Below are 54,000 nucleotides of genomic sequence, written 5' to 3' on the forward strand. Positions count from 1 at the left end.
TAACGTACGAGTAAGATAATTATACGAGTAACTATATATCCAAATCACACAAACATCAAATTTTTATATAAAATTTCATGAACAAGAGGCTCACCACAAGGTGGTATCGGCGACGGGACGGTGCGGGTGATCGATGGTGGTTACGACGGAGATTTAGAAGGCACTGAGTAAACCACACCTACATATGCAAACTAAGTGTTATTTTGACCTCAATTTGCATATAAATCAAATACTACCACATATAATTCCTCCCAAATTACTAAAACCCACAATTAATCACTATATAAACCAATGCAAGAGCTAATCTAGCAGTGAGAGATGAAAGGACAAAGTTGCTAACCTTTGTGATCATTTGAATGGATGGGGGCTGCAAATCTTGACAAATTTGGAGCAAATTTTGTGATGAACTCGAGAGGAAGAAGGGAAGAACAGAGGAGAGGGAGAGGGGAAAGGGGGAAGAACAGAGTGCTGGTGGACGAAGGGTTTATATAGGACGACCTTTAGTACCGGTTCGTGGCACGAACCGGTACTAAAGGTGCTGGAGGGGCCCCACTCTGACAACACCCTGCCACCACTCTCATTAGTACCGGTTCGTGGCACGAACCGGTGCTAAAGGTTCGCCACGAACCAGTACTAAAGAGCTCCTCCCGCCTAGCCGTTGGAACCGGCACTAATGGACACATTAGTGCTGGTTCTGTTACAAACCGGGACTAATGTGTCGCACATTTGACCCTTTTTCTACTAGTGGGTAGGCATTTTCCCCGTGCATGATTCCATGTTGTGGTGACATGTTTGCACGTTGAAAGAAATAAGTTAGTGGAGATCAACTATTTAGTATACAATCTCTATCCTTTGAAAATATATATATACAAATAGATATATCCATGATCAAGGATGAACTTGGTTACTAGCCACACTTAATCATTTTTAAAGGTGATTTTCAAGACAATCATGGGATGGGATGGCACCCTCAGAAATGGTAAGGATGAGTTTTAAAATGAACCATAGTGAACACTTGGCATTTTCCATGCCTTGTCATAAACTCATGATGATGATTATTACTTAGTTAGATAAAAATGTTTGATTAAATATTGAACCCATAAGCATTTCTCTTTTAAACAAAGTGGCTTGAAGAAACACACAAATATAATGTAACTTGGAGGATTGCAATAGGGTCAACCAAGACCCATTTAATCGTTCACCTTTAATTTGCTAGTGGAGACGAAAAAGAAAATAATAATTGAAACAACTGAGAACATTATTGTTCCATAAAATCTGAATTAGCATAACCATATAATGGTATTACATTGTAGAGAAACATGCATTACAATCTTCAATCAATTAACAAATTAATGAATCAAATACTCATATGGTGTATTCCTAGAACCAAGCTTGAGTATGGTCGACCATCTTCTTGTCCACCTGGAAGGCTTTGGCAAGTATATCACCTGAGATGGATGAATTCGCCCCAAACACCATATTAGCTATGGTGATCACTCCAGGGTTTTTGCTGCTCAGCGCCGCAATGGCTATCACCTTGTTGGTTCCGTAGTTGAACTGAAAGTGAATCAACCCTCATCTAGTCAGACATAATCGAATCATTGACTAATGCATGTAACAAGAGGCGGATGACTCAAAGTGAAATGCCCCTAGTTCATTCCTTCATTGTGTTTTTGAAATATGAAATGAACAACAGTGTATGGATACATACCCCTTTGAAATAGCTCATCTCTGTCAAAGCTACTGTTCAATTTGACGTATGTCTTCCCAAATGGACAAGGGCAGATCTCTGAAAACCTCATGCGCTTAGCCTCAGTCAGAAATTCGGCGATTACCTTAGGGATATGATTGGAATGCACTGACAGATTTGGCATGGGCGTGACGGTGAAAATCGCCCATTCTTCGTGCGTACGAGCCACTGCACCCGCCGCAACGCGAACCCTAGCCGGTCTGCCATCCACCACGATGGGTTGATGACCTGCAGGTAAGAATGGGGTAGGATCGAAAGGGAATGCGGCCATGGTTGCCAATGGTGATGAGGTTGTCGCGGGGTTAATTAGAGGAGGGGCGAGGTAAGTCGATGAGCAGAGAGGGAAGTTCGAGGTAGTGTTGGTGGAATGCAGAGAGGCGTCGTGAAGACGGGTGCCTACCGTTAGAGGTGGAAAACAAAGAGGGTGGAGGGGTGAAATTACTTTCGGTAGTTGCACTGACAACGGATTGATTGATAGGAATCGCGGGAACAATGGATTGTTTCCTCTTAATTGCTTGGGAAGGATCAAAGCGTCGAATGGCCCTGGAGGCGGAAGCTGCATGCAGGCTTGGAGTTGGGGCTGATGGTAGGCTTGGGTTAGGGGCCGACTTGTTATAGCAATCTTTGGAAATATGTCCCCAATGTTTGCAGACGTGACACTTAATTTATTTCGACAACTGGGCCTCAAATGGCCCGAAAGAAGGCAGCGCACACAGAATGGTACATGATGAGCAGAAGGTCCATTGACCCTGGTTTGAATCAACTAATTTCCCTCCTTGGCATTGACGTCTCTTGATGGCTCTGGACCGAGATTAAGATTGAGGGAGAGATTACACAGGGAGGAATTATAGGGCTAGAATGCTCCGATCTAGCTTTGTGATTAGAATGATCATGGAAAATTCTAGGAGATCTAAGCACTTGGGCATACGATTTCTTATGTTGATTTCTAAAAATGTGTGTCCACTCATCTGCCTTCTCTTGCAGGTAAAGATCAAGCTTTGCTTCTGAGTTTGGGCCTCCATTGCTGAATAGTAGTAAGTTGATGTTGAAAAGGATCATATATGCTACCTCCTTTGATGATCGATAGTCCAACTTCCTTGGAGGAAACAAAGAACTTGAATGACCAATTTTAAAGCTGTTGTACCTTGTAGAGAGATGCATGACCTCCGAAACAAGCTGGGAGAATTGGAGATACTGATTCAGCAGAGAGCCTGATCTTGGATCTGGTGAACTCCACCAGCAGAGGGAATCCAGAGACGGCGGAGTTGGTCCGTACACTCTCCATAACCTCCATACCTCTTCTTCGAAAGCTTGACCTTTTCGAAAGTTGAGATCCTTGAGCCACATGACGATTGCTGGTCGGTGACGGCCACGGGGTCACCAGGGAAGGTGGATGTCGTGGCTGGAATGGCTGGCGGCGGGAAGGTGGACGTCGAGGCCGGGATGGCCTAGGAGCGGCTCGCAAAAATGTGAAGCTTCTAGGAAGAGAAGGCTCCAGGTTGGAGCCGTGCCCGAGGTGGGGAAGACGACAATGGAGGCTGGAGTAGTAAGAGCTGGAGTAGCCGCCGCCGCCCTCGATTCCTCCTGCCGCAGCGCTGCTGAAGACGGGAATGTTTGCCCCGCCGTCGCCGCCGCCCGGGGTCGCCACCACCATCGCCGCAGAGACGCGCGTGGGAGCTAGGGTTCGAGGAGGAAGAGAGGAGGAGAGGAGAACGACTGGCCTGGTCCGGTTCGAGCCCGACCGGTCCTAGTCAGCGTGCAGGCGCGTGCCGATTGGCCAGCGTGGCGCCTAACATGCGGGTCCAGTCATTAGTTTCAACGTCAATAGATAGAAATACAGAGTTTAGCCCTTTTTGCAAGCCTCAAACTTAGGTACTACACGTAAAAATTATAAAAAATGATATCAATCCGTCACCATGGCCTGAAATGTGGTATTAACATGTAATTAACTCACGGCAACCAGGCGGACGACTTGGTTGCATTGTTCCAAATCGCGGCTGGCCAGGATCGAGCTCGAGCATGAATGAAGGCCGGCGAGGACGAGTAGAGCCAGACAGACGCTGGTGATGCCCTTATACAGGCCCAAAACAAACCGACCTAGGGAGCTGACCTAAGTGCTTAGGTACTTGTTTTTCTGACATATGTGCGTACGTATTAGATTTCTTAACGTACGGCTGCCGTTGCCAGTAAAAAAAAGAATTTTACTTGCTGCCGACATGCAGCCATGCATGCATCTGAGACAGAGACAGGGTGAAGCCCACAGAGCCGACCGTGAACTTGCTGTGAGCTTGAGTCGGAGGACGTTTCGATGACAAATGGCGTGGATAGGCAGCGTTGCGTTGCATGCCCGGAGCTAAAATAAAGACAAAGCTACAAACCACGCCCCGACGGGACGGCGGCCGTCTGTGTTTGCGCGTCTGTCTTGGGCCGGCTCAAACCAATTAAGCTACAAGTACCGTAGCCATACGCCGATGGAGACTGGAGAGCACGAGCTAGGAGCTGATCGATCGATTGAGAGCAATTAGGATCGAGATGGCGGTGTCACGGCGGACGGGGTGGATCGCCGCCGGCCTCCTGGCGCGGCTGCTCATGATAGCCGTCCTGCTCATGTCCGTGCGCTTCGTTCTGGCTAACTACATCCATTGGGACCATACACAGGGCGTCTACAAGCTTCAGAGCTACACGTATGTCTCCTCTGCATCCGATGTAATACTAGTGTCTAGTGCCCTCCTACTGCGTCGCTAGCTCTTTGAGCGGCTAGCTTTAGCTAACCTCTGAGACGGGACGTTTTCTGTGTGGCATGGCATGGCGCACGTACCAGTTATGTGGTCGCGTCGGCCGTCGTGGGGACGGCGGGGAGCGTGCTGCAGATACCCGTCGCCATGTACCTGCTGTGCAAGAGCAAAAGGGCAATACCCAGCGCCATGATCCTCGACATCAGCATGCACGCCAACATAGTAAGCTGCTGCTCTGGCTATGGCTCATATGATTCCCTTTGGTCAAGTTCATGCCAACGATTCCTAGACAAGGTTATGAACTTATGATGCTTGGTGCGCAGGCGATCAGCCTCGTGCTGGCAAGCAGGGTCGGCGCCGGGTTCGGCGCGACCAACGACGTTATGCGCTACGTCCGGGCGGGCGAATGGGACGGCAGGCAGGAAGAGAAGCAGGCTATCGTCAACTACTTGAACAGGGCGATCATCCCCGTCGTGTTCCTCCTCGTAGGCATGGTCCTGTCCATCTGCGCCACCGTCGTCTCCGCCAGGCTCCGCGCCAGGGCGACAAACGATTCTGAAGGTGGTGTCTGATCGACCAACACCACACAAAAACAACGCGACTTCATCCACTAGTTCTCTTTGCCTTGTCAGCACGTTTACATAGCCACAAATTAAACAAAGTTGTTAAGAGTTTTGCTTCGGTATATACACCCCCTTACGAAAGTTTGCAGATTTTTATGCAGATTAAAAGTTACCCCTTCAATCTCAAAAAGATTAAATTGTTCTGATCTCTTGTTTGATCTATTGAGAGGATATGTATTAGAATGAATTGCTCGTGAATGTACGAGTATATTTTGATTGTGTACAGAAGATTGCTGAGATAATATGCATATATTCCTCGACTTCATTAAAGTTTATTGATGTATTCGTTTCTCTATTGAACAAAAGCATGTTAGTCATCTATGTGACCTGACTTAGTTTCTACTCCCCGTGTCCCATAATATAATACACTATTACATCTAAAATACTCATACATTAGATGTAATAACGACTTATATTATGGGACGAAGGGAGTAAGATACTTTGATGATATTATGGACAATTGTTATTGTGCATGAGATGCACCCTGATCCCAGTGCCGCCGCCAAAAGATGTCGACGACATCAGGATCGTGGTCTCGTCTTGTGAGAAGCCCTCTAGCTAGAGCAGTGTAACCCTTGGACATTACGAGGGCTCAAATAAGATTGGGCTGTTAGAGTTAATCTTGTTGTATAGGTGATTAATTTGTTTTGAGTTGACTCAGGCATGTTGGTTAGATGCATGCGTCAAAGCTCCGTGAATCCGACGGCCAGTTGTGTGCAGGTGGAGATGGAGCAAGAATCGGACACATTAGTTGTGGCATGTGCCAGTTCAGCTAGTGGCCAGCAGAAACTTGGAAACAATTCAAGCCAGGACGTGTGTGTTGTTAGTCAGTTGAGTAATAACCCGACCAAGCCAATGTGTGTGGCGGGCCGTTGTGTGTGCATGCATGGCAGAAGTGATGCGCGTGTGTGCATGCTAGCTAGGTAGTTAGTGGGTCAAAGTAGTGGTGTGAGTTTAGATGGCATGGGTGCTAGCCGTGTGTATATATACTTTGCACTGAGCAATGAGAAAGTTCCCCCTGAGGGCTGGGCAAAACAATGTAGTGTATGTGTGTCTCACCGGGAGTAGAAAGCAAAGCTAGTATCTCCACGATGAGGTGTGTGTGTACGTGTGGTTTTCTGAGTTTTTTCCCACCGTGTGCATTCGTGTGTTCTTGAGAGAAGAACAAAGCAACATAGAAGAGAGAGTTGAGTTGTGTGAGATAGAGGAAGAAGAAGAGCGGCGCTGCAACGAGGAGAGGCGGTGCAAACATGGGCAATGGGGGCAGTAATTTAGGGTTCTCAACGCGGTGGCTGCGCCACAGTGTATGCAATGGCAGTGTTGTGGCCGGAAGAGGTAGCTTGCGGCAGTGGATCGGAGCCTCGTCCTCGGTAGGCCTTGCGTAGGTTCCTCCACGGGAGAGGTGGGCGCGTGCTGGATTACAGCTGAATCATGGGTCCGGCCTTCGCAAGCACTGGGATGATGGTTTTTGGCGGGAAGATGCCAATCGCACCGCTTAGGCCACTACCTCCATTTGTCATTGTCAGCTATGACATGTCACTCTTCCATTTTAGCTGGTCGGTGTGGTGGCTCTATCCGACATGGGTGGTATTCATGTGGAATTTCGGCAAGCTAACATCACCGCCTCACCTTTGTCATTGAGTAAAGACTCATCTCGTTAGGCGAAGGACTACCAATCAAGCCCAATTGTTGATCTAGGGAAGGTCGGTGCATGTTCGCGAGGACTTCAAGTGGTGGCCTTCTTGGCAGGTACAACTGGGACACCACAACGATATCACATTCAATACTGGATGGTATAACTCTTGATGTTCCACCATGATGATGGTGACTGGAACAACGCTGCATATCCGGAGGTGAAAATCCATGCTTCGGCCTTTACAGGTTGGAACTACTAGCAACACACTTTAGTCATTACCTTGTTAAAGGCATTGTCTTCGTGCAATTGTTCTGGCCAAGATTTGTTAGACCCATAATCTAAGATCAAAATTCTCGTTCTTACCATGTCATGTTCGAATTGTGACGTCAGCACGTGTGTGTTCTCTCCTCTTGAATGCGTTCTTACAAAAGAACATCGACTTTATCATAGATGTTCTGGTCTTCTGTTGTCCTGGTTCTAACATTGTTGTGTATCCGTTGTACTCTTATGTTTATGACTTTAGCCTCGTTGCCTTGTATCAACAACACTAATATTATGGATGTGTGCATCCGAGGATGCATAGGCTGAGAGGTTCCGACCTTCCTTAAAAAAAAGACTGGTAACAACAAAGACACAAATTAATGGTTACTTAAAAGTGTGCTAATACATACAAAGATGACCTGCATATTAATTATACATACGATTAATCTTTGTGCAACAAGAATATTTCATTTAGCATAAACTTAATATATGTTTAACTGCAGTCAAAAAATGGCCTTGAATATGTAACAATCTTACTCCCTCCGGGTGGGTTTATAAGTCATGCATGGGTTTTCTAGGTCTTCATTTTAACTAGGAAAACATGTATTATATTTTATAGAAGTATTTATTTAGATTCGCTGCCAAATATAGTTTCTAACCATATAATTTTTATGGCATATTATACATGTTTTATTAGTCGAATCAAAGACTTAAGATCCTGTGTTGGACTTATAAACCCAACCGGAGGGAGTACTCATTTGTCGAACAATAATTGATAACTTAAAGCATTAAAGAGGAGATATTAAAGTAGTGAGAATCTGTATTCATACTAAACTCCAAGTGTGAGCTTATTGTGCAAATATGAATGTCTTTTACTGGAATTTTAAGAGGATGCCAAATATAGAGTTTCCATTTGGTATTGACAAGGTACCCAACATCCTTAAGCATGAAGGGTCTAAATTTTACCATAACATTAAAGTAACTCGTATAAGAGGGAGACGATTTTTTTTGCATAGGATATATCTCACCTATTGCACGATGGAATTCGTGCTTGCCTACACGCTCCCACTAATTAATAGGCCATGAGCCATCAAATAATCTTCTTTCATTTTTTGCGTGCGCTTGCTTCGCGTGGGGTTGCCCAGTATAGTTAATCTATCATGCGAGAAAGTGCTCCTATTAGAACTGTCCAAAACGTCATTCTTTCTTACTTCTTCATTTCTTTTTATTTTTATCCTTTTTCGTTTCTTTTACCATTTTCCTTTTCTCTAATGCTATTTTTTCTCTTCTTCTTGTTTATGTTCTTCCTTATATCATTTTCTATTTTTCCTTCTTAGTTTCTTTTCTTCTTCTTTCAGTTCTTATATTTTGTTCATCTTGAAACAATATTCATATTGTTTTTCTAAATGTTTATCGCGCATTTTCAAATATGCACTATGTAATTAAAAACAAATCATAGTTTATTTCAGCAAAATTGTTCATTGGTATCTAAAATGTATTGCTATAGTACTGTATTAAAGAAATGATCACCATGTATTTGGTATGTTCATCATGTCTTTCAGAAAAATGTTCATCGTGTTTAAAAAAACATCGTGTATTTAAAAAATGCTTGTCACGTATTACAAAATTGTTCATACAATACATGTGAATATTTTTTAAATACTTAGTTGGGATTTTGTGTAAGAAACTAAGAATGCATGCGAATATATATTCTTGTGCCAACCATGTCATGTTGTAAGACAATGTATACCATATAAATATAGTATAGGTGCACGTATACTACATTTTACTACTTGGCATGATTATGTGTAGAATGTATGGAAGTATTTACATTGTGTGTGTGTGTATGTGAGAGAGGGAGAGAGAGAGAGAGAGAGAGAGAGAGAGAGAGAGAGAATTAAATGTCCAACCTTGCCATACTTAGTATCTCGTGTAGAGGAGTTCACCCTTGATCAACTGACGGCTAGGATTGGATTCTCCCTCTTAAGGCAACTCCAACTGATCTCTTAAAAGTTAAAGGAGGATCTGGCCGAGTAAAGTTAGTGGAGTAAAATTTTCTTTTCTATAGGTGGCCGCACCTAGTCGATCCCCTAAACTTTAGTGAAGTAAAAAAATGTGTATAGATTTTATGTTCTGGGTGCATAATCTTTAAACACTTTACCATATATATCATAAAAACATGCATAACATAACCTTCATAACATATACACTACTAGGGAAAAGCCTAGCAGCAACGCGGGTTTTGGGTGTATCAGTAGCGCGGGTGCCCGCGCTACTGATACGACGCCACATCTAACTTGTAGCAGTAGCGCGTGTTAACACACGCTATTGCTATACATGGTTAGTTGTAGCGTGCGTTGCAGACAGCGCTACTGTTATTTATCTGTAGCGGGTCTTATACCCCGCGCTACTGCTATTACTTTCAAAAATAAAAAAATCTTGACCCTGTGCGTGTTGTCAATGGCAGCAGTGGTTCGGTCTAGCGACGATTGGCGTCGCCGGAGGCATGAACGGACAGCGGAAGACCAGATCCGGCGGTGGCTATTGGAGAGGGCCTGTTTCTATGGAAGAGCCAGGCCGCGGCGTGGGGCTCCTCTTCCCAACCATGCCACATAGCTCCGGGTCGTCCATGGCGACGACCTGCACGGGCATGGACATGGGAGGGTGAGTCAAACCAGAGGGAGAGAGGGAGAGAGAGAAGGAAAACCGAGGGAGAGAGGAAGGTGATGGAGGGAGCATCGGAGCTAGTCACCGGTGGTGAGGTGCTCCGATGTGGTGGCGCGGGGTGGCGGCCTCCTAGACGTCGGTGGAAGACCGGCGAGCTCCTAGACGCCGGTGGCATGAGGCGGTGGCCTCTTTCGGAGCCACGGAGGAGGATGGGCGCATGGGCAAGAGGTCCATGTGAGAGCGTATGAAAAGTGAAAGGAGAGAGTGGCGGAAGAGAGGAATGATTTGGGGGAGGAGATGGGGATTCGGCCGAGGATATGGCGACTTCACCTACCTCATACTTAGTAGTAGCTAGGGGTATAAAACCGCGCTACTACTATCAACTTAGTAGTAGCGTGGGTTTATACCCCTCGCTACTACTATGGCATGTCTCGGGGGACACGGTAGAGATCGCTTAGTAGTAGCGAGGGTTAAAAACCCGTGCTACTAATATCAACTTAGCAGTAGCGAGGGATAAAAACTCGTGCTACTAGTAAGTAGTAGTAGCGAGGAGTATAAACCCTCGCTACTAGTAAGCGTCTGCCTATAAGCTTTTCCCTAGTAGTGATAGTTCCATCGCGATTTTCAAATAATAACATGCATAGTTCATTCAAAAGGCATCACTTCAAACACAAATGTTTGATCCAAAATCACCACAAACATAACATGTATATGGTGCGGATCGAGCCAATCAATGGCATGCACGAATTAAAACGAGGTGGTCGGTGAAGAAAACATTAGTGCCACTACCACCAACATCCTCTCGGCCGCTACCGCCACCACCATCCTCTCGGCCGCCACCACCATCACCATCATCTCAGCCGGTACATCACCGTCGGCTATCAACAATCACCATCGGCCGAAATGTTGAAGTTGTTTTTATTTACCATGTCGGCATTTCATCGAGCACTTGGCGGTCGCTACCTTTCTTGTCGGCTGTCGCCGCTGGATGCGCCAGTGCAGTGCCCATAGGTATCGCCGGAGGCGCTGTACGAGGCACCGGCCATGGACGGGGCACCATTGTGGCCTTTTTCTTCTTCTACTTCATGGCCTCCTCGACGAGGGCCGATGCCCCTGCCGTCGGTTTTCTATCCTGTTTGGCTCCGGCGGGAGAGACATGTTGTCACCGAAGAGGCGGTCGCCACCCTAGCAGCCTTTGTCGCAGTTGGAGACAGAGCTTGAACCAAGTGGACTTTTTCTTATCCCCAAGCTTTTCTTTGCCACGAATGGCAACTCGAGGGTTGTTTTTGGCGGTGACAAGCCGGAGGGGGTGGGGGAAGGGTCCGGGCTATCCATTCCCATGGGAGGTCCGGTCATCGATGGCAACAGTGGGGCGTGATAGTGGCTGTGGCAGGAGTGTAGCCGGCGCAAGGGCGGGAGAAAAGGGGCGCTGCTTTTACTCAGCCGTGCGCGGTGAGGATATTTAAGGAGATTGGAGGGTTTTTCGGCGGAGGAGGATAAATCCTCTATTCGGTTTAGGGGGGGGGGGCGACTAGGTGCGGTGTAGAGGGGAATAACCGGATTTATCCTCCCTTACAACCGGATAGGGGATCGGTTAGAGTTGCCCTTACCTCTTAGGGACCATTTAAAAAATTGTCGATGAAGAATAGCTTTAACACTTGAGCCCTTCGATTTTATGTTTACAAAGTGACTTGAATTCTCGAGGAAGAATAGATTGAGCACATGGGCACTTCCTTTCTATGTTTACAAAGTGACTTGAACAAAAGCGAAGGAACACACAACCGTAATGCCACTTGCCAGTTAAGTTAGCCCACACAACTTATTAGGCAGTTTGCTTTTACCAATTGAGATGACCAACGAAATAATATCCAGCACAAAAGAGAATAAAATTCCTTTTCTATAAACTTGATTAACGTAACCACACAGTAGAATTGCATCATAAAGAAACTTGCATAATAACTGTTTTGGTAAGGACAAATGAATCAAACCACTAGGTGTGCATGTCGATCTAGAACTGAGCTTGGATATGGTCTACAATGTTCTTGTCCACCTGGAAGGCTTTGGCCAGGATATCATCTGAGATGGTTTGCTTGGATCCGAAAACCGCATTGGCTATGGTGATCACACCAGGGTTCTTGCTGCTCAGCGCCGCAATGGCTATCGCTTCGTTGTTTTCAATGTTGAACTGAAAGTGAATCAGCCCTTGCGGAAACACAAACACGTCCCCTTTGTTCAACACTTTTGAGAACAACTTGTTCTCGGGGTTCGAAGTCACGAAACCAACATATAGTGAGCCTTCCAACACTGTCAGGATCTCGGTTGCACGAGGGTGAAGGTGCGGTGGGTTTTGACCATAAGGTGCATAATCAACACGCGCCAATGAGACACCCAAAGTGTTCAACCCGGCAATCTGTGCCACGTTAACTGCAGTCACAATGGAGCCTTGCTTGTTGCTCGTGTTCCCGACCATGTGGAGGCCAGAGAAGTAGAAGTCCTCTACCACTGCGGTCATTGGGTCTTTGCATGCGAATCCATTGACAAAAACTGCACATATACATATATAGATTTCGAGCAATTAATAACTATGGATTGGCAGTTTGGCACTAATAAGTAACTAGGAACATTTCACTGCACGTATGCATGTGTAATTATACATACCTTGAGATGTCTTGTCAGCGACACAAAAATCCTGGAGCTGGCCCGGGTCCGAGGCAAGAGCATGAGAAGCTGACAAAGCCAAAAGAGCAAGGAGGAAGAACTTTGAAGCCATTTGGATGCAAACGTTGATTCTCGCTAAATCAAGTGTGTGTTTGATCAGGTAGAGAAGAAGTGATTGTGCTCGTGTTGCACAGTGATGCTTGTAAGGGTTGAAAGGAGACCGGTATATATAGGGACATGGAGGAAAATCTTTTGTGTTTGTTTTGTGGAGCGCCTGTGGATAAGAAGGAAATGGTCTTCACTAGTAGCTGTCTAATTCCAAGTCTAAAGCGTGTTCCTGGCCGGCCTTCCAGTGACGGCCAACTAATAGATCCCAATCAGTATTTTAATTTGTCTGCATGCATGGTTTGAACAAGTCATATTCGTACTTGTACTGGCTCTCTTGTCTTGTGTCTTGGCTCCACACTTGGACCAGATGGAACTTGGCGATCCTGCCATCAACCTAAAGGCTTAAAACATTATTAAAGGGCTACCTTGTAAACACAGCTGTAACAGTAACAAAACAGTAACAGAAAATACCTCCGTGCAGGAGCAGGCCAACACGGACGCATCTTGTATGCACCACTCTGCTGCATCTTGGTCCAAACTTCTTTCTTTCTTTCTTCAAGTAGCACTTCGAAGATACTACAGTAGAAAGATACCTAGAAAACCTGATGGAGTGACCAAGTGTGGAGCCAAGACATGAGTGACCTTAAGTGTCGTGGCAACCTTGCCTAATATGAGTGACCAAATTATTACCTTGTTATGGAAAGCGTTTAGAGAGGCCTGCATTGGAGTAGGTTAAAATGTGTGAGAACACCGGAAGATCTACGTACCTCGATGCCGTACTTCTTTTCTAGAATACGCACGAGCGTGCGTATCATGCATTAAAAAGAGAGGTGTGGAAAAGAGCCCCGTCCACCCCAAAGGGTTTTACACATAGTTACAACACTACTCCACCATTCAGCCAAAAAAGGCCATACATAAGAGTCAACTACTCACCCTATTCCACCCACCAAGCATAGCCTGGAAGTTCGAGTGATCGTCCTTGAACATTCCTACTAGCTTCCACGCTCTACCCTCGGTCTCAATTCAGGATACAACTGATGCGGCCGAGGGGGAGGCCCCATCAAACACAAACCACATTCATGTGCTTTCATAGCTCCCACAAGAACAAAGCTAGGAGTGTGTTCATGTCTCTTCGTCGCGGATTCGGTGCCGTGCATGAGGTGCACCACTCAGACAAGCTAGGCGTCCTAGGAAGGCGCCCACTCTAATTTGCCCAAGGCCGAGAGCACGGCAAACCATACCGATCTCGCTAGCATGCAGGTATGGAGAATGTGGTTTATCGTCGCGTCGCCTTGATCACAGAAGGGGCATGCCGACTGATGCGGGAGGCCTTGTCTAGCCAGCCGATCAGAAGTCCAACACCGGTTCCGGGCGGCCATCCAAATGAAGAATCAACATTGCAAGGGGGCCTTGGATTTCCAGGCTATATCAGCATATGGCGCGCCCACCAGGCCCTAGAACTTGGCCCGTACGCCGCTGAGAAGGAGCCATTCTCCTCCCGTGCCCATCTGATAGTGTCTCGCGTTGTCGGTACTAGCTGAAAATGCTACAGTGCTTGCCCATAGGCCCAAGAACTCCCTCAAGATGGGCTCGTCAATGTCGGGGCCCACGTCCAGTGCCTGCAACACCGTCCTCGAGCTCCTAATCCGACCGGGGATGCGCGCATACAAGTTCGGCGCCAGGTCCGGCCACCTCAGATCTCGAATCGTCCGTTCTCTGGAGCCATGGCCACCTAGCTTGTAGTGCAAGATTCATCCAATGCAAATCTAGGATCCCAAGTCCACCCGCCCACCGCAAACCGATGTCCACGAGGGCAGTTTGTACGTGGTCAGCTTCCGCAAGCTGAGGGGCAGCCCCAAGTATCGACAGGGAAACATCTCAATAGCACACCTCGATACCGTACTTAGCTCTATGCACAAAGTCAAGGTACCTCAAAGGACCCTCGTTAAAAATGAAGTGAAGAGACGATGATAGTCAAGGGTACCTCCCCTCATAGTTTTGGAATGCATTTTTGGATAGCCTCTTATAGCGTCCCAGGGCTGAAGGCAGTTTCCCACCGGACGGGCTTTGTGTTAGTGTTGGGCGAGGGAACAGTATAGGACTAGATGATACCTCATGCATTGTTGTAGAAGTTGGTTGCAGTATATTCCATATAATTTTGTTGTATGAAACATGACTTTTTGAATTAATAATATGGTAACTAAAACTAGAAACACATAATTTCTTTAAAAATGATTATTGTATAGTTCACTAGTAGAAAACAGGGTTTTCGTTCGGACCAGATAAGCCCATTAGTGCGGGTTCATTCACGAACCGGGACTAATGTGAGCATTGGTCCCGGTTCGTACGCTAAAGGCATTAGTCCCGGTTCAAATGAGACCTTTAGTCCCGGTTTGAGACACGAACCGGGACTAAAGGGTGTGATGCCCTTTAGTCCCGGTTCGTATCTCAAACCGGGACTACAGATTAGACCTTTAGTTCCGGTTTGGGACACGAACCGGTACTAAAAGGTGCAATGCCCTTTAGTACCGGTTCGTGTCTCAAACCGGTACTAAAGGTCCCATTTTCAAACTCTACCCCCCCCCCCCCCCCCCCCCCCGAATTTTTAGAATCCTCAAATTCCAAAAGGAAAAAAAGATATGCTCAAATTTTAGTTTTTTTGAATTTTGGTTAAATCTGGTCAAACTACTTATTCAAAAAGTATTAGTGTTACTAAATAATTATTCAATAATATTAGTGTTACTAAATAATTATTTCAATTTTTTTGAATTTTGGTCAAATCTGGTCAAACTGTGGTCAAACAGGGTCAAACTATGGTCAAACTACTTATTTAAGGAATATTAGTGTTACTAAATAATTATTTAAGAATATTAGTGTTACTAAATAATTATTTCATTTTTTTTGAATTTTGGTCAAATCTGGTCAAACTCTGGTCAAACTGTGGTCAAATTATGGTCAAACTACTTATTCAAGAAATATTAGTGTTACTAAATAATTATTGTTTTTTAGAATAATAGTTTCAAACTCAAACAGTGAAACATGTGACTTCATGCTCAAGCTAAAACTCCTAAGGGTTAATACGATTGACATCTTGTGCAGGAAAACAACAAGTGCAGACTTGGAAACGAGGGGGAATAGAACCCAGAAGTTAAGCATGCTCAGGCTGGAGTGGTGAGAGGATGGGTGACCGTCCGAAAAGTTAGATGATTTGGAATGATGAGGGGTAATTAGAGATTAGAGGTTAAATTGAGCAGTGATGAGGGTGATTAGAGATTAGAGGTTAAAATAATTCAGAAATTTGAAAATCGGGAAAAAATTTCAAAAAAAAATTCAATTTTTTTCAGAAAAATTTAAAACAAAATTCATAAAATTTCCTTTAGTCCCGGTTGGTGTTACCAACCGGGACTAAAGGTGGACCTCCAGACAGGGGCCACGTGGAGGCCCTTTAGTCCCGGTTGGTGTAAGAACCGAGACTAAAGGGGGGAGGCTTTACTAACGACCCTTTAGTCCCGGTTCAGAAACCGGGACTAAAGGCCCTTATGAACCGGGACTAAAGGCCGTTATTCTACTAGTGGTTGCAAAAAAAGAAGAATATAAATAGCATAGTATAATAGAAAGGGTTGAAATTTTTCGCATGAATGGTTACATGTTGAGGTGACATGTTTACATGTTAAGAGATCAACTATTTAGTATACAATCTCTACCCATTATAACATTATTCAAGTAGATATAGATCAAGGATGGGCTTGGTTAATTAGCCACGCTTTTCTTAATTAATTAGCCACACTTAGCCATCTTTGGTTTGATTTAAAAAATGGTTTTAAAGACAATTATTGGATGGGATGATACAATAAAAAATGGTATGGATAAGTTTTGAATAAACCATGGTGAACACTAGGCAATCAGTGGCGGAGCTTCGAAGACAAAACTGGGCAGGCCAGCTCAAAGAAAACACAAAAACTTGGCTCCCTGGCGCAATTTGTAGAATGTAAATAACAGTTGTGTGAAAAAAAATATCAAGCAATTGCCTAGGTCACCGGCTGGCCGCTGCTTGCTGCAACGTTGCCCCCTGCGACTGGCTTGGACGCGTTGGATCGATCGAGTAGCGAAATTAGCTTTGCTTAGTTAACTGACCTCCGAAGCATAAGTTTTATTAAAATGACAAAAAAACTCGGCGGGCTATGTCCAAGTTTTGCCCCAACGAAGCTCCGCTCCTGCTAGGCATTGTCCATGCCTTGTCCTAAACTCATCATGATGATTATTAGTTGGTTAGATAAAATGTTTGATCATATACTGAACCCACAATCATTTCTCTTTTAAATTTACAAAGTGACTAGAGGAAACATGCAACTATAATGAAACTTGGAGGATTGCAATGGGGTCAACTAATAACCATGTAATATAGTTCACCTTTGCTACCGGAGACGACAAAGAAAATAATAATTGAAACAACTGAGAACATGATTGTTTTTCTTCCATAAATGCCGAATTAGCATAGCCATATAATGGTATTACATTGTAAAGAAACATGTATTACAATCAACGAAAAAAATAGCGCGCTACAGCAAAATAGTGCCGACCTCAAAATATGCTATTAGCGTGCTATATCGCGCTATAGCGTGCTATTAGCGAGACATTATACACCGATATATTTAACGAGGCAATTCTCAATACGCTATAACGTGCTATTAGCGACGCTATAGCGCGCTATTTTTTTCAATGATTACAATCTTCAATCAAATAAAAAAATTAATGAATCAAATAAACAAATCATGTGGCGTATTCCTAGAACTGAGCTTGAATATGGTCTACCATCTTCTTGTCCACCTGGAAGGCTTTGGCAAGTATATCACCTGAGATGGATGGATTCGATCCAAACACTGTATTGGCTATGGTGATCACTCCAGGATTTTTGCTGCTCAGCGCTGCAATGGCTATCGCCTTGTTGGTTCCGTAGTTGAACTGAAAGTGAATCATCCCTTGTGGAAACACAAACACATCCCCTTTGTTAAGAACTTTTGAGAACAACTTGTTTTCAGGGTTTGAGGTGATGAAACCAACATAGAGCGAGCCTTCCAGCACGGTCAGAATCTCGGTTGCACGGGGGTGGATATGCGGTGGGTTTTGACCGTAGGGTGCATAATCGACACGAGCCAGGGAGATGCCCAAAGTGTTCAGCCCAGCAATTTGCGCCACATTAACTGCGGTAACCGCGGAACCTTGCTTGTTGCTCGTGTTCCCGGCCATGTGAAGGCCAGAGAAAAAGAAATCTTCTACCAAGGCAGTCTTTGGGTCTTTGCATGCAAATCCATTGACAAAAACTGCACATACATATCAAGATTTTGAACAGTTAACAACTACATATTGGCAGGCACAAATAAGTAGCGCGAACGTTCCAGCACAGGAATGCATATATGTACCTTGGGATGTCCTGTCAGCGACGCAGAAATCCTGGAGCTGGCCTGGGTCGGAGGCAAGAGCACTAGAAGCTGACAAAGCCAAAAGGGCAAGGAGGATGAACCCTGAGGCCATTTGGATGCGAACGGTTAATTCTCACCAGATCAAGTGCCTTGTGTCGATTAGACAAAAGAGCTGCGGACTAGTTCTTGTGAGTTGTGAACTTGTGATGCTTTGAAGGGTTGAAGGAGACCAGTATATATATGGAAAGGGAACTTGGAAGAGCATTTGTGTCTGTTATGTTGGGGCGCATGTGGATATCAAGGAAATGGTCTTCACCAATTCCCACCTGAGTAGCGAGGAAACTGTGTTCCTGGTAGTTGCAGGCCTGCAACGGCCAACTAATCATAGTTGTATATTCATGGTTTGAACAAGTCATGTTCATACTTGTACTAGCTAGTTGTATATTCATGGTTTGAACAAGTCATGTTCATACTTGTACTAGCTCTCTTGTCTCACCAGATGGAGCTAGCGATGATGCCATCAAACATATTGTCATGGGGAGTACTCCCATGCATACAGCCCCCCTGAAAAACCTGCACACCTAGGCCTACAGTCCATATTTTAAATGCTTCGGCTCGATCTCTCTATGCTACGATTCCTTCTGATTCTCTTGCTGCAAGAGCCACGACAGCCGCCGGCCTGCCACACGGCCGGCGCCCAGTGGACATGCTCACTAAATTTGTTCAAGCTCTTGTATTTGTTTAGATTCCCATGTCCCTAAGTTTTTTTTAACGAAGTCGTGTTTCACAAGAAAAATTGTCACTAGGGTAGGGTGCTCTGAGATTTTATATAACGATATATAGACTTGGCCCGGTTCATATGGTAAACTAGACCGAAAATCACACGAAGGCTTACTTGATTATTAAGGAACAATCAAGCTAAAACCCTAGCTGTGAGCACACAAAAGGACATAGCAACCTGATATATCTTGACCTCCACCACCTACATGCCCTCTACATGGAGATAAGTGAGCGGGATCTTCGAAGACGCTTCCAAGAAGGAAAAGTGATGCATGTGGGTGTCATCGCCGCCGGTATCGACCCCATGTCTATCACTAAGACTGTCGTCTAGAACCGCCCACGACCCCGCTCCTCCTTCCATCAAAATAGGGGTATGGTCTGGCCACGCCAATAGCCACGACGAAAACTTAAGAAACGACCAACCATGGTCTAGTGGAAAGGACGAACCATTGACGACTATTTCAAAGGAAGATGGTGTCACTGCAACATCGTCATGGTGTGCCCATTCGTCCTCATCGAAAACAAGGCTTTCACCCATATGCATGTGACCATCCACCTAACTTAACACTTGGGTAGGGGCCCTATCATTGCCAACTGAGAGCAAGTTGCAGCCCGCATCACACCGACAACAACAAACCATGGTCGTCGAATCTGAGAGCATGCTGATTAAGACAGAACATCACCTTGGACACAAGACCTCACTGACGCAAAAAACCACCACCACACGGGGCCGAACCTCGGCAACAACAAACCAACAAGATCCCAACCGCGACCAACCACAATACCAACGTTCACTACCCTACCGGGATATGAGGAACATTAGTAGGAGGGAGGGTCAACCGACAGCTGTCACCACAATCACTACAACACCACCACCAGTGTTGGACTGGCTCCGACCGTGCCACCACCATATGTGCCAGCAACAAACCCGAACGGCCTGCCAGAGCCAGTTAGCACCGCAGCGGCAAGAGCCGCATGTGACCAAATCAAGTGGAGAAGCGATGCACAACTGCATCAAGGTGCTAGAACGGACCGATGCGGCACCACCCACATGCGCCGGCACCAAAGTCGCACCAGCTCAGATCATACCTGCATCGACTCATATCAGACCCGCACTAGCGTAGATCAATGTAAACTTGCTAAAATCATCCATACAACTGACATAATATGCATGCCTGCCAAGAGAGATACAAGCCTCCCCCCACACACCGGAGAACACAAGCTCAAGAGGGGTCGGTACTAGACATCGGGTAAGGTAATTGGTGACTCTTTGTCTTTTTTGTAGAATCGCGCACTCGGTCGATGTCTAGCTCTCCATGAAAGGGTAGCTTATTATTCCTCACTTGTTGACCAATAGAAAAGGATGGATGACCATTACGTTTGTGCTACTGTTTTGAAGTTAGTTTGGTTACTGAAAGCCCACTTATTGGACGCCCTATATGGAATCAAGGGGTAGTGAGCTCCTTCACATCTGCCTTGATGTCTTATTCTCCTTGTTGCCTGACCCTTGATCAAAAAGTATTTGAGGCAAAATTCAAGATAAGCCTTCTTATCACTGGGGAGGCGTTTAATGGAAGAAGTACTAGGAACATGTAATGTGTTTTGTAGATGAAGTTTTCAGTGAGGGATTTTATAACCGGAATGACCAATGTAATAAATGTTCATACCTAATCCACTCGTGGTGTGCACTTGATCCTGTCCGCGATACCGGTTGGTATGGAAGAATTGCTGCGCCGCGGGAAATCCTTCTCTATACAAGTTCTCGTACAAGGTTTTTGAACAGAACTTCGATAGGTGAGAGGTGTAAGCACCGCGAGGTGTGAAGCGATCTCGTACTAAACAAATGGAAATTTACTTTTGTTTTGTATCTCTGAAATAGGAGTGAAAAGAAATCAGCTCATCCACCGCTAACTAAACAGGGTGAAACTAGCTTTTCTTTGGTTTCCCTGGGTCCAAGTTGGGGCAAAACCTGCTCTTTTCCCGCAAAAAGTCTATCGTACTACATGGCGCAACACGCGACATAGGTAGTAAAGTAGTGATTTTGGGCCCAATTCATACTTCTTTTTTGATTGGAATTCTTATCCTAGTTCGGCCTACTCGCGAGATGTTAGCCTAAAGCCTGATTACATAAAGCATAGCACTTCTGATCGATTTTTGCTAGTAGTCGGTCATCGTAGCAAGACCAAGTCTTGAGTACATTATGCCCTCTGAGCATCATTTCAATTGCGGCCGAATCACACGCGTCTATTGGTGTTGCTGAAGGGGCACACGCCGCCACTATAGGTGGGCGTTCGGTATAAACCGAAAATTTGGTTTCTACCATTCAGTTTTTTCTTAAATTCGGCTAGTGAATCTAAAAACTGAAAATGGCAACTCGATGTAGCTAACCGAAATTTCGGTTAACCGATTAAATTGGCGGCGGTTTTTGGTTTATACCGATTGGACTTGGCTTAACTAACCTGTTGCGCTGGGAAGGCGACAGTGGCATCCTCTTATGTAGCAAAAATTATGTGCCTAACTTCCTCAGCCAGGCGAGGTGGGACTAATATCCATGGGACTTCGCACACTCGCTCGCCGGCTAGCTTCGATGCGTTGGTTGGCCCACGGTCCACACATATATATGAGACGTCGCCGCGCATGGGCTCGTGGGCTATCAAGGGCCAGTTCTTTTGGCGGCTTAAAAAATAAGCCGCCTTCTCCCTAGCTTTTGTCATAAGCCCCCTCCCTTATTTATTGGGATTTCTGAACTAGTTATGGGATTACTAATCTAGAAGACTTCATGAATTTTGAGAGCGGCTTATTTTTTAAGCTAGGGAGAGGCAGCTTATTTTTTAAGCCGCCCAAAAGAACTGGTCCCAAGCTTTGTGGACTTTAGAGCGAAGTCTGGTTGGGGTACGAGAAAATTGGAGGAGAGCATTGTTGCCAAATCCTATTTGGCGCCTTAAGCGCCGAATATAGGCCAGCTCGTACAGGGCGCACACCCTGATCTCACATCGTCGCTATATGGGCCGGCCCTTTTATTTCTGTTTTGAAAGCGCAAAAGCAAAAGAAAAGCAGGTGCACTAGGAATCGAACAGGATACCTGCTGCTTCGTCATAAACTACACAATACACCACGCCACTAAGCCTAATCTTATTACGTGCACCTTTCTAGTTCTTTTCTTCCTTTTTATCATTTTTCCTTTTTCCATTTTCTGTTTTCCTTTTTCCATTTTCTGTTTTCCTTCTTTCCTTTCCCTTTTTTCTTTCTTCCTGGTTCGACACAAAATCGATGAATTTCTCGGATTCGATGAACATTTTTGAAACTCGATGAACTTTTTTCAATCTCGATGAACGTTTTTCTCAAATTCGATGAACTTTTTTCAAACTCGATGAACTTTTTTCTCAAATTCGATGAACTTTTTTCAAACTCGATGAACTATTTTCATATCCGTGAACTTTTCTCTCAAATTTGATGAATTTTTTTTCAAACTCGATGAACTATTTTCATATCCGTGAACTTTTTTATGAAAAGTGATGAACTTATTTTAAATCTGTGAACTTTTTTCAAATTTGTGATCTTTTTTATTAAAATCGATTGATTTTTCTTCAAATCCATGAACTTTTTGAGAATTCATGAACTTTTTTCTCTCAAAATCGATGAACCTTTTTCAAAATCTGATGAACTTTTTTCGGATCTGTGAACTTTTTTAAAAAATGATGAACTTTTTTTGATTTTTTTTGTGAACATTTCTTTGAAATCCGCGACCTTTTTTTAAATCGATGATCTCTTTGTTAAAATTTTCGAATTCTTTGTTCAACTTTTCGTTCCCCTTTTCCAAATAATTTGAACTGCCGCAGAAACTCGGGGTCAAATAAAACTGTTTTCGTACATAACACATCTATGTTATCATGGTGCAGTGGTTGAAGCCATAAGTACCTGAGCAATAGCACGTTGGTTCAAGTCCCTCTATATACAAATATTTTTTGGCCGTTTGTTTTTTATCTTCAGAACGTGGACTACGTATATTTCTGCTCGTTCTTGGGCGGCCCGCATAACCAGGTGCGTGCGCGCTGGGTTCGTTTGCTGGCGCATAAGGCGCCAGCGAGGAGCTCTCAGCATCGTTAGTGATGTTCGAGGTCAGTCTGCGTACTGTCGACGGTAAGTTCGTTTTTTTTTCCGGCTAACCGGAATAAAAACTGAACAAACCGAACCTAATTCGGTTATTAGAAGTAAAAACCAAATTTATTTGTACCAATGACAAAAACCGAAAATTTGGTTTTTCCAGTTTCGGTTTCGGTCCGGTGTTCGGTTCATCGGTTTTTATGCCCACTATGAGTTGCCACGTCCTCCACCTCGTTCGTGTGGTGTGCCACACCCGCCTCCGCTTGCACCTGTGTTGACAGAGGATTTGGAGCTGCCCCACATACCCATTTTTATGCGGCAGACAAGACAACAAGATGCAAGAGTGCCACTAAGTTGGCCTTGTACGAGTAAATATCGTCAATAGCAACGACGTCAATGTGAGCATCTAGAGTAGATACAAATGGGTAGTGCTCCATTCAACACCCTACTACATCTCCCTCCAACCTATGTTCCCTCTTTCTTCTACAAGTGGTTAACGATATAGTAGTACAAAGATACATGTTCAAGTTGGTGGATTTTCTCAAAAAGAAAAACTTGCTGAAATTTCAAGGAAGGAGGATCACAAAGGAACAAGGATACTGAAGAACACTATTTGTTTCGAGAAATAACTAAGGTCCAACTGTATATATTACTCAAAGGCTAACCAATTTCTAAAAACAAGCAACTCACCAAAGATTACATGGGCATGTTTGCACATGAGGTCGGGATAAGTATTGTTGCCATGAGGAGACGAAAACCTTGTCAACCGATTCTTGAAACCACGAGCCCATAAGGGGAACTCTGGGATAATTTTCTTCACCACAAAAGAGTTTCTTTTTCTTTCGAAAAGGGGGTTAAACCCCTGGACTATGCATCATATGATACCCACATCCATCTTTGATAAAAAGTGTTATCAAAATATCAGAATTAGTAAAATAAAGGCTCGACACAACTGGGTGATGACAAGATTACATGGCTCATACATATGGTCTATTACTAGATCACTTTTCAAACCAGTTGAGTGTATCTTGTGCTACCGTCTTCCAACGGCTGCACCCAAAGGCCATAGCGTGTGATCCTCTACACACTGCAACAGTGCAACACGACATACGGATTATTATGTAGCACGGAAGATAGCCTACATTTTTTGAAAGTTACGTTATGTTAAACACACAATCATTATGGCAATTTCAAATTCCCCAAAGTAAGGCACACACTCCCATGCAGATATGTGCCTTAATTGTAGGATGAACCAAGCCGGGAGAATTCCCAACATATTGGTTATGCTAGATGGTGGAGGTAGGTTAAAAACTATGTGGATCATATGCCAGGTAAGAGCTACAAAATGGCCATGAGATATAAAGATGAGGAATCGATTCCTCCTTGTCGCAAAAACAATACTCTTGAAGCCCTGACATCTGCGCTTAACCATATTATCCTTCACTTGCATCACACCACGGTAAGATACCACATGAATAACATCATGTTTAAACGAACTTTAACCTTCCAAATGTATGGTGAATGGAATGATTCCCTCAACATACATGGATTTGAGGATGAACACTTCAGAAGAGTGCAACTTCCAGTTGAACACATCACGTTCGTTCAATAAGTTTATTGACATCAACTGCTGAACTAGGTGAAGCCACACAGTCCATTGTTACTTCCTAAACATATCCATACTTTTATAGCTTTGATGCTTTAATATCACTACATTGGCATGATTTTATGATTGAACTGAAATAATATACTAATAAAGTGTCCAACACTATTTTCTATTTTCAATGTTGTTGGTTTCATAAAAACACATATTCTAAGCTCACGAAGAAAATAAAAGAAAAATATGAGAATTATTTTTGGACCGGAAGAGCACCACAACCAAGGAGCGAAGTCACGGTGGGGCCCAGGAGTCCCACGTGACCTAGGGTTGAAGCACATGGGCAGAATATCCCCTTGTCCCTATCTCTGGCACCTCAGAATTGAATATATCCACAGAACGTGTGTAAATATATCACAATTTACCATCACCAGTACTTCCCATTCAGAGACTATCTCATATGTTATGTTCTGATACTATGTCGAAAGGTAAATTAATCACCATATTCATGACCATTGATCCACGTTGCTCGATGATTATGTGTGAGTAGTCAACCCGCTAAACTATGGATTCATAGAATTAGCAATATGTAATGTCTCTCTCCCCCCCCCCCCCAATTCTTTAATATGCTCAAATGAGCTACCTAAAATGAGTGTGATCCATTTGATTTATTATAGTGGTGATTATACTTATGTGATGAGTTGTTACTTTATGATCAATTTTTTGTGATGCTTATGTTTGATTTACGGATGTATTATCCTCTCGATTGGTTAGTTATTCATTGCTCAGTTTAGAGGGATGATCAGTAGTGTGAGTGGTATGCATTAGTTGGGTTTCTTCTTGCAATTTAACTACCTTGGTGATAGTAAGAGGAGAAGTCTTGTACTATGTTATTGCCACTGAGGATAAAAAGATAATAAATGTTTTGTCTTGGTGACGAGCTAGAAGATTAGGTGAATATGATTGAATGTATGCCATCTTACTCAAATCAATGCTCTTTTTTATTACTTGACACTCGAAGATGCATTATGGATTTTGGTGTTTGAGTTCAGTATTAGTCATACGTGCATGACAGATTTGGTCCATGGATTCATGGACATGATGCCTATATAATATCATCTCGTCACATATGAAATTTTCTATCATCAGTATGTAATATTTTATACACGTATATCTTTATGTCACTCACATGCACCATTGCTTTTGGAAGAGTTCTATTGGCGATCCTATGAACCCTGTTCCATTTTACCTTTCCAACAACTTTATATGCACTTTAATTTTGTGCCATTTATTATTATATACTTAGAAAAATAATTTCAACCACATTATACGTTAATTCCTTATTGCAACTAGCAAAGCTAGACCTTCTTTACAATTGTTTGGGGGGGGGGGGGGGCACAAGTGGAGTTTTATTGTGTTGCAGGGTTGAGGATTGGTGTGGAGAACAGTGCTTCCGCCGATTGATACCTTGGTTGTCATCGAGGTAAACTAGCCTTCTAGCTACAAACCATTCCACATGCATGGGGCTCAAAAAACATGCTAACTTGTGTAATTCATTTGGAGCAAATATCCATTTACCCTCGGTCAAATCCCGACGAAACTAGATATTCAACGAGCTTTTCATTATACTAAAGCAACGAAAACCTCTTCAGGTTGTACACTTTTATATATGGAGGGATAGTAAATAGTTAGAGGTGAACCACTAATTAGCCATGCATCCTCCCAAATTTTTTGTTGAATGTCCATTCCCAATAGGGAACAATCCTCTCCAAAAGAAAGTCAGTTTGACCCGCATCAATCCTTTCCAAACGGGAAGTTCCAACGGCTTCGTTAAGGCTTGAGACATGGTCTTAGACTGAATGTTGATGTTTGTTTCTTTGCAACTCTTGCTAAAGGCCTTCCTCAGTAAAAATCTTCGGCATCCATTTATTGAGCCACAATTGTTCTTAATTTCAAAGTTCTCAATCCTAAGTCCGCCCTGATCCTTTGGTATGCTTAAGTCCTACTTAGGTATCCGATAGTTCCATTTATGCTCGTGCATATTATCAGAAGAATCGATATCTAGAAGGGGCAAAGAATAAACTTCATATTAACAGTTTAACTAGATCATGCTCCATAAAGATAATGGCGTCATCATACACATACAGCAATCCACTAGGTGCGGATCCAGGACACTAACTTGAATATCATCCTTGGCCCTAGATATGAGGACCGCCATCATGTCTGCAACGTTGTTGAATATAATAGGTGACAATGGGTCACCTCGCAGCAGTCCCTTTTGAATTCAGCAACAATGACCGATGACATCATTTACCTTCACCACAACACTGCCATTGGAATTTCACCAAACACATAATTTCAGATCGCACTAACTTTTGATCTCCCAACCATGAACGACATGCAATGTTGGAAGCTCCTCTATATCAATTAATGACCTCCAAACTATCTTGCTTTGATACACTTGTTAGAAATTTCAGGTGCACTTCGATCATTCGATGATAAGTAGACATATCAATATGAGTCTTTGATCACCCGACAATAAGCGGCCATAGCAATATGAGCCAGAGATATTTTTTTGAGTAAGTTTAGTATGGAATACATGATCATTAGTTTTCACGTTTATATAGTGACTCAAAAAAGAAGTCTGAAATACCATAATTCACTCCTGATAGGAGTTGAACCCGGCTCGACAAGAACATACCACCAAGTCCTTACCACACCAGGCTACAACCAATTATTGATAACGTCTCAAACTAAATGAAGAAAAAACACAACTATAATGGCACTTGCCCTGTAGTAGTTGGGTCAAGTTCCCCTTTTCTAATCGAGATGACTAAGAAAATAGTTATTAGAACAAGTGAGGACATTGTTGTTATTCTTCCATGAAAGCTTGATTAGCATAGCCGTACATTAGAATTACATTCCAAGTAAACACACCAAATAATCTTTTGTTAAAGAACAAATGAATCAAATAAGCAAATCACCAGATGTATGTCTATCTAGAATTGATCTTGGATACGGTCTACAATTTTCTTGTCCACCTGGAATGCTTTGGCAAGGATATCATCTGAGATGGATGGCTTGGATCCAAACGCTGCATTGGCTATGGTGATTACTCCAGGGTTCTTGCTGCTCAGCGCCGTAATGGCTATCGCTTTGTTGGCTCCAATGTTGAACTGAAAGTGAATAAGACCTTGCGGAAACACAAACACGTCTCCTTTGTTCAGAACTTTCGAGAACAACTTGTTCTCGGGGTTGGAGGTGACAAAACCAACATAGAGCGAGCCTTCCAGCACCGTCAGGATTTCGGTTGCGTGGGGATGGATGTGGAGTGGATTTTGACCATAGGGTGCATAATCAACACGGGCCAGGGAGATGCCCAAAGTGTTCAAGCCAGCAATCTGTGCAACATTAACTGCGGCCACAGCGGAGCCTTGCTTGTTGCTCGTGTTCCCGGCCATGTGAAGGCCAGAGAAGTAGAAGTCTTCTACCATGGCAGTCTTCGGGTCTTTGCATGCAAATCCATTGATGAAAACTGCACATACATATACAGATTTTCAAGAGTTAGCAAATACACATTGGCACCAATAAGTAGCTTGAACATATCACGGCAGGCATGCATGCATGCTAATGTTGCGTGTTTGGTTATACGTACCTTGGGATGTTCTGTCGGCGACACAGAAATCCTGGAGTTGGCCTGGGTCGGAGGCAAGAGCACGACAAGTGGACAGAGCGAATAGGGCAAGGAGGAAGAACTGTGCTGCCATTTGGATACCAATGTTGATTCTCCCAAAATCAGGTATGTGTTTGATCAAGTAGAGAGAGAACGAGTTATTGTGCTGTGTACTGCTTGTGCCTTCGAAGAGTTGGAGACCGGGTTATATAAGCATGGGAGAGGTGGCTTTTCTGTTGGAACGTTAACGCATGTGGCTATGAAGAAAATCTATCTAATCTTTACCTAATCTTTACCTAATAATAAAGCAAATTGAGTTTCTTTCGTCCGTCATGGCATTTTTCAGAAAAGTCCCTCTATTTCAGATAATTCAACCCGCAGTGCTGTTTTAAGTTAAAACGAATCGTTATTTTCGTATTTTACACAAAAATTCTTGTCTTTTCTTGAAATCAACCCGTCGTCCGGATTTAAGTCACACATGAACCGTTATTTTACATTTTTCGAAAAACCCCATGATGTTTTAGATAATTCATCTGCGGATCATATTTAAGTCAAACAAATGCTTTTTAAAATCATCCGTATCTTTTAAACCGTAACTCCGATTTGAACATGTTATATATGAAATTTGATTAGAAAATATGTAGAATATGAATATGAGATTATTTTTACCTGTAAAGTATTTTTAAATATTATTTTGGAATATATTTGAGTCAAACCAAATGATTTTCTAAATTATCTGTATCTTTTAAACTATAATTCAATTTTAACATATTATATATGAAATTTTATTAGAAAAATGTGTGGAATATAAATATGATGTTAATTTTACCTGTTAAATATTTTTCAAATATTGTTATGGAAGCAAACTTATAATTTATAGCGCAAGATTCGTTTTTTTTTCATACCAGCGGCGATCCGGATTGTAAATAAACACCCCACTATAACGATATACGAAAAAGAAAACATCGATAACTACACATGCATACCTCTGAAAAATGTCGCAGTGGAAAACAACAGATTTCTCATCGCGAGAGTGAGAGAAAGCGAGCGAGAGAAAGAGAGAGGGAGAGGGAGGAGAGAGAGAGAGACGCCTTAGGATTAACCATATTCAACACACGTTTTTTATTGTTTTGTGTGAACACCGAGGCCATCGCCGGCGAGGGTGAGAACGAGGATAAGCGGCAACACAAATATGATGCCTCGCAAAAATAAAGGAGATGGACCTATTGTGGTCTTGAGTGATGGTTGTTGAGTTAATAGCGTGTGTTATGTTTTCTCTCCCGTTGCAACGCACGGGCTCTTTTGCTAGTCTTTACCTAATAATAAAGCAAATTGAGTTTCTTTCATCCGTCATGGCATTTTTCAGAAAAGTCCCTCTATTTTAAAGAATTCAACCCGCAGTCCTGTTTGAAGTTAAAACGAATCGTTATTTTCGTATTTTACACAAAAGTCCCTGTATTTTTTTGAAATCAACCCGCCGTCCGGATTTAAGTCACACCCGAACCGTTATGTAACATTTTTTGAAAACCCCCTGATGTTTTAGGTAATTCATCCGCAGATCATATTTAAGTCAAACAAATGCTTTTTAAAATCATCCATATCTTTTAAACCATAACTCCGATTTAAACATGTTATATATGAAGTTTGATTAGAAAAATATGTAGAATATGAATATGAGATTATTTTTACCCGTTAAGTATTTTAAATTATTATTTTGGAATATATTTGAGTCAAACCAAATGATTTTCTAAATTATCTGTATCTTTTAAACCGTAACTTCAATTTTAACATATTATATATGAAATTTTATTAGAAAAATGTGTGGAATCTAAATATGATGTTAATTTTACCTGTTAAATATTTTAAAATATTGTTATTGTTATGGAAGCAAACTTATAATTTATAACGCAAGATTCATTTTTTCATACCGGCGGCGATCCGATTGCAAATAAACACCCCGTTATAACCATATACGGAAAAGAAAACATCGATAACTACACATGCATACATCTGAAAAATGTCACAGGGGAAAACAACAGATTTCTCATCGCGAGAGTGAGAGAAAGAGAGGGAGAGGGAGGAGAGAGGGAGAGAGAGACGCCTTAGGATTAACCATATTCAACACACGTTTTTTTGTTATTTTGTGTGAACACCGAGGCCATCGCCGGCGAGGGTGAGAAAGGGGATAAGCGGCAACACAAATATGATGTCTCGCAAAAATAAAGGAGATGCACCTATTGTGGTCTTGAGTAATGGTTGTTGAGTTAAGAGCGTGTGTTATGTTTTCTCTCCCGTTACAACGCACGAGCTCTTTTGCTAGTCTTTACCTAATAATAAAGCAAATTGAGTTTTTTCGTCCGTCATGGCATTTTTTAGAGAAGTCCCTCTATTTCAAAGAATTCAAACCGCAGTCCTGTTTTAAGTTAAAACGAATCGTTATTTTCCTATTTTACACAAAAGTCCCTGTATTTTCTTGAAATCAACCCGCCGTCCGGATTTAAGTCACACCCGAACCGTTATTTTATATTTTTCGAAACCCCCTGATGTTTTAGGTAATTCATGCACGGATCATATTTAAGTCAAACAAATGTTTTAAAAAATCATCCATATCTTTTAAACCGTAACTCCGATTTGAACATGTTATATATGAAATTTGATTAAAAAAATATGTAGAATATGAATATGAGATTATTTTTACCCGTTAAGTATTTTAAAATATTATTTTGGAATATATTTGAGCCAAACAAAATGATTTTCTAAATTATCTGTATCTTTTAAACCGTAACTTCGATTTTAACATATTATATATGAAATTTTATTAGAAAAATGTGTGGAATCTAAATATGATGTTAATTTTACCTGTTAAATATTTTAAAATATTGTTATTGTTATGGAAGCAAACTTATAATTTATAGCGCAAGATTCGTTTTTTTTTCATGCCGGCGGCGATCCAGATTGCATATAAACACTCCACTATAACCATATATGGAAAAGAAAATATTGATAACTACACATGCATACCTCTGAAAAATGTCGCAGGGGAAAACAATAGATTTCTCATCGCGAGAGTGAGAGAAAGTGAGCGAGAGAGAGGGAGGAGAGAGGGAGAGAAGACGCCTTAGGATTAACCATATTCAACACACGTTTTTTGTTGTTTTGTGTGAACACCGAGGCCATCGCCGGCGAGGGTGAGAAGGAGGATAAGCGGCAACACAAATATGATGCCTCGCAAAAATAAAGGAGATGGACCTATTGTGGTCTTGGGTGATGGTTGTTGAGTTAAGAGCGTGTATTATGTTTTCTCCCCCGTTGCAACGCACGGGCTCTTTTGCTAGTTTATAATAAGGGAGTAACCAGGAACAAGTCTAAAGCGTGTACCTAGCAGGTGGTAGGCTTTCTTGCGACGGCTAACTAATTGATCCCACTCCCGTCTATATTGTATGCGGTTTGAACAAGTCATGCTCGTATTTGTACTATCTCTCTTGTCTCACCAGATGGAATTGGCTTCAACCTATTATTATGAGTGCTCCCATGCGTACAGCACCCCCCGAAAAGCTTTAAAAATATATTTTTTCGTCCTCAGGTTGATTAGCTAAGACTAATCTGAATCAGATGGCCGATTGATTTGTCCCTAACCTGCATACCTAAGTCTAGATATAAAAAGCTTGGACCGGTCTCTCTATGCTATGATTCGTTCTCCTACTGTCAGAATCACAACGCTCTGCCAAATGGCAGGCGCACGTCTTCTGTAAATTTGTTCAAGCTCCTGTTTTTATCAAGATTTTCATGTCCCTAAGTTTTAGGAACAAACCAGTATATAACAATTCCATTGGCCATTTATATTCTTTCTTTCTCCTTTTTTTTGCGAATATTCTTTATTTGTTTGTTTGTTTGTTTGTTTCTTTCTCCCTTTCTTTCTTCTACTAGCTAGTAGTTGGAGGATACAGTAGAAAGATACCTTACATTGTTTCTTATTTTCTTTATCTGAAGTAGAATTTTGAATCATTATAAAATCTGTATCAAACCCTTAAGATCTGTTGAGTTCAAACTTAAGAAAGATCACGAAATTGGTTCATGCAATTTCCTCAACATGCTAGTGATATAGGATTCCCTGTAAGTTCGTGCTCCAAGTATTTTACTTGGGATTCCAGTTTGAGAATCTTTAGCTGAAATAATTTGTAGAGTATATCGCGATCTAAGCACTAATGATCTACATTGTCTAAAAATGAATTTTCAGTCGGGGAACGAAGCTTGGGAATATGCCGCCCATAATTTTTGGTAAATGTGGTGTTATCTCTGTATTAAGCGAGATAAATCTCAGCTCATATCATACTCTGTCAAAGTGTGGAGCCAGAGGTATTGCTGCAACCGGAGGTAGATGCCTATTATTTTTGTTTCATGATGGATGGCATTGAAGGGAAATGGATCTAAAATGTCACCTTCTACAATAGTAAGATTTCAGGTTGAAATAGGTGGTGTTGAATGTTAGGTGTTTCTTGTAAGAATAATTGGCATCGGTCATTGACCTTCCATAGTATGGTAATACTTAATATTATGTGCTTTGATTCATGTTGCATGGTATATAGTTGGTTGTTCACCAATAGACAAGGGGCGGCTTCGAAAAGATAGGCATGTTGTACTGCTAGAGATAAGAACCCCTACCTACAGACTAGGCTATCGCTCTGCTGCAAAAAACTCCACCGTAGATGGTTAATACTATACCACATCACTGCAAATTTTACAATGTTGTGGGTGACTTCAAAGACAAGCAAGTCTGAAAACCAATGTGCAGTGTGTCTATCGCCAATGGGTACTCCATTTTTCCTGGCGGCAAATTCACAGACATTTTTTTTCATTCCAATCTTATATATTTGAAAATTTTGATACATGTCTTATATTTTAATAAAAAAGCATATAGATAATACATTTCACATGAATTCCACGCCCACGTGGCTTACCTCCTGCTCTCCTTGGTAGTAGTGTTCTCCTTGGGAAGTTAAGCTTCGGCGTATTTTTTTCGACGATTAAAATATTCCTTAAAAGCCTAGAGTCTTGATCTAATGTATGTGTACACCCATGCGCTAGCACAAATGACATTATCATATCAATACATACAATTCATATGAACCATACTAGATCACCAACACCATAAGAACAAGGGAAATTGGCCAAACATGGTAGAAATAGCACAAAGATCATAGGCTGATAATTCATTGCATCAAACACCATGCCTTAGTAAGGGATCGGAATGGTTTGGTAATGAATGGCGTGGACTGCAATAGAGGCGACGGCGGTGATGGTGGTGCCCCCAATGTGGTTCTGGCACCGTCGGAAGCAAGGGTGAAAGGACCCTTCCTTCTTCATATGCCCTCTCCCCCTTGAAGTAGGGGTGTTTCTCCTATGGCTTTACTGGCTATGGTGGAAGGACGAGAGCCTCTGCTAGATTGGATCTAGACTTTGGGGGAGGGCTCTTTTTTTTGCTGAAATAAGACTCTGGCATCATTTTATTGATTCTCGTAGATTTATAACTCTGAAAAATAAAAACAAAAATGACAACTTAACATACGTGCCAACGTAACCTCCCAAGGGCAAACCAGATGATCCTTGTGGACCCCCACATAGAGGGGGAGGGGTTGGGCCACGACCACATGACGTCCCTATTCTCCTCCCACCTCCGCCCTTTAGTGTGCCTTCGTGATCCTTCTTGGAAATTTTGAGACTATTTTTATGTTATTTTTCCTTGCTCCAAAAATATTCAGAATCACGACGTTGAAACAAGTAATTATGCCTTCCGTCAAGTAGGTTAGTCCCAAAAGCATATTTTTGAATAAAATCATAAGAAAATATACAATTAAACTTCAAAAGTTATAGATACGTTGAAAATGTATTAGGTCTTGGCCTCCTTTATATAGTCATGGTATGGCGGTGTTCTCTCCTCCTCCAAGTGGGTGTCTTCTCCGTGTACACGTATGATTCTAGACCTTGTACCACTAGAACTCGTATTATCTTTCCAAGTACCCAAATTGCATCAAGAAACTCGGAACGTCTTCCAACCCTTTTCTTTTGAGAAGAGTCTTCCAACTAAGTTTGTGGATTCCGTGTGCGCTCCAGGGCATGGTTATAGCTGGGCTTGTATAACCCCAATATGACATATATGCACTACATGCATATGGGTAGTACAACTATCCATTGTCGAACCATGTATGCAACAACAACATTGTATCGTCCCCTGTTAGCCTCTTCCTTTGTCTACAGAAAGTGAATAACTCGCATATTGGTGCCATGCATAAGAAGAGTTACATTAATACAATATCATCACTCTTGTTGATTGTGTGTCTCATACATTGAAGGAATTCCTCCATTTCCTTTAGCATGCGTGTACCTCTCGCATGCCCTCTTTTTTTTTCTTGAAAAGGAGGTTAAATCCCTCGCCTCTGCATCAATGTGATGCACACCTATCATCCCTTGTGATCAAATTGATTGACTTTGTTACGTACAACAGACCAAACGCATGATCATTTGTTTTCCGAATACAAAGTTATTGAATAAAACAAAGACACACGCAACTATGATGAAACTTGCTAGGTTGCAGTTGGGTCAAGCCACGACCCATTTGATATTTTACTAACGAAGATGATAAAGAAAATAATAATGATCGAGTTACTTCTTTGTGCCAATAATTGATTATTTTTCTTCCATTGAATTATAGTATAAAGGAACACCCGGACATAATCTTTAATGAAAAAACAAATTAATCAAGTAAGAACATCACCAAATATAAATGTCTAGAATTGAGCTTGGACATGGTCTACAATTTTCTTGTCCACCTGGAAGGCTTTGGCAAGGATGTCATCTGAGATGGATGGCATTGATCCAAACACCGCATTGGCTATGGTGATCACTCCAGGGTTCTTGCTGCTGAGTGCCGCAATGGCTATCGCTTCTTTGTCTCCAGTGTTGAACTGAAAGTGAATCAGTCCTTGCGGAAACACAAACACGTCTCCTTTGTTTAGAACTTTCGAGAACAACTTGGTCTCGGGGTTTGAGGTCACGAAACCAACATAGAGTGAGCCTTCTAGCACTGTCAAAATCTCGGATGCGCGGGGGTGGATGTGGGGTGGGTTTTGACCATAGGGTGCATAATCGACACGAGCGAGAGAGATGCCCAAAGTGTTCAAGCCAGGAATATGCGCAACGTTGACTGCGGACACAGCGGAGCCCTGCTTGTTGCCCATGTTCCCAGCCATGTGAAGGCCAGAGAAGAGGAAGTCTTCTACCACAACATTCTTTGGGTCTTTGCATGCAAATCCGTTGACGAAAACTGCACATACATATACACATTTTGAACAGTTAACAGCTACATATTGGCACAAAGAAGAAGTAACTAGATCATTTCACCACAAGTACGCATGCATGTGTGGTTATACATACCTTGGGATGTCCTGTCAGCGACGCAGAAATCCTGAAGCTGGCCTGGGTCGGAGGCAAGAGCACGAGAAGCCGCCAGAGCCAAAAAGGCAAGGAGGAAGAACTTTGTGGCCATTTGGATGCCAAAGTTAATTCTCACTAGATCAAGTGCGCTTTGGTCAAGTAGACAAAGAGCTATGCAAACTAGTTCTTGTGATGCTTCTGAGGATTGGAGGAGACCGGTATATATAGGGAAAGGGACGATGGAAGAGCTTTTGTGTGTGTTCTGTTGGGGCGCGTGTGGATATCAAGGAAATGGTCTTCACTAATTCCTACCTGAGCAACGAGGAAGAAGTATAAAGCGTGTTCCTGGCAGGCCTGGCTACAACGGCCAACTAATCATACTTGTATATTCATGATTTGAACAAGTCATGTTCGTACTTGTACCGGCTCTCTTGTCTCACCAGATGGAACTTGCGATGCAGCCATCAACCCTAGAGGCTCAAATCATATTATTACGAGGAGCCATATGTAGGCTGCAGCCCCCGGAAAAACAACTAAAAAGGTAGTTTCGTCCTATAGGTTGATTAGCTAAGACTACTCGGAATTAGAGAATGGCTGATTGATTTGTCCCTAACCTGCACACCTATCCGTATGACGGCCTAAGGGTCCAGATATGGAATGATTGGACCGGTCTCTCTATGCTATGATTCCTTCTGTCATGCGGCCAGAACCACGGCGGCTGTCACGCAGCCAGCGGACGTGCTCACAAAGTATGTTCAAGCTCATGTTTTTGTTGAGATTTCCATGTCCCTGATTAATTTTTTTCTTGAACCAACCCATATATTACAATTCTATTTGTCATTTATCTATACTAGCTGTGTGCCCGTGTGTTGCCACGGAACATAAATTTGAACGTCACTCACCATTGTTATTCGCGGCCAACGCTGATCCAACCTTGCTAGTGGCTCGCTGCTATCAACAAACCCACGATAAGCCCTCTTGTAGCCCCGCCAACCCCTCCCGCTTAATGCGCTCACCCCACAGAATAGTATGACACCGTCTTCCATATACAATGTACTCCCTCCGTTACAAATTTCTCTCTAAAATGTACCAAAGTAGCCTGATAGACAAGTAAGAAGCAAGAAAATATTAAAAAGAGAGCACATATCCACAACAAAGGAAGCATCACTGCATCCACATAACTAAATAAGCATCCTATCAAGCAGGCACATCAGATATGTCCATCTTCAATCTATGTTTTCTTCCAACTAAGTAGCTACTATGACAAGCTCATATTGCTCTGCATTTTCTGACACCATATGTCAAAATGACCATGATTGTGCATGTGTTGCCATGGAATAAAGAATATGAATACTTTTTTTTTCTTCAGATATTGACTTTGAAAGAAGATAAACATGTTTCACTCTTCTATGTTTGTAGACCGATATCCACCCTCTTCATCACCTTACTGACATAATGACAATGAACTTCTTAACCTCCCTCCACTTGTTTTAACAAAAGCACATGATTTGGAAATGGAATAACAGTCACTTGAACACATACATATGTACTTTCTAATGGTATCATGCCTCAGCCTCACGCATCCGTCTTCATTCACTCCTTGCTCTGGGCAAACTACTGCCCTCTAACCACATGCCTGTCTTGGCTAGCCTCCTCATATCTAGAGCTCACCATGCATGATAAAATCAAATGAGAAATTAGAAAAAGCCCAAAATTTAGAAAAATCAAGGATATTTCAGAAAATATGTAGAATTAAAACAAATAATAAAAAGTAGGTATTTAAAAATTTGAAATTTATTGAATCACATCATTTCTCTAGAATATTTTTACTTATAAAATATTCTTGTGAATGGCACATAGGCAAAGCGCTGACAACAATTCCTGCAAGCTCTACAACATTCAACTCAGATGTACTTGTCTCAGTGCAGAAGTATGCCATCCCAACCTCACCCTTCCCAAGCTTCCGACCAAGGATATAAATATAATGTTCCCTTAGGTCTGCCGGTTCAGCCCAATGACAAAGATAGATGTAGGAACAAACCTTCCTTCAGAATCCCATCAACAGTGGACTGCTAAAACTTCTTCAAATGCGAGAGCAATCCTCTTCAAGGTGTTCATCAGCATACCTAGCTTAAATGAAAATATATTCTCTTCTGCATAGGATTTCACAAATGTACTTAGTTGAGTTTGTGTGTTCCATTCAAAACATAACATCATTTTTTATGTTTTTCTATTTTAACAGTCTACACATGAAATACTTGGTGCATGTATTTCCATACGAGATCTAACATGTAGCTGTAGTTTCAAAACAAAGCCATGCATAGTTATGTATAGTCATAGTTACCATGCCCTTTTAACTTACTCACCACCAAGTCCTAAGCAGCAATGGAGTTTCTTCCTTCGAACCAAAGAAGTGGTTTATAATCTGAAAAATAGAACCAGAAAACAAATAGTGAAGATAAACCTAAGTTGGAAGAATGTAGATTTTTGTCCTCTTTAGTGAAGACTGTATACTAAAGTAGTACTCCCTCCGTAAAGAAATATAAGAGCATATAGATGTACTAATATGCAGCACTGCAATCAGAGGTATATCAGCATCATGGTTTCCACTTTCCAGAGATTTTCTCAAAAGCCAATTCAACCTGATTATTGTAGGTGCAGGTCTCTCATATTTTCTTAAATTTATCAATCACGGGTATATCAACATTATGTTTATCTCCAATATAGTTACAATGGAACAATCGGATGTACTCAATTGATAGTGAAAGAGCCAAGATTGCAAGGTGAGATGTATTCCATTCCCTCCGTCCCAAAATAAATGGCTCAACTTTTGTACTAACTTAAGTTGAGACACTTAATTGGGACATAGGGAGTATATATATAATGAATATAAATAAAATTACTATGATGTAGCACTAAGACCTTTGTAGTATTTCACTTCTTGTGAAAAGCTTATGTGAACACAAGGTACATCTCATACTTGCCTGTGTCACTACCTCACTATAAAATGCTACAAATAGACATACATCTATATGCAGTGATTTACTGAACAAAATCTAAAGATACTTAATGTTATTACTTTCAACACATACTTTCTATTTGAAAAACATTAAAATACTCTGTAGAAATTGTTATTATCATGTAAAGACAATTATAGAACTAACTTTTTATATAAATTCGAGAGCAACATCTTAAGGCTGGAATTAACAAAAAGGCATGTACTACATCCAGCATCATCTTAAGTAGCAACACACAGATATTAGGTAGGTGTGTGTACAGAAAGCTCTTGATTGAGCAGCATTTTAGTACATCATATATAGTAGCTAATTTTCAGGACATATTGGTCATTGAATAGTTGGAAGAAGTAAACAGATGGTTACCGAAAGTTTCGCCATTGTAGAGCTTACACAGTCTTCCACCTTATCCTGACCTTGGTATTGAATCATTGTTACAGCACACACAAATAGGGATATCAAATAAAAATCAGAACCCAAGTTGCATTCTCTGCCAAAACCATATGCAATACCTCCTGTAGTAGGAGTATTTTCAGTAACTACTCTGATGTACTACTGCTCCTAGTTTCAGTAAACAAATAAAATACATGCAGAACTAACACATGGGATACTGAGAAAAACCAAAACATAAAGAAGAAATTATTGTGAGCCCGAAATATGAAGCTAAGTCTGATGTACTGCTATAGCCGTCCGTGTAACCTCGTCGGTTATCCACCCCATCCTCCAAACTCTCCACCGATTGCTGTCACCGCGGCCTATCCATCACAACAAGAAGACTATATGTAGAGAATGGCGTAACAAAATAAACAGGGCTATCAAATTTCTGCTACAAAGAACGCAAACTCTGTCAGTAGTTACAAAACTGAAAAAATATAATTTCTCCTACATCTACGTATTAGCAATGATGGATTTACTTTCTTTTTTGAGAAAGAATCAAATTTTCAAATGTATAGAGAAATATTAGAGGACCATGCTCATACATTTTCTCTATCCTGAAAAACATGACAGATAGCAGGGGGACATGAACCTGCACCGCATTTGGCACAAAAATTCACAGTAACTATTATACCGTCTCCATTAGAAGTTTTTCGATGAATTTGTATCAACAATAACAATGCAGGTCATAACCAAGAAATCAAGTTCTGTATTAGGAATCAGATCAAGAAGAGAACTAAACAAAATTTCAGAGAGGAGAAGGAAGAAAGAGAGCTTACTGGTAGTTGTACTTGAACCCCTGATCCAGCCGAAGAAGGTGGCACTGTGGAATCGGTCTCGGAAGGCCTCAACGGCAAGAGGGCCGTTGACGTGCTCCACGCGCAGGCCCGGGACGAACTCCTTGAACACCTCCGCCACTGGTTAACGACGGGTCAGCCGGGTCGGCGGGTGCCTGGGCGAAGGGAAGTGGCAGATAGGACCTTCGGTGACACCTCCTTATCAAAGGACTGGCCCGCTTACCATCTCCCGGCGGCTCGTCTAAGATGAAGGCGCGGCGGACCCATGGCATGGGGTAGGGCGGCAGGGTTGCGTACTTGCGTAGGGACGTTTGTAGCCTGAATTGCTGGTGAGGGGACGAAGGTACGTGGGTGGTCGCGGGAGGGGCGCCGCTGCTCCAGGCCGAATGGTTCTCCTTCGTGAGCAGGTTTGGAGAGGAGAACTTCTAGTTTCATGAGATCGCTGCTAGGGGAGACTGAGGCTGATGGGGTGGTTTCGGGTTCGAGGGAGATCGTGGTTGTGTGGAGACGTGCGGGATTTTCTCTTTTTTTCGCTGGTTTGGAGGGTGGGTTCATGCGTGGGGGTTGGGGGATCGAACGAGGTGGGGGTATCAAAGGAGGTTGAACCATGGAAAGAGGTCGAACCATCACGACGTTCGATCCCCCTTTAATAATAGAGATTTTCTCCACAAGGGTACAAACATGGTTGCCGTGTGCCTTTCAGCCTCTTCGTTATGTAGACCGATGCCAAAGAATTCATTTCAAATTTACTAACTATTGGGAAAGGGTCCATGAACCTGTTCGGACCGGTTTTTGTTTCTAAGTTTTTTGTAATTTCTTTTATTTTTATTTTTGGTTTTCTTTTCCATTTTGCCAATACATGTTGGCTTTTTTAATACGCATTTTACAATTTTTTTCCTAAACATGCAGAATACTTTTTGATACACGTTGAACACTTTTCAAATAGATGATGAATCTTTTTCAAATACCTGTTTCAATATTTCTTCGGATACTTGTTAAACAGTTCCCAAATCACATTGACATTTTTTTGAATGTTACAAAACATATTTTTAATTACGTGAACAGTTTTTACATTGTATAAACACTTCGTTGAATGTCACGAACATTTTTTTAATGTGTGACATTTGTAAATGTCATGAATATTTTTTTAATGGTACAAACATTTTTAAAAACCACGTGAAAAAGTTCATGTACACCACGTTAAGATTTTAAATACGCAGTGAATGTTTCTAAAATTTTCAGTAAAGTAATTTTAAAATATGTATATTTAAAAGTTTTTTGAAATATGAACAAAATAAAAAAAAACCTAAGAAACGAAATGAAAGAACTTCACTAAACTTCACAGCAACTAATGGGTGGACCCACTCCACGTCGCTAGAAGCGAGCGCTCTTTGCACCTTGCAGTAGGCAAGACAGAGACGCTTCCCTCGTTTATAGCCGCGTAAGGCGGGGGTAGAGGCGACCAATTCCCACCTTGTGTTCCTGTCAGGTCTCCATGAAAATCCATGAGATAAAAAAGGTACTTCAAACCCTTTCCCAGTAGGCCAGATATCCATGGCTACCCTAATCGATGAATAATATTGCCATCCCTTACTCATGTCTGGCTGTAAAAATATTTTTAATTCTCAAAATTGATATCCTAGATCCGCCACTAGGGACTTCTAGAAATCAAATTCCATGGCTGGGCACATATCCATGGGGTTGCATCGTAGGGGGAGAGCGGGAGGCAAAAGCTGGACAAATAAGAACAAGATGGGCATTGCTTCCTCACCAAATCTATTGAGGCCGCCACTCATTGTATTATTGTGAGGGAAACCCACCACGAAGGAAATGGACTTGGGGTTGGGGAAGCTACATCCATGGGACAACATCCCAATCTGTCCAGACGGTCGGGCCAACACCACTCACATAAGCCAATGTCAAAAATCGCATGTGTGTTGTTGAGGAGACAACCTCAATGAAATATGTCTCCCCAACATCAACCTAGCAATGTCAACAAACACAAACCAGAAGAACCTCACTAGACTAGCCAATCTAGAAGGAAGACACCTTGATTAAACCCATGAGGCCGCCAGAAAAAAGCACCAAGGTTGTAGAGCAAGCGCCAAATGGTCATTATTTTGACCGCCGAGGCCTCCACCTCTGTGTTGGCGACGAGGATGGAGGGGTGAGAGAAGTTTTTTGTTGAATGTGGTGGGGGTATCTTTGGTCCTCAAAGATATGTGAGTGTGATGCCAACCTTTGTTTTTGCGTTTACAAATTGACTTGAACAAAAACACGAAACACACAACAACAATGCCACTTGCCGGTTTGTAACTGGGTCAACCCATGACTCATTTGGTAGTTCACTTTTTTCATAGAGATGATGGAGAAATTAATATTTAGAAGAAATGAAAATAGTATACCTCTTCTTCCATAAAACTCAATGAACATAACCATACAATAATTTTGCATTCTAAAGAAAGACACAAACATAATATTTAGTCAAAGAACAAATGAACAAATCGCCATATGTTTGTGAATCTAGAACTGAGCTTGGATATAGTCTACAAGTTTTTTGTACGGTGGAGTTGCCGAGGGAGCGCACGTGGACATAAGTGGAAGCCAGAAAAGAAGTTGTGATGTTGAACATGTATAATGAAGGACTCGTTAGGCCATGGTGAGATTTCCCTAACTTGGATCCCTACTTTCACTTGCCACGATCGGGTCGAGACAATGGGGGCCTCATGTCCACTCTCCACCAGGCGTGGTGGAGGAACAACAAGGTCTCCTCCAACTCCCAGAGGAGGCGTCAACGTCAGTAACTTGGTTTGTCTTAGCCGTCATGTCTAGCGCCACCTCTAGATCCACGTCACGCCACTGACATTAAACCCTTTAACAGTCGCTACAAGGGCGCACCAAGGGCTATGCCACGTGGGCATTTTTACTGTCGCAACTTTTTTTACGCAAAGGAGAAAACGCGTGGACTGGGCCTCCTTTTCATCTCTCAGGGCATCTCCAGCCGTTGGCCCCCAGGACGCATAAAAATTGCCCCCTGGGGACGAGCCGGCGATACAATCGGCGCTGGGGGCGGTTTTGCGCCCAGTCGTCGCCCCCAGCTCGCCCCCAGGCGCCGAAATCGGCCTACTTTGCAGCCCAATTTCGGCGAATGAAGGGCCCATATGGGCGAGAATAGGCCCATATTCGGCGTGGTTTCGCTCTCGGCGTTCAATTATCAACACAATTATTTCTTATCACATATTTCATCACAGAAAAATCAAATACTTCAACAAAATAGTACAACAACAAATAGTTCAATACAAATTATATAGTTCAACAAATAAAAACTCGTATTTCATCACACGGCGTCCCCCTTGAGCCTCCATAGGTGCTCAATCAGATCTTTCTGCAGTTGATGATGCACCTGTGGGTCTCGGATCTCCTGACGCATACTGAGATAGGCAGTCCAAGTTGCCGGTAGCTGGTGATCAACTTCGGCTAGAGGACCCTGCCTGTAGTATGGTTCAGTGTCAAACACTGGGTCTTCTTGCTCGCTCTCGATGATCATGTTGTGCAAGGTGACACAGCAAGTCATAATCTCCCACATTTGATCTTTGGACCAGGTCTGAGCGGGGTACCGAACAACAGCTGATCGAGATTGGAGCACACCAAATGCCCGCTCGACATCCTTCCTGCAAGCCTCCTGAACTTTCGCAAACCAGGCGTTCTTGCCTCCTTCCGCAGGGTTTGAGATCGTCTTCACAAATGTCAACCATCTCGGATAGATGCCATCTGCTAGGTAGTACCCCTTGTTGTATTGGTGCCCATTGATCTTGAAGTTCACCGGAGGAGAATGGCCCTCAACGAGCTTGGCAAAAACAGGAGAGCACTGCAGCACGTTGATGTCATTGTGAGTTCCTGGCATACCAAAGAAGGAGTGCCAAATCCAAAGGTCCTGTGTGGCTACCGCCTCAAGCACCACACTGCAACCGCCTTTGGCGCCTTTGTACATCCCCTGCCAACCAAATGGGCAATTCTTCCATTTCCAATGCATGCAGTCTATGCTTCCAAGCATCCCAGGAAATCCTCTTGCTGCATTCTGGGCTAGGATCCGAGCAGTGTCTTCCGCATTGGGTGTTCTCAAGTATTGTGGCCCAAACACTGCCACCACTGCCCGACAGAACTTGTAGAAACACTCTATGCTGGTGGACTCGGCCATGCGCCCATAGTCATTGAGTGAATCATTGGGAGCTCCATATGCAAGCATCCTCATCGCTGTCGTGCACTTCTGGATGGAGGTGAATCCAAGAGCGCCAGTGCAATCCATCTTGCACTTGTAGTAGTTGTCGAACTCCCGAATGAAATTCACAATCCTGAGGAAGAGCTTTCGGCTCATCCGATAACGGCGCCGAGATGTTCTCTTGCCATGAAGTGGAGCATCGGCGAAGTAGTCGGAGTAAAGCATGCAGTAGCCTTGGAGACGATGCCGGTTCTTTGCTTTCATCTGCCCCGACGCCGAGCCACCTCGCCGCGGCTTTTCATTGCTCGCCAGCAGCTGGCCGAGGGCGGCGAGTACCATGAGATGCTCTTCTTCCTGGACGTCGGCCGCGGCTTCCTCCTCCAGCAGCGCGGCGAGCTCTTCCTCCTCATCCGAGTCCATCGCCGAGGCAGGCAAAACGCCGAACACCTTGCGCTCGGTGGGCGTGTACCCGCCGTTAAACCGCGCCTCCGCGGCCGGAAACGGCGGCCGGAAACACCCAGCTGCTGTGGGAAGGGCTGCCGCGGCGAAGCGCTGCTATTTTCCGGCGGGGAATGGCTATCTAGCGGAGTAGGGCGGCGGCCGTTGCCGGGATATAGCTAGTGGTGGCCGAGGGCGCGGGGGGTGCGAGGCGAGTCGGGGGAAGAAAACCTTGACTTTTTCGCTGTCGGTGTAGGCCAGGCATGCTTTTCCCTAGCGCTGGAGCCCCCAACTGCTCCCCAGCGCGCTGGGTTTGGCCTGTGACCGCCGGGCGGAAAAAAAGGTCCGAACCGGCGATTTTCGGCGTCCTAGGGGCGCAACTGGGCCGTTTTTTCAGCGACGGCGCCGAAAAAGTGGCCTGGGGGGCCCTGTTGGGGGCGCGGCTGGAGATGCCCTCACACGCAGGCAGCCTCCTCTCTTGTTTTGGCTTTCCACTCCCGAGCTAGGGTTGCCGCCGCCCGCCGCCGCCGCCTTTGGCCCCATCCCAACTCGCGGCCACGGTCGATTTTCTCTACGTCTCCAACCGTCCCAAGATCTCGACCCCATCGCCGTCTCCTGCCTCCCTTTTTTATTGCCCTATTCCTCGGCAAGGTTGGACCAAGCCGGCGCACACGGCAAAGAGCAGCGGGCGCCAGTGGAGCTGTGGCGGCTGGTGCGTGATGGCCGTGATATCGACTGGTGGCGCCGCCGTGGAAAGCCTCCACGCTCTACATCCCTCGCACTATGACTCTTCCTTCTCCCGCTACGCAATGATGCATGGCTCGTCGGGTGCGCGCGACCCGAGGACTCCCTCTTCTTCCACTACAACGGCCACAGCCTGGGCTTGCTGCCAGCTGAGACCGGCTAGGACGTCGACAACAACGGGTTTTGACTCCTACACCAATGTCATCAAGGTAAGCTGGCTTGGTACACGAATTAGACTCAACAGATTTGTTCAATATACAGTGAGTCAGCGAGCAATGGACTAATTTTTATTCCCAGGTTCCTGTTCTTGACACTCCCGATGTTGCTGTTTCTTAGAGCAAGGCTATTGCACGCTATGGTATATAGTTGAATCCAAGTTTTACTGATTCCACACTGCCTAAATTAACCACTATTTTGTTTTCTTCCTTCAGTTGCTCGCTCAAAGGGTGACAACCTGCTATGGGGTGGTTCTCTTATTGAACTAGATGATACCCCGCGCGTTGCTGCGGGATATTAGTATGCAAAATTGTTAAGATTCATGAGGTGCATTGTTGGAGTGTACATAAGATATGAAAAAGGAAATGGATTTTATCACTGTAGTAGGATCTTTGTGAGGTTGCGCAATCTACAATTGTAAAATGTATAAAGAGAAGGTTTTTTGCAAATGATTCTTTTTCATATATAGATGCTGACCCATAAGAAAATAATTTACTTGTCTGGCGATGATCCGAAGTTTATTGTACTACAAAATAATTCAATTTCATCCTCAAAAAATAATAATTCAATTTCATACATACAAATTATTTTGCTATGCATAATTTGTTGCAAAGAGACATCGCTCCAGATCTCAGAATATAAGTACCTCTAGAATAAACGACTGGTACAGTAAAATAAATTTACTGGCCAGAAAGACAACATGTTCATCATACCGAAAAATACGCATGTCTGTATGCCGCTTCAATTTTTGTTTGCGGCAGTTTGACACCTATTTATGTTACTGTTAATGAGCTATTGGTTAGCTGATAGAAAAGAGAGATGAGCTTAATACATGATTGTACGACGAATATAACCATATATTGTAGGAATAAGACACTTGGTAGTGTGTCTGTTCAGATTTAGTGACGCGAGGAGAACTTTTGAAATTGCACACTTCTTGGATGTACGCATCACACTTAGAAATGGCAAAGGAAAAGAAAGTATATACTTGCAAGATGGATAGAGGACATATCAAGAAAAGAGAAACCAGAAATTGTTCATGTGGTTCTAATTAAATTGATAGATGAGAATCTATAAGATAAATATATAGATAAAAAAAAATTGAACTCCTTCAGTTCCAGCATTGCAAATAATGAATTGCTACATTAACTAAAAGACTTGCTTACTAACTACAGAAAAGTCTCAAAAGAATTATCAAATGGTTGTTCAGAAATAGATAGATATCATACCACATCATTGAAGATTTCAGGGGACCTCATGAACCCAACTAACCTATTAAGATGCATACGCTTGTAGCAGTTTTCAGAAGCAGCCAGTGGGGTTGGATGCCATGACCTCATTGAACAGCGAAACCCTGTGAAGTACTTTTCCGGACATCAATTTTGCCAAATCTTGTAAACAGAAGGGTTTGGCAAGATAACCAAATGATGAAGCTCCAGATAAAAGAAGCATCAAATTAATCTAGTATCTAGTATATAACTTATATGGTAAATTCCTGGTACATGTTCAGTTGGTACCTCGTCAATCGTCCTGTTTACATGGTTCTTCCTTCACCTTCCAGCACTTGCTGACTGACATCTTTATCACAGCCAGGATCTCCCCCAAGGATCAGGCAACATATTTTTTAATGTTTCTATTAAGTCCTCAACCAAAAAACACATCCGTTAATCTCCCCTTGCTCCAGGCTCCAGGAAGAAGTAAGGTGATCAATAAATCAGACGCGGGGCAGAAGCTAGAATCTCTTACATGGAATCATTCTGACCTATTCCTCCTAGGCGCCGAGTTGAACTCTGGGAGGCAAGACTGGCCAAGGACCCATAGTATATATAGCAAGTAAGAATCTCCAAGCCACCCACAATGAATCGAGGAGCAGTTGCATCGATTATTTCTGCAATGGGAGGTGGAGGAGTAAGATTTGGTGGAGAACGTGCAGACTGCAGAGGGAGAGGTGTTTCATATAGGGGGAGAGTAAATTCCGTGGAGAAGATGAGTAGCAGTCGTGGGGAAGATTCGGTCAGTTAAATATAGAACTGAAGGTGAGAAAATTAGGGCCGATTAATCCTGTCGTTTCATATGCATGTGTGGCTGCCGTTTCATTGTCGTGAGTGGAGAACCTGTTGATCATGGCGGCAACAAACGGAAGAGAGAGCGACAGCGAGCGGACTTGCAGTAAGGAAAGATGGAAGTCTGATCGATCGACCCTAATGCAGTTACTGGCCAATTTATTGGACCGGGCAGCCCATTACAAAAAATGCCTAGTTGTCAACGGCTGCAAACAAATGCATGACGTGGCTGCATGTTAGACAAACGGACGTACGTGTGGCGACCTTGCTGAGTTGGAGTAGCTGCATGTTAAGATAAATTAGTTAGTGGGGATGAACTTCTTAGGTATATAGGATATGTGAGTAATATAAGAAGTACTCCTATCATCATAGTTGAGCAAGCTTTAGTGCTTATTTGTTAATAATTCTTGCCGGCGTGTGTTGAGCAATGGATGGACTTTGCTACCACAGAGGTTGATCCCAGTATCACAGGATGGCTGTACCCAAGGCTTGGTTATATGACTTACCTTTTAGATATCCTACTTCGTTATGTTCAAGCATTAGAATGGTGTAAATTCTAGCATTTACCAGTACAGCCTGAGGAATCCGGCATTATTGGATCAAAGTGAAAACTCTGAGCCTTTGGTTAAGCAATACAAATAAATTATTATGGAATATACTATAAACTCTAAAATCATAAGCATAGAATAGTTTACCTGTAGATTCAGGTGTCTCTAGGAAGGTGTGAGGAAGTTAGTTACCTTCCACTGAAAGAATAGATTCCTGTGAGCTTCAACTTATTTTTTTATCTAAAATAGGATTAGCATCTTTAATCATGTTGAGTCGATGTGCTGATACTGCTCATAATCATGACGCATTTTTACTGTTTGCATAAATCTTTCACTTTGAAAGTGAGAGTGATGATAGTGAGGAGAAGTAAACTGAACAACAGAAGGTTAAGAGTTAAGCTTGAATTATGTATCAAATTAATTATGTCATCAAGATGTCTGAGATTTAAATTAGATGAATTTTTTTACCTATGCCATGTGTTGGAGTAGAGTAGTGAGGATCCTTAAACAAGAACATGACTGTACATCTACTCTAGCAGTTATTGGTCGTATATGTCATATAGATGGCTTGGATTCCTATAATAAGGAAGACATCATATTTGGCTGATTTTTTGTGAAATGGCCAATTAGTTTTGCAATTTGTTTATCAGATTTTCCTAATTATGGTGTTATTGCAATCCAGGAACTTGCCCATATGGTGAGAAGAATCTGCTAAAACGTTGGTCTATCTTGTTTATCTGCGCTGATTACATCTTCTTTCTTGATAACTGTGGCCACAATCATTGATTACAGCTAAACAAATTATAGCAGGAATTGTTTCTTTATGTGTATGTGTGTACTATGTAGAGGTCGGATGGGGGTTGTACGTGGACATGAACTCGTTCCAGGGATTCGGGAGGGAGCATGTGCCATGGAACTTCGAGAAGACGGAGAACCATGTGTACCTCCATGTCGTGCAGTAGCAGAAGCCGGATCGTGATGAGCTGGAACGCCCGTTGAAGAAGTCACTATGCTCACCATCAGTATGACAGACTTGTTGCTCATTAGATCATGTATGTATCGTCTACTTCTATGCACAGGCTGTGGCCTATATGAATGGCATGCTTTGATTGGCAACGTAATAGTATCTTCTGTTTGGCTCTGTTTTTTTAATAGTGATGACAGCCAGAACATATATTTTTAATGGATTCACATCAGTGTGTTATTCTGGAGCAGGTTTACCATATATGACAGAAATTGTGCCAATTACACACGACATGATGTGTTCTGTTGTAGCTGATGATTACAAGTGATGTATTATGGTAATGTTGGCATTTGAATGCCTTGGCTCCAATGAACTAATTTCTAGCAGGAATGCAGGGTCATACAAGATATTCCAAAAAGACAAAAAGTTAATGTTTTAACTAATTTCTAGCAGGATCATCAGCTGTTGTTTTGTCCATTTCTCTTTTTTGAGCAATTCATCTCTTGCTCCTACACATTATGACTTATGTACATGATTTGGCAACCATGGACTGTTTGTCTTAGCAGGAGGGAGGCGTGATGTCGGGTGCGCTGGCTACGTCTCTGGGGACTGCGTGGCGGGTGTGACCTCTCCCAGCTCCCCGCCTTTGCCCACGGTGACGAGGACCAGGTCCGCTGCGCCTCCAGTCCCAGCTCATGGTCGCGCTGGACATGCTCCACGACGCCGTGTGCGTCGATCTGAAGCTCAACTCTATTGCATCTAGATTAGTTTGCACTACTGTAATAGTGTAATTCAGTCCTAATGAAGGTATACATTACATGCATGCAGTGAGTTCACATCGCGACATCCCCTCTCTGCGTCTGCTACATTTGGCAGCCATTAAGGTATACTGAGTTGATTGATTAGCATTTCTAGGACTTCTAGGTAATTATTTTATTTGTCTCTGGATGTTAGCTTTTGGTATTAAATCAAATATATAATTTTTTGAGTTGCTGGTATGTTTTGTGAGTGATTCTGCATTTTACAACTTAAGATTACTTTCAGGCATTTGATTGGTTGAAGTGTAATTACTGGGATTCCTAGACTAGGGCAATTCTTAATTTCGACTAGAAGTAAGCTCAGTATCGCATGGCATTGCTCAATTCCTGAAGGGGAAAGATTCTGAAAATGCAAAATCAGGTTCCAAAAGGAAATGTGAGCATCGTCATCCTGTAACATGAACCTTGATTACGCTTGGCACCGGGGCTTGTTCTGTTTCTTTGGGATATGGGTTGTCAGAGATAGGTTTGCCCTCAGAATTTTCTATATTCAGTAAGAGACTAATTGATTTCTTAATTACCAACTCTGAATTGAGTTACTGATATCTTTCATTAATCTGAACTGCCCAGAAGTATTACGTATATTAATGCTGGAATAACTGTTCTTGTCGTCATTTGTTTGCTGCCATCTATTGATCTGCTTTGTGGATATACTCGAGTTAATTTTTTTTCCACCACCTGATAGTGACATCAATATCAATTATTTGTAGTAGTATTTATGTCATGACTGTGGGTACTATTTAAAGTGATGTCAGAATTATTTATAATTATAACTGAAAATAGGGAACATGCATGAGCTTCAAGACCATGGTTCGTACAGTATTGAGTAAGAATGTTCTTTAGTTTGATGAGGATAAATTTAGTTTTAGTATTTTTTACAGTACTCGTAAATTCCCGAGCAAAAGAGAAGAAGCGCACATTTAGGTGTGCGTTTGACAAAAGGAAATTCCTGAGCTTAAGCCTTAAGAGTTGTTGAAAGTTGAAACTATACACTTCCTATTTCTGTTGCGTCACCAGGGTGCAGCTCATGCTATCAATATATGCGAACCTCCATATTTATTTTGTATGCAAATTTATTTGACTCACATGCTTAATGGTATAGATTTTACTCTGAATACTGTGGGAGATGTCATTTCGAGATTGAACTAGCCTACTTTCTTGTAATCCATGATGATCACATCACTGTGGCATATAGAAAGGGGCTGGTTCATTGGTTTGTCCAGCAATGACATCAACTTGGACAAGGTAATGACATGTAAATCTGATGGAAGATTGATCTTTTTCATTTTAGTACATAGAATATATTATCTCAAGGAATGATGATTTTCTCCCGAATCATTCGTAGATGCTTCAATGATGAGCAACAAATTTGATAAATTAGAGAGAGAGAGATGCTTTCATCAATTGCTTACCCTTGAAGAAATAATTTTGTTTTGCCTTAAGGAAACTGCGCAGCATATATATTCTGGTGTTGGGATATACGTGGACGTGATTCAGTCGCTTAGTGTCAATCTGGATTTGCAGTTTAATCGCCTAAAGATGTTGCTGTTCAGTTTCATGCAGACGGTGCCCCACTCTACCTTCCGGAGGTTGCCATGCTATGGATTGACAATCATGGGTGTGTCTCTTATGTGCTGCAGAGCGGGTGGACGTGAATTAGGGCTCAGGCTGAGCTGGAGGACGGGGTGTTTTCGGAGACGGAGGAGAAGGCCAACGATCGCAGCTACACGGTGGGGTCTGACAGGATCAATAAAGTGACCCGCAGGGCTTGGAACATCCGTGAGACATGGCCGCACCAGGGGAGCACGTCTTTGGAAAATACGCCAGGCCAATAATATAGACCTATTAGCATTAGCATTATAAGACTACTACATGACTGCTCTGCTTTATAAAAAGGAAACTCTTCTGCTGCACTTCTATTTTAATCACTGTATCTTAACTGCAATGTTAGAACGTTAACAAGTACATCAGCATAACTGGTGCGCACAGTGACGCAGAGGAGGCGCGCCCAGCCACTAGTTGTACAATATTGATGTCAATGCGTGAACAGCTGCACTCCTGCCTGGCGAACGAAGAAGGTCAAGTCTACCATGTACTTCATTGCATGACATGTTGAAAGGATCGATATAATTGACTAGAGGGGGGTGAATATGCAACTAACAATTTTTAGCTTTTTTTTTCAATTTAAAGTTTGCATCAAAGTAGGTTGTCTAGATATGCAACTAGGTGAGCAACCTATATGATGCAACAACAACAAGCACACAAGCAAGAAAGAGATGCAACGCAATATAAGCTTGCACAAGTAAAGCTACAAAATAATCAAGAATGGAGCCGGTGAAGACGAGGATGTGTTACCGAAGTTCCTTCCCTTTGAGGGGAAGTACGTCTCCGTTGGAGTGGTGTGGAGGCACAATGCTCCCCAAGAAGCCACTAGGGCCACTGTATTCTCCTCACGCCCTCACACAATGCGAGATGTCGTGATTCCACTATTGGTGTCCTTGGAGGCGGCGACCGAACCTTTACAAACAAGGTTGGGGCAATCTCCATAACTTAATTGGAGGCTCCCAACGACACCACGAAGCTTCACCACAATGGACTATGGCCTCGTGGTGACTTCAACCGTCTAGGGTGCTCAAACACCCAAGAGTAACAAGATCTGCTAGGGATTAGTGGGGGAATCAAATTTCTCTTGGTGAAGTGTAGATCAGGGTCTTCTCAACCAATCCCGAGCAAATCAACAAGTTTGATTGGCTGGGGAGAGAGATCAGGCGAAAATGGAGCTTGGAGCAACAATGGAGCTTTGGGGGAAGAGGTAAGTCAACTTTGGAGAAGAAGACCCCCTTTTATAGAGGGGGGACAATCCAACCGTTGCCCCCCCAAAACAGCCCCGCAGAGGGCGGTACTACCGCTGGGACCAGCGGTACTACCGCTCCCCCTCGCGGTACTGTTGTGCAGTCTGGGAGGGCTAGCATATGAGAAGGAGTCAGACCCAGTGCGGTACTGCCGCGGTGGTAGGGCGGTACTACCGCTCTCGAGCGGTACTACCGCTTCTACTCCCGCTGCTTAGTGCCACACAATCCGACACGAGAGGCAACCCCCTTGAGTCAACGCGGTAGGAGCCCGGTACCGCAGCGGTACTATGGCTGAGGACCCACGGGCGGTACTACCGCTGGGCACCGCGGTACTACCGCTGGGACCAAATCATACTCATAAAAAGGGAATGAAACCTACATCAAAGCAGGAAGGCTTAGAGGGTGTGAAAAGGAAGTGTACGTGTTGATTCCACCATAGCCTTACCAAAGCGGACCCCCTCTTGATAGTACGGTGACTCCTACGAAACAAGTCCACAAAAACAAAAATGAAAGAGCTACACCATCTTGATTAAAACTCCGAGGGGAAAGAATCGTCTCGTGCCAAGGGATGAATCTCTGAAACGCTCAAAGCACACGATTAGTCTGCAAACATGTTGTCATCAATCACCAAAACTACATCGAGAGAGATATGCCTTGACACATGTGTTGACAAGTCGGTTGAGCATGTGGAGAATTTATCTAGCGCGTGCTCAGCGCCAGACAAGGGCCCACTAACTATCATCACCTCTCTCACTCGACGAACATTAAGCACCCACAAGTCCGTGTGTTGGATGTGGAGAGAACGAGCTCTAGCGCCACGAGAGTTGGAGGATGCCAACATTATAATTACTAAAAAAATTCATCACCTATTTATCTAACTTCTCTATTTATTTGGAACTTTGTCGTCGCTAGTTGTTAAACTAATTCATCTAGATTATAACGAACGTCCTTTTAGTTTACAACACAGTAGTCAAAATGTAATTATATGTGAATTCTCTGTTTTATTATGTTGATGTCGTTTTCATTCATTTTGTCAAATTCATGATAATTGACCTACTTTATCAGTTTAACCGATGATAGCTAGCAAAGAATGTTGTAGGGTCCGTCAGATAATCTGATTACATGTGGATGGAAAACAAGATAGTTGTGCAAAGTGTTTAACATATTGTTAGTATTGTTATTTTTTTGTAGCATTTTTCATTGTTTCTGATGGAATCTTTAGTACACGGTCTTAATTGTCCTTTTGCTATTATATTTAGCAAATTAATCTCCTAAATGTGTTGCTAGCATCAATATGTGTTGTTTGTTCTTATACAACTCTTTCTTCTATTATTGCAAACCAGAGTTATATTTAGAGCGAAATGTATGAATTGTTGGGAAATATGTTAGCTATTGAAGATTTAGTTTGTGGGACATTTCAATAATCCATGCAAATAAAAAGATGTAGAA

General features: G+C 42.8%; 4 protein-coding genes across 4 annotated transcripts; all 4 read right to left on the bottom strand.

Annotated features, from left to right (window-relative positions):
- Positions 1-11,568: 11,568 nt before the first annotated feature.
- LOC125548947 (putative germin-like protein 2-1) lies at positions 11,569-12,510 on the bottom strand. Its single transcript, XM_048712485.1, has 2 exons — positions 12,331-12,510; positions 11,569-12,216 (listed from the first exon to the last, which is right to left on the bottom strand). The coding sequence occupies exons 1-2, from the start codon at positions 12,440-12,442 to the stop codon at positions 11,681-11,683; spliced, it is 648 nt and encodes a 215-aa protein (XP_048568442.1). The 5' UTR covers positions 12,443-12,510; the 3' UTR covers positions 11,569-11,680.
- A 4,417-nt stretch (positions 12,511-16,927) lies between these two features.
- LOC125549049 (putative germin-like protein 2-1) lies at positions 16,928-18,041 on the bottom strand. Its single transcript, XM_048712573.1, has 2 exons — positions 17,859-18,041; positions 16,928-17,759 (listed from the first exon to the last, which is right to left on the bottom strand). Exons 1-2 carry the CDS (start codon positions 17,968-17,970, stop codon positions 17,224-17,226), a joined length of 648 nt encoding a protein of 215 aa, XP_048568530.1. The 5' UTR covers positions 17,971-18,041; the 3' UTR covers positions 16,928-17,223.
- A 9,297-nt stretch (positions 18,042-27,338) lies between these two features.
- On the bottom strand, positions 27,339-28,106 carry LOC125549151 (putative germin-like protein 2-1). Its single transcript, XM_048712656.1, has 2 exons — positions 27,995-28,106; positions 27,339-27,874 (listed from the first exon to the last, which is right to left on the bottom strand). The coding sequence occupies exons 1-2, from the start codon at positions 28,104-28,106 to the stop codon at positions 27,339-27,341; spliced, it is 648 nt and encodes a 215-aa protein (XP_048568613.1).
- Positions 28,107-34,797: 6,691 nt separating this feature from the next.
- LOC125549256 (putative germin-like protein 2-1) lies at positions 34,798-35,555 on the bottom strand. The gene is made up of 2 exons (XM_048712739.1): positions 35,444-35,555; positions 34,798-35,333 (listed from the first exon to the last, which is right to left on the bottom strand). The coding sequence occupies exons 1-2, from the start codon at positions 35,553-35,555 to the stop codon at positions 34,798-34,800; spliced, it is 648 nt and encodes a 215-aa protein (XP_048568696.1).
- Positions 35,556-54,000: the final 18,445 nt, after the last annotated feature.

The sequence above is a fragment of the Triticum urartu genome, chromosome 1 (genome assembly GCF_003073215.2).
Source record: "Triticum urartu cultivar G1812 chromosome 1, Tu2.1, whole genome shotgun sequence".
Classification (NCBI taxonomy): domain Eukaryota; kingdom Viridiplantae; phylum Streptophyta; class Magnoliopsida; order Poales; family Poaceae; genus Triticum; species Triticum urartu.

Coding starts and splice junctions, on each gene's coding strand:
- LOC125548947 (XM_048712485.1), bottom strand. CDS start 12,442: ATGGCTTCAAAGTTCTTCCTCCTTGCTCTTTTGGCTTTGTCAGCTTCT. Junction 12,217..12,330: donor CGCTGACAAGACATCTCAAG/GTATGTATAATT, acceptor GTATATGTGCAG/TTTTTGTCAATGGATTCGCA.
- LOC125549049 (XM_048712573.1), bottom strand. CDS start 17,970: ATGGCCTCAGGGTTCATCCTCCTTGCCCTTTTGGCTTTGTCAGCTTCT. Junction 17,760..17,858: donor CGCTGACAGGACATCCCAAG/GTACATATATGC, acceptor ATGTATGTGCAG/TTTTTGTCAATGGATTTGCA.
- LOC125549151 (XM_048712656.1), bottom strand. CDS start 28,106: ATGGCAGCACAGTTCTTCCTCCTTGCCCTATTCGCTCTGTCCACTTGT. Junction 27,875..27,994: donor CGCCGACAGAACATCCCAAG/GTACGTATAACC, acceptor ATGTATGTGCAG/TTTTCATCAATGGATTTGCA.
- LOC125549256 (XM_048712739.1), bottom strand. CDS start 35,555: ATGGCCACAAAGTTCTTCCTCCTTGCCTTTTTGGCTCTGGCGGCTTCT. Junction 35,334..35,443: donor CGCTGACAGGACATCCCAAG/GTATGTATAACC, acceptor ATGTATGTGCAG/TTTTCGTCAACGGATTTGCA.